Source organism: Triplophysa rosa, linkage group LG24 (genome assembly GCF_024868665.1).
Source record: "Triplophysa rosa linkage group LG24, Trosa_1v2, whole genome shotgun sequence".
In the NCBI taxonomy this organism is placed as follows: domain Eukaryota; kingdom Metazoa; phylum Chordata; class Actinopteri; order Cypriniformes; family Nemacheilidae; genus Triplophysa; species Triplophysa rosa.
The window spans coordinates 5289677-5361765 of record NC_079913.1 but is presented as its reverse complement, the minus strand read 5'-3'; the positions used below and the strand labels follow the sequence as shown (position 1 = coordinate 5361765).

Here is a 72089-nt window from a genome sequence, read left to right as displayed (position 1 = left end):
CCCTTTTACCTATTGTATGTCAATTTGATCAGTTTTATCTATCTGTTCATAATCTTTCCCTGTGGCTTCAATTCTGTCCTTAATGTATTTCAATGCTTAATGTTGGCTTCATAGACAAAATGTTAAATGCTTTCTCATTTGTCACTCTGAATTCAGGTGTCTGCTAAATTTATAAATGTAAATATTTTCAAAGTGATAGTTCACCCAAAAAATCCTGTCATCATCTTCTTTCGTGTTCCGCAAAAGAAAGAAAGTCATCCAGATTTGGAATTACATGAATATGTGTAAATAATTTAAAAGAAAATCATCTTTCGGGTGAAATATTCCTCTTAGGGTAAAATCCCAACAAGTAAGACATGTTTAATAAAAAATTTAATAAAACACGAAAGTGATGCGTTCTTACTGTAAATGGATTTCTTCATAAGGTCAATGTGAGTTGTCTGTATGATGCCATCAGTACACACTTCTGAAATAAACTTCAAAAGGACTATGCTTTTTGACACTGAAAGGGCAGAGAGGAAGAAAAGAGGACACACTCAGTGTTTCTGCTTTGACTTTGTCCTTTAGTGGCTCTTTGAAGCTTTGTGTTTTCATTCTTCATTATTAGATTGAAACCTACTTAAGATTCAACAAGTCGTCCAAAGTCACCTTCCCATTCGATTGTTAGTATAGGGTTTCAAAGTCAACATGAAATTCCATTTGCAAACCTTTGTTTTAAAATGAAAATGACTTTTAACAAATAAAATGATAAAATAATAGGCTTGGTTGATTTGAATCTTGAAGAGTCGATTTAAGAATGGAGACAGGTTGTTGGTGTTAAGGGGTTATATAATAAGAGTGCACGGTGATGTCAGCAAAAAAAAGTTGTTTCACATACGGAGCAAGTTTTTTAATTTTGCTGACAACATTTTGCACAATTTGACAATTCCTCCACTTTCCAAAAAAAAGCTGGTAATAATAAACAAAGGCAAAATATCTTAATTTCTTACCATCTTGCCTGCGAACACTCCCTTCTCTATCAGCATTATGCAAAACAGCACAGCAAGTAATAAAAGAAAACTTTACATTTTGCCTCAATATCGTTCTCACACGGCTGAGCGGATGGGCTCGCGGGGCCTCTCTGCGGAGTCATATTCGACGGGGGCGTGATCCGTTCCTCATAATTACACCTCTTAATTCTGCGTCTTCTGGAAAGAGAAGAACGGGATTTCCAAGTCATTCTTCATGATTAATGCAGGTGTGCCCGAGAGGCCTTTCGGGAACGACCGGAGAATAATTACTGCAAAGTATAATGACGTGAAAATGCCTGCGCTCTCTCGGCTCTTCTGACACCCTCCAAACTACATCAGTTGCAAAAGAGCAATTAGACCAAAGAAGGCCATGTAGAGGATCCGTCATTCGAATTGACTGTTTCTCTCCGGCAAAAAAGGGATGAGAGTAAAAAGGGGAATTTGTGGATCTATAATTGGAGACTGAATCACAGAGGGTTGATTTGGAAGAAAGTAGCCTTATTAATATCCTCATTTGTGGAGTTTGAGGTGTCTTAACTTGTGTGGGGATGAGGGTCAACATGGCCATCCATCAGCAGGGGTGTTGAAGTTGTGCCGTCCATGATTAAAATGCAAACTTTACATTCTCAGAAGAAACTGTGTGTGGTTCTTGCTAAACTTTCGGCTATGGTTTTTGGGTGGACTTCATTATGTTGAAGGGGTCTGAGCATCTCGAAAATACTCTTTGATTTTCAAGCGTGGATTTGCATTTAGTATATTTTCAATTGTGCTTTTTATCAGATATATTTGAAATATGATATCAAAATAGATGCAAAGCATAATAACAAAGGTGCGTCCTCTTGGTTCGGGTGGAATTGATCACATGACCGAACAAATACACGTTTTCAAATTGATGCCCTTTGGGAAGCATAGACTGGAAAGAATATAAAAACCGTGAGGTTGGTATTCTAGAAAATAGAAAGTCTGCCCTGCCAGACAACCTGACATTTTATACTCCATTAGGTTCCAACTCTTATGTTCAGATCTGATCAAATCATAACAGCTGGTCTAGAGCCATATGTCTGATTTTGTCTCTTTCTTATTATTTTATGACAGAGCTGTAGTATTTGTTCTGATCCTTGTGTCTTAGTATCTGGGTAAAGGTCAGCTGCTATAAATCACAGCAGCAGTATGTATTAAAGGTATGCAGAGGTCCAGTGACCAGCAGCTGCGTTCATCACCAACTCGTGTGTTGTAGAGGTGCTTTACAGGTCACGTCCGGTGTAGACACAGCGTTAGATGTTTCTCTTAAAATGGCTTAGTAAAAGCAAATATGGAGATGATGGAGCTATAAAACAAATATATATTGTATAGATAAAAAATCTGAATGTTTGATTTCATATTCCAATGTTCAATGATATTGACTTTTGAGTAGATTTGGCAAATCTGAGCTTGGTTTGTAACATTGTTGAGATCTCTGGAATGGAGACATTTGTGATACTTCTTTTGTTCCCAGGAAAGAATCTGAGATGCAGTTCACTTTAGCAAAAGGTTTTAGGAGATGTTTAGGAGAAATAATTGAGATCTCATTTGTGAATTTTCTTTCTTGCAGGTACGGACAAACTTTCCCTTAAACTTCGTTCTCTGAATCTTTTTAAGGCACTCACATCTGGCTCAGTAAAATGCATTAGATAGTGTTGTTTAGCGATAACGCATTTCAAGCTCGGGTGCTTGAATTACAAAAGCGACGCCAGATTTACATTACAGTATGTCCTGGTTGCCTCTATTACTGTATTTTTATCTGTTCAGCTTGTTGTCTCATGTAGCTCCAATTCAATCAGGTTTTTTACCCTACTGCAGCAGAAGCTAAAATAGAAACTGGTTCAGGTGGAATGAGCACTGGGAACACTGTAATCACTTGTATTATTCTTGCTGAGACATTTGTTCCCTTTTATACTGACGGGTGTTGAGCAACAATGTCTGGTCAGCTGCATGGACACCATCGTTTCTCACAGCGGTATGATCAAGCGAAGGTTGAGCTCGAGGCAAACTCTGCTGGAAAACACTTGGCAGAGCTCGAGAAAAACATCTTTTCTCAGGGAAGGTGAAGGAATAGGAAAAGGCCAGTCTTCTGATCAAAGTTTGAGATAGATTTTATAATAAAATAAATCAGGGTTGAACTTAATGAGGAAAGGTAGATTTACTCGTTTTTTATCATTCGCAAGGCTGTTATTGTGTAGCTGTGTGCGAGACGTATGTGTGTCAAAGCCAGAGAAATGAAATATTTGTGTTCGTGTTAGAGAGTGTTTTTTCACAGCTGCTGCCATGTTGCTTCATCCAATAACATGAAAAGGAGCAACACACACACACCTTTGAGATGCACTCTTGTTCACAGGGTCAGTAATTGCGCTGTATGTGTGTGTACTGTGAGTGTGAGGTTTCTTAAAGAACCAATTACATTTTTCTTTTCTTTTGCCAAGACGTCTGGTTGAAAATAATGATATCTAAGAAACTACTTTAAACCACAAAGTTATTCACTTGTCTATCACACTCAAATACAAGGGCTGCGTATTTGTACAGCCCGCTCATTTGACACACTACATACTGTGTAACGTGAAGTACACACTTTGAGACACGGAGATGGTCAACAGGTGCATCCTCAGGAGTTTGATGAAGTGCCAACAGGTGAAGACACTTCATGCTTCAAGTGTGTGGAAATGAGATTAAAAGCACCTGGTACTGGGAAGAACTGCATATTTTCAAGTTTTCATGTTCTAGGTGAAATTGCTCTAAATTAGCCTCAAGGGTTATTGGGAGAATATTTGTGAAATATTTGACAAGGTCCCCTCCACCTTACAAGCAGTTTCTCTTGTTACCCCTGCGCCCGATTGTCATGAGAAGACAGTCATTCCTGTTTGTTATGAATGTCTACCTGTCAAACATGCCATGTGTCTCTACATCAATTTTAGTCCATGTCTAAGAGTTTCCTTTCTTTTCCTGTCATAGGCATTTTCTTTAACGTCAAGCCATGGCCGTGACGGCATTGTTGTAGACGCACATTCACATTTGCTAAAGCACATCTCTCTTACCCTCTATAGGTGAACTGGTGTCACGGGCCATGCATCACCTTCAGCCTCTTCACATCAAGAACCCCAGCAATGGAACACCAGTACACCAGAACCGCACTGGGACGGTACACTGGGAACCAGAAGCCCTCTACACGCTCTGCTACTTCATGCACTGTCCTCAGATGGAGTGGGAGAACCCCAATGTAGAACCATCGAAAATCACCCTTCACACTGAAAGGTGAGACTGTTACTGTATATACTGTACATCAGAACAATACAAGTGACAATAGTGCACTTATAAATATAGCAGAGCAAAGCTGTAGTCAAGGAATATGGGTTTTATTTGATTATACAAAAAATAAAAGCATGCAAGAAGTTTTATTATGTTTGTAATGTTTTGCCAAGCCCCCCCTAAATATTTTACAAAGCTGAGCTTCCGTTTACACACCAAGCACAACTATGCAACATGAATACAAAGTTTAAAATACATCTTTAACGAAATATTTAAAAAAGGTGTCCGATTTGATGTTCAAATTTTCCATATTTGGACTTCAGTCTTTTACATATCGCTGCTGTCCTTCCTTGTATCTCCATATTTGAAATATGATATTTCATAAATTAATTTTTTGCTATGAATCATTATTATTACTCACCAGGGGCGGACTGGCCATCTGGTGTACCGGGCGTTTTCCCGGTGGGCCGCTAACGTATGGGGCCAGAACGGAGGCGGTGGCCGCTAACGTATGGGGCCGTAACGGAGGCGTTGGCCGCTTAGACGGACGTATTATAAATGCGAATGCATGCAATGCGAATGCAAAAGACACGTATGCATGCCTCCCCCCCTGTCAACTGATTTGGTGGAGGGCCGATGCGGGCCTAAAAATGCCTGGGCCGAATTTTCTTCCCAGTCCAGCCCTGTTACTCACCCTTTATGTTTTCAATGGATTTTGCAAATATCTAACCATTACGAATGAGAAGTATTTAAAGGTGCTTGACAACACAGTATTTAATCATTTAAAAGTAAAAAAAAATTTCATTTCCTGAAAAGCAGCATATAATTTATATACTTGGTGATGTTGGCACCTTTACATGCACTACTTTTATTTAAAAAAGGTCTGACTCCAGCTTTGACGCTCAATAGTCTAATTCACGACCTTAACATTAGGAGAGCAGGTAATTTCCTTTCAATCTTAAATTCCCGTAAAGAGCGTCTCAGTAGAATGGAGATACAGTAAAACCCCTTGACTCTTGTTGAAGAGCGACATGGAAGAGCGTTAATGGAGTGAAGATATGTTCAGAATCCTGCACACTGATAAATCCATCGGGACATCTTTTCCTACACTGCCTCACATCACTCACATGAGATAAAAAGTCCCCTTCCGAGGACCCTGTAGGAGGGCTGTGCCATGCCCGACAGAATAGGTGAATCTACAGGCTGTCTGGCTCCCCGGAGAGAATCTGCTGTATTTTATTCATTTCTTACCAGTGAAGAGTAAGATGGGAGCAGAGAAAAAATATGTAAGAGAAAGACAGACAAAAATAAAATGGATGGTAGGTGAAGACAGGAATAAAAATGAGTGGAGCTGGACCGAAAAGTGGTGGAGGAAGAAAAACAATTCAGAGCGAATCTCGGGTGCAGAGAGGTTCAGGTTTGGATGTATGACTATACAGCTGAGTGAACTTTTGTTGATGTGCTCAGTGTCATTTCATCAACACTTTAAACATACTGTAGAACCAAAAAAAGGCGAAAAAAGGCAAGGTTGCCTAAATGCTCATAGTAACAGTGCAGTATAATTACCATCATCAATAACACAATATTTGGGAAACTTCAAGGAATGGTTATAGTTAGATATATAAATGTACCTGCTGATTTTATGTAGCAAGACATTATTTAATTTATTATAATTGTAACCATTAAATTGTATGTAATTTGTGATCATTTTTTTCAATGAATAATAACAAAGTCCCTTTAAGTTAAGTCAATTCACCTGCAATACTGAGAGTTCATCCTATTCGTTTTTCTACAAGTGGCTTATTTATCCAATATTGGCTTTGATAATACTCAACAGGAAAGAGGTGAATACAGATTGCGAATAACTATTGACAAATGTATATTCCTCACATTAATGTTTTGGCTTTTGGATCTGCTGAGAAGTGTTAGATTTGTGAGAATTTATTTCATTCATATTTCATACAATTTATTATGTTTGTCCTTAGATCTTTCTACCGTGAGAGGCAGGTTATTTATACAATGACCAAAAGTCATAATGGAAAATTATGATCTCAACGAAATATTTAAGACTTTAGCATTTTCAGGAGAACTTTTGTAATTAGAGACCGACAGGGAAACTCCCTTCCTCTGCTCAATGCTTGAGTTGACAAAATTCATGTAACATAAAAACATTCTCCGGCCAGATGTGGCTTCAACTCCGGAGTGAAATGAGAACAGCATCTTGCTCATCTAACATTTTTTCGAAGGGAGGGGAGACGCACATTAGTCAGGCGAAAGAGAAACAGAGACGGGATTGCGGTTTGTTCAGGCGGAGCTGGAATTCTTGGCAGGCCTGTTTGCGGTAGGTAGGTGTCCAGAGAGGAAGAGTGTGAATTGTTCAAAGCAGGCTGTAAAACACGGGTGAGATGAACAGAGGTATTACTGCCAGTCAAACGTTTGGACACATAAGAGAAATGTTTCTCATGATTTCATTTAAAGGCTTATGCAAAAATGCCTGTAGCTTCGTAGACGAATATAAATTACATACACATTTCTTTTTCATAATGCACATTTTTTTGCACACAGCCCACAATACTATACTGCACATGAAAACTTCAGTATGGTTTTAACAAGCATCCCAGGTGAATTCTTCATGTTTTCATCTTTGATTTCTTATGTTGGTTGAGAGAAAGCGTGAGCAGAGCTGTGGACAAAAGTTCACAAAAAGTTATTACTTTTGGCTGCTGCTAAATTCTACCTCCACTTGTGTTTTTTTTTTGTAGTTGTAATGACAACTATTCTAAAGTATGGATCTTAATAATGTGGAGGAAACCCAGGCGTGCAAAATAAAGCTGAAAGAATGTGATTTATCACGCATCCTCGATTAGGATGTAGGATGTATTATTTATGTTATAAAGAAACACTAATGTGTTACTACGTACAATTTTAATTGAGCTGGATTTTGTCCTCTCCAGAAATGAGTATATAATGTTCTCACCCACACACTGCACGCTTCTTAGCAAGTATCCATTGATCAAGTATGACACAAAAACTAGCATTTGCAGTGTTGGTGTAGGCGAACAAATATTGTGTCATTGTTTACTACACTTTAAACCCATAAAGCCAAACCCATTTCACAAATTGGTTGTACACTAAGCTGGTTATCTCATCAGATATGATTCAGGCTAATATTTTCAACAAACAAGTTATTCATAATGATCATTGAAACTCATTGCAGTTGTGTGTTATACAAACGTTGAAACTCATAGTTGGAGTTGAGTCCTTGAGAAGTCAATGAGAAGGCAGGTCAAATGCAGTTCAGCCTGTACTGTACATAAATGCCTCTATTTAAAGGGATACTTCGCCCAAAAATGAAAATTCTGTCATCACTTACTCACCCTCAAGTTGTTCCAAATCTGTATACATTTCTTTGTTCTGATGAACACAAAAAGAGATATTTGGGAAAATGTTAGCAACTGACATTTCCGGGACATCATTCACTACCAATTTCATTTTTCCTTCTATGGTAGTCAACGATGTCCCAGAAATGTCAGTTGCTAACATTTTTCCGAATGTCTTTCTTTGTATTCAGCGGAACAAAGTTATTGAAATATACAGGTTTGGAACAACTTGGGTGGAGTAATTCATGAAAGAATTTTGGGTGGAGTATCCCTTTAAAGATAGTGGTATTTATTTGCATTCAGACTCATCTGTTGGAATAAGAGTGTTTTCTTTGAAACAAGTTCAAGATTTTCAATGTGAAATCTTCTGCATTATGTGCCATGAAATGTCTCAGCACCATATCTTCACCAAGTGTTGTAAGTGGCCTGTCAGTCACACCCACTGAAATGTGTCTCTCTGCTGCCCCCGCAGGCCGTTCCTGGTGTTGCCTCCACTGATGGAGTGGATCAGGGTGGCCGTGGCACACACAGAGCACCGCCGAAGCTACTCGGTAGACAGCGATGATCTGCGACAGGCGGCCAGACTCCTGTTACCCGGGGTGGACTGTGAGCCTCGGCAGCTGAAGTACGCTGGGAATGTGATGTCATATCCAGATTATATATAAAATAAAAACAGTGTCCTTATAAAATGTCCCAATTAACAGTTTGTCATTTATTGAAAAGACATTTGTTGGACCTAATACAAATTGCAAAATTCTTTATGAAGTGCTTTTAGTTCCCTAGTGACAAGCACTGGTGTTGCTATGTAAAAGCTTTTGCAGGGTTGGTTTCGGATGGATGCTGTTACCCTGACAGATATGCTTTATCTTGCCAAATAAACAACAGTTCAATTCAGGGCTTCTTTTTTTCCCATGGCAACAATCTTTTGAAGTGTAAGCAGCTAGATCAGTAATAGTCAGTTATTTATCTGAGCTTGGAAATTGCTTCTGGTATAGCAATGATAATGTACCTTGCATTTTTGTTTATTAACGTTGAAGGATCCTTTCATTACTACACAGGCATTGTTGATGTAAAAGCGTGTTTTTGGTGTCCACATTGCCCTCTTCTCCTGACAGAACGGACGACTGTTTCTGTGCCACACGGAACCTGGACGCGGCCTCCACAGAAGCAAAATTCCTGCAGGATCTGGGCTTCCGGATGCTCAACTGCGGACGGACTGACCTGGTCAAACAAGCAGTCAACCTGCTCGGACCAGATGGTATTAACAGTATGAGTGAACAGGTCAGAAGCATTGAGATACACACACACAGTATGACATTTACTGTATATACAGTACCACTCAGTCCTGTATACACTTAGATTCTTCAATGTAGATTTTTTTATTTTTATTTTATTGAGCAGTGGAACATATAATGGGCCTATGAATCAATACAGTATCTATGAATGCTAAAAAAATATTAACTGCACAGAAGAATTATGCAGTTTAATAAAAGTGAACCCAGTCAGCTTTGTTTTCTTCTGTCGACTTTGATCAGGGCATCTTTTATAAAAAATGTCAAGATTCTTTAATAGAGCTCATGCAGTGAACTTGATTCTACAGTATAGTTTTCTAATTAATTTTCTCCTAGTTATGAAGAGATAAACCAAAGCATTACAATCTGTGATATGAAGCAAAAACGTATTTGAACGTCAGAGAAAAGATACAAGTCTGCATGCTTAGCATCTTTAATGAGTAAATGAAATGAATAAATGCTGTGGTCATATTCAATTTAATATAATTAAATGGTATAGCAACAACAATAACAACATGACAACATTACAAGAACCTTCACAAAAATGATTATGAAACAATTTAACATTCATTAAGTGAGTCACCGCTTGTACTATAATTACTAGTTATATAAATGACAGAGTAACTCGCGATTCTAATTTTTTTCACACATCTGGATTTTACAGACTCCTTCCATTGATTCAGTCCTGACTGCATTGCGTCTCATGCATTAAATATTTGAGGTGATCCAAATTACATTTCTGCTGCTTGCGTCGCTTCAACAATAGATGAAAGTTCCTTATATTATTATATCTCTGCGTGCGAAGCAAAAAGATGACCCGAAATAACGTTTAGAGGCTGAGAAAATGTTAAAATCAGTGGCGTGACCTTTAAATGAGAAAAAGTGCTTTGAATCTGAGCTGATCTTTGTAGTAAGAATCCACCCAGACAGAAGTCATGACACATGTATTACAAATGAAAGACTGTCATCCGTATACAGCACAGGGGGATCTTATTACCACAGCCGCTCACGTGAAGAATGACAGCGACACGACAGTAATGACAAAGCGGATTAGACTCGCACCTAAAATCGAAGCGAAACGGCAGGAACGTGGGGAATGTGATGAATGAGGACATTTTTGGAAGACCAGCTGGGAATCATTTGAGTGCAGTTTCATTTTGTTATGGGAGAGATGTTCCGAACTTGGCAACATCACGCTGGCGATTATGATACTTTACTTATGATTTCAAGAAGAGCCTTGATGGAAAATATACAGGATTGCTTTGTGAAATGAATCACCTTTTATATGGAAGATTTGCAGAGTAGCAGAGCTCTCGAGTTAGTAATACAGGAACAATAATGAGCTCTGAATCTTGCTGCTGAAATGTATTTATTGCTGTATCTTTATGGAGACCCAAAATAAATGTAGATTCTCAATCCCTTTTATATGAATGGCTCAATCTAGAAAAAAAAACTATAACTTTTTTGGGGGTAAAAATAAAAATCAGTTAAGCAACAGATTAGTATAGTTTAGTTTTTATTTTCATATTTTTTATATTATTTTTAGTTTTATTTTTAGGAATTATTTTATGCTTTTCTCACTTTAGTATTGTTGTTTATTTTTTATATTGCTTAGTTTAATTTAATTTAATTTCTATTTTTTATTTATTTTCAGTTAATAATGTCTCAATTAGTTTTTCAGTTTATTGCTGAGGCATCGTTTTCAATTTTCGTTTAGTTTTATTATTATTATTTATTATTTATTATTCAGGACATTTAACAGGAATGTTTCATTAGTTTTAGTAAACATAAAACCCTTGTTAAACAAGTATATAAAAACATGATTCATGTAGGATTAAGCCAGTTTATCAAATTAAGACAGAAATGTTAGTTTGACATCATTTGACTTCAACCCACGTGAAGATAAATACGTAAAAAATGCAATTTGAGAGATGGTGATATAGAGGCGAAATGCATGCTGTTCCAAGACAAGTCATATTTACTCACCTTCTTGTTTTTCAAAACACGTTTTTCTTCTGTCAAACACAAAACGAAATATTCAGCGATATGTTGGCTGAAAAATTACGATAAGCACCATAAAGTAATCCACATGACAGATTTTTTATTAAACTACTCCTTTCTCTAATTGTATCTTTATGTTCCTTCACGCGCCGATGCATGTGAGTGAATTATCTATGTAGATTTAATGAGTATGTATTACTTTGTCTTTAAAGTGCTTTAAAGAGCTCTTACATTGGCATATGTCGCCAGCGCTCATTCAGTTTGTGTGTTTTCCAGGGCATGACCCCTCTCATGTACGCGTGCGTGCGTGGAGATGAAGCCATGGTACAGATGTTGCTGGATGCTGGAGCCGACATTAACAGCGAGGTGAGTATTTATTCATTGAAAGTTAGTATTTACTCTAATAAGTCTAACTCATCTCTCTGTCCTGATTCCAATGCACTTTGCATGAACTTGTAGTTGTCCATAGTGGTTGTCTCTGTAGGTGTGTCTACTTAAAACATCTGAGGCCTCAATGGCACAATGAATTTGTGAATATTTAATCAATTTATAAGCAAATAAGACATGATATTTACAAGATATATTTGCACATTTTTATTTATTTAAGATTTAAGATTGATTTCAGACTGTTTTCTTTTTAAAATGAAAAATAAGATTAAAAGAAAAAAATATTTATTGCCTAAAGTAGATACACCGAACAGATTGTACTCTGAGGTCAAAAACAGGAAACATTATGAAAATGTGTTAAATCATTTTAAAAAGTTACTAATATAAAAGTTATGAATTGATAAATTTAAATGAAACGTTTCATGGTTTTGAATCGGGGGTGAATTTTTTTAAACCTGTCAGGCACATGTTCAAGATATTTTGCATAAAGCCTATTTTAGGAGCATGAATAGATTTTATTAGCAATATTTTCATGATAAGCAAATAGTCCCACACAATTCCTATAACACAATGCATCTGGACGATAATTCTCATTACTCTTAAAGATCATTCTCATTACTATAATCAGTATGTTTTTTACTGTATTACTAAAATATTTCTGCATTGCTGTAATGAGAATATTTGGAGGAAATGTGATGCCTTAAAATTAATGCCACAATGCAAAATACAGTATACTAATGTTCCCAAAAAGGCATTATTTTCTTACTACAAATACTATTTTCTTTCATTTTTTTATTTAATTTCATTTTATAACCTGAACGTGCTATTGACAGTCGAGTGTGTTTATAAGTTAAATGTATGATGTTGTGCTGTTTTACCTCTTGTGTTCTTCATTTGACTCTTTTTGTGCATCTTTACATGGAGTCGTTGACTTGGACACAAAGCACCAAACACACACGCAACATTATTGTTTAACAAATAGCCAATGCTTAGAGAAAGTGGGTAGATGCTTATTCGCCTGCTGATGTTACCTAGTTCGCACAAATAATTGTTTAACCCCGTTCCCACCCGAACGGTTTTCTCCGAAAGGTCACGTTTGGCTAGACATTCACAGCTGTCTGCATAATTTAACACAGACTACAAAAGAGTTCAATTCTGCATGTACAGCTGTGAGCGTTAAATCCAGTCTAGTTTTTAGCCTGCGTTTGGTGCTTTGTTCATGAGTCACCGCGCTTACTCTTCTAACGTTTGAACCCTCTGCCTATTATTCTTCCTGCCGTCTGTGTATCATCGCTACGAAAACAATGAAGCTAGGTCCTAACGCTTGTAAAACTGTAACCGCGGTCAGGAGTTTGACTTTAGCAACGGCGTAGGTGTCGTCCAAAGGAGAGCGAACGAACATCAACTCTCGATATTGATTAACGTGGGTTGCTTGGAAGAAGGGGTTTGGAGAGTGAAACAAACACAGACTCTTGCTTCTTCTCTTAACTCGAATTAACTTGGAGAACTTTCCAACTTTCCGCTCAGCCTCTCATTCATCCATTCATTCATTCTCTTCCCTTGTTCTTTCTCGTAACTCCTAATATTCCGCAGTTCAATCTAGTGTTCTGGTATATACAGTAATGGCTGAATTTTTCTCTCCCTGAACCTCACCTGTGTGATCTCCAGGTGCCCAGCTCACTACACAAGCACCCGTCAGTTTATCCTGACACCAGGCAGGGGACGCCACTAACGTTCGCCGTGTTGCACGGACACGTGCCTATCGTGCAGGTAGTGAAGCTGTGAATGATTCGATGCCTTTCACCTGTGCACTTTCCTGAATTATTATTATGATGCCCTCATCATAATAATGGCAAAAGAAACGATTGATGTTGTCCCCTTTGTAGACTGGTGCAGGCGGCATGGTGATCATCCTGATTTAGTGAAACATGCAGATTAGAAGGATTAGTTATGAGATATTTGCTTTTGAAATTAATAATTGTGTCTTGTTTTCGATGGCAGTGAGGAAAGAAAGTCTTTTTGTCTTTCACTGCTTTACTTTTCAAGTAAATTGATCTAATATACATTTTTTTAAAGACATTAATAAAAAAAAAAAGTGACATCAGGACAGGCCATAAATGTCAAAGACAATATAGAGAAAATATAGAGGCCAGTTTATTGACTCTGCGCTGTTTTTCTTCAAAAAAAAGTGGAAAAACATCTTGTTTTCACTATAAATAATCTTCCACAACTTTAACGGTTGAATCCGGTGACCTACTAAGGCCCACTTATATAGCTCTCCCAGGAAAACGGAAAGGCAAGGTGATATTTCATGGGGTGCTCAATCTTCCAGAAGCACCCATTCCCAGCAGGAGATGATGTACTGTTATTGAAATCCACCTCTTTGTTTTTGTTCGTGTATAATTTCGCAAACACTGAGTTTTTTTTATTATAAAGCAAACAATTTCTTTTTTTGGTATGCTTTTTTTTATAACTCCCCCCCACACACAATTCATCACTTATTTGCTTCACACTTAAAACATCAAGAGCCAAGAAAATTTTGTCGAAATAACAAACAAGATGTTTCTTAGCTGAAGGTTACGTAGATGAGGAACACAGCAGGCTAATTTAATGGAATTGCAGCATTTTGTATTTGCCAATGTCTTTGTAATATAAAAATGAAATCCTTAATTTCCATTCTGTGTTTGCGCTGTTTTATAATGATGTCTTTTTTTCCTGTTCATCATATTGAACAGCTTTTACTGGACGCCCGAGCTAATGTAGAGGGAGGGATTCAGGACAGTGCTGAGAACTACACAGAGACTCCTCTACAGCTGGCATCTGCGGCAGGTACCACCTAACCCTAAAGTGACTCCGTACAGGGACCCCTAAAATATTTTTGACAATAAAATCAAACAGAATATAAATTGATTAGATTACAAAATATGAAACTACGTGACATCAAATGAACTTTTCTTGGTGTTCCTTTTCCTGATAGCACACATACATCTGGAAGACGTCTATTTGACGTCAGTTTTTACATCTGCGTATATTTTTGATCTGCAATATGTCTCAGAGGGTGTCCAAATAATTGATTATGTTCATTTTGAATAGTATCTATACCTAACAAGTCTGTTGTTATGAAATGTTGTGGTAAGTGTGCTGCATTTCTACAATAAATGCCGCTTAGGTTTATATTATGGTTTGTTATGTGATGTAGCAGCTAGGGCTGTCACGATATCGGATGTTCACTACACGGTTACCATGGCCTAGATGATTTATGATATCGATATTATTGCGATATTTGTTTAAATGTTTAAATGATCAGTGAAACGGTGAAATTCATCTTTAAAAAAAAATATTTTATGTTTTGTCTGTGATTTGATCAATAAATCGCACACAAATACAAGTGTATGAAGGCAGAGAGAGAGTTTGTAACCATTGTAACTCTTGAGGCAAAATTTTGGGTGGTGCTAAGTAGTTTTTCACAATATGTACGGAATTAACATGGTGTCGATAATCACAGTTTCCCATCACAGTTATTGTCAGTATTGACATCAAGTGTTGCTATGTGTCCAAATATGTTTGGAGTCCACTGTATACAGTATAACCTTTGTAAAATGCAAAAAGCAAGTGGCTTTCTGGGCAAAGAGAAATGTCTTTATGCATTTACAGTACAGCTCATAAAGAGTGGAATCTTCATCTCTGATATTAAAATTGAGGCAAAATAGTTCATGTGAGCTGAAAAACTAAAAACGTTGTACTTCCATGGCCCTGACTGCTCTAGGGCTGCAGTAGTTCAATTCAGACGCAGTGCGACCGCAACATTTTCAAGAGCCTTTTGCAAACCTGCTAATGAGCCCTAGCAACAGCTGAGTTTTTTTTTCTCCTAAAAAATTCACGCAGTGTGAATGTGACAATTCCACATGTTAGAATGATGCATGGAAAGCGCCGGCAAATGAGATCGCATAATCAGTGTTGTGGCAGCCCTATGAATATGAATTGACCTGAGTGATATTCATTTACATTTGCCAAGTGTTTTCCAGCATAATGCTGAAAATTACCTGTCTGCCACACTTAGCGTGCCAACCGTTGAAGAGTTGGATAATTCAGGTTTCAGTCAGGCGGTAACAGAGACTTTCTTGGCGTGATAAGAAGGGATTGGCTGTAGAAAAAATCTGAATTTCATTGAGCAGAAACGGCCAGAAGTGGGTTTAACTGCACGCCAGTGCGATCTAACAGAAATGGCTGTGGATGGGATCGTCATCGGATCCAGAGATTATCGGGCCTCATTGATTACGCCCCATTTGCTAAATGTTGGGTCAATTACCCTCGGCGTTAACATGCGGCGGGTTTCTGTCTAATATGGAAATGCTTTCCCTTCATTACTTCATGTGGATGTGCGCAAGACAGCCTGCCAATTTACATTAGTAAATCAATCTGGGATGGCCTGGACGGTTTCTTTAAATTTAAAACACTTTACATTAAGGTTGTATTTGCTAACATTAGTTATTGCATTGGCTATCGTGAACTAACGTTGGAGAATATTCCTAGAGCATTTATTAAACTTTGTTAATGTTAATTTTAGCATTTATTAATACATTTGTCAAACAAAGGTTAACAGTGAACTAAAATGAACAATTGCATTGACATTAACAAATATGAATAAATGCCGAAATGCTATATTGCTCATAGGTGGTAATAGGTTTGAGGCCCAAGACACAAATGCACAAATACATTTAATGTTTTTTTTTCCACATTTATTTATCCAAAAAAAAGGGAAAAAATGTATCAATACGGTTGTTCCCAAAACTGTATAATAAATGATGGTCCAATGTGGTACACTGTATAAATATGAGCTTATAAGATAAAATCTGCCAAATCAATTAATTTTTCATTGCATTTTCACAGGCAATTTTGAGCTGGTCAGTCTGCTTTTGGAAAGAGGTGCGGATCCTTTGATTGGCACCACTTATCGTAATGGGATTTCCTCCGGCCCGATGGGCGAAATGAACTCGTACAGTCTGGCCGCATCACACGGACACAGGTAATCCGCACCCGGTGACTCCACAGCACCACTGATAACAGAAACATTAGCCTTCGTCACACATCTGTGAGCACATATATTCCTGTTTACATATATATCACCCTTACGGCGGATACGTAATCTATCAGATATGAGCCCCCGGTGTGCCATTAATTCCAGCCGTAAAAGCTTAGCCGGTGTATTCCGCCCACTTCTGCGGTATTAAGGCGATCCGTTATGATGGAGGGCGATTCGGCGAATGGGTGACATATGGAGGTGTGAGCCAGAACTGTGTCTTTGTAGAACTTCAAGTCCCTGGGATGTGTACAGAGGTGCACAACGCTGTGATTTGTTGCTTGTGATTTTGTAGACTGAGCATGGAAAGCGTTGGTACTTTAATGAAGTAAAATGACTGCAGAAGCACAGAACGAACGGCTAAAAAGAAAGGAAAACATGGAGTGCATTGATAAATGGAAGTCGCTCAAGGTATTTCACAGATGTTCAGGTTTAAATCATTTTTCTCATATGGTACAAAATGCTGAAGAAATAACTGGCTACGTGAAAATCTTTTGAAAAGTTTTCTTTTTACAAAAAAGTTTTGAAGCAGATTTAAAGGGATAGTTCACCCAAAAAATTTACTGTATGTCATCATTTGTTCACCGTGTCATTCAATGATTGGATCTCCTGTGAACACGAAAAAAGATGTTTTGAGAAATGTTTCAGTGATTTTGTGTCCATACAATGAAAGTCAATGGGGTCCAATGTTGTTTGGATGAATATAGTATATATAGTATTTAATGAGTAAATGACGAAATTGTAAAGCGACCTTGTCACTTATATAAATACTGAACGATCTGCACACACGTATTCCTACAGGAACGTGTTCCGGAAGCTTCTGTCCCAAGTGGAAAAGGACAAAGGGGACGTGTTGTCTCTGGAGGAGATCCTAGCCGAGGGCTCGGAGGCCGTAGAGAGGAGAGCACAGCATTCTGAAGGCACCCTCCGGACAGGCAAGGCCAAACTTAAGGCCCTCCGCGAGGCCATGTACCACAGTGCCGAGCATGGCCATGTGGACATTACCATAGACATCCGCAGCCTGGGTTAGTAAAACCACTGCACGCTTACCACAGTCACATTTCCACAGCATGAGTCACTTCTGTCGCGCAGCCATTTATCTCAGCCGCAGACGGCACGCCCACGGTGCCTTCGCTGATAGCTACATATACGCTACAAAAAAGTGTATAAAGAACCGGAATCTGCAGTCTCAATCTGATTGGCTGATCTAATTCGCTATAATTACATTTGTCTTCTGTTGGTAAAATATTGATAATAATATTTTTTACTTTTGGATCTACAAAAAACTTCTATGCTGTTTGAGAAAACAGCCACATAATTAGTTCACTACATTTTTCAGACGTCCATCTATTATTGTGATGAAATCTCTTTCTGATAAAACTGCACTTAAACATCTTGTAAAAACAAAATGAACCACGACTTGTCACTTTACATGTCAATCAAACAGAAGTGGGCGGTTCTTGGCTGAAATAAGCTGTGATGAGCACCAAATCTCATGCCATTACTCGAAGGTCTTGTTATGCAACGCTATGCGGCAGTCACCACGTACCACATACATCCAAAATACATCACATCAGTTCATTGTGCAGAACCCTGACAGGTCAACAGATGGGGGTGGGCCTAATATTTTGGCTGGGTTGACGGACAGGTCGATTCTGAAGTGTCACGTTGATTTATTTATCAATTGATCTGTCTGCAGGCGTGCCCTGGACCCTTCACACGTGGCTGGAGACCTTGCGAACCTGTTTCGTGCAGCAGCGCCGGCCTCTGATCCAGGGTCTGCTGAAAGACTTCAGCTGCATTAAGGAAGACGAGTACACAGAGGAGCTCATCACGCACGGGCTGCCGCTCACGTTCCAGATCCTGCGAGCCAGCAAGGTGCCTCTGTCAGAAGATGTAATGTAGATGCATATTTAAAAATTTTCTTGCTTTTGTTTGATGATGATAAAAAAATGACACACATCACCTCTAAAATGTGTGATGTTGATTTTCCTGCAACGGAAAACAAAAAAAACACAAAAAACAAATCGGACTTTGTTTGAGATTGTTGCTCTAAAGGGGTAGTTTACCCAAAGATGAAAGCCATGTCATAATTTATTTACCCTCTTGTCATTTTAAACCTTTATGACTTTCTTTCTTCTGCAGAACACAAAAGAAAATATTTTGAAGAATGTTGCTAAACGAAAACTGTTGGCCTCCATTGACCTGCATTGGTTTTGTGTCCATACAATCGAAGTCAATAGGGACCAACATTCTTCAAAATACCTTCTTTTGAGTTTCGCAGAAGAAAAAGGTCATACAGGATTAAAATGTCAAGAGGGTGAGTAAATGACAAAATTTTAAGATTTACTTTTATTTTAAAGATTTTTCTAAGACTATTGCTGTATTTGCAGTGCTGTTTTGTTTTCACTGTCAGTTTACCTTTTGAATTATTTTGCAACACTTCAAAATTGAATGATCCTCGTACGTTTTCCATTACCGTTATCTCCCCGCGTCAGTCGCTAACTCTTAGCAAACAGGCAGTCAACATCAAACACACCAGTTTCAGCATTCTGTTATTAACATGATAAATCATTTAATTACACAGCTCATCATAAATGCCTTTACCGTAGGCTTGAATCTACTAAAACTGATTTTACTGTGTGTGTCGGTGTGTCTGTGTGTTTCACATCCGCAGAACGAAGTGATAGGCCAGCAACTGGCTGTAATCTTTACTCAATGCTACGGGCCTTTCCCAATCCCCAAACTCACAGAGATCAAAAAGAAGCAGACGTCTCGTCTGGGTGAGTATGTCATCTGTGGCCCATGTTAATAACCTCAGCTTTGCCTCTTTACGTGCAATATAACAGATGCAAGAGTCTTGTGCTCATGGCTGTATCGTATCCGCAGCGGCCAATTGCAAGTGCAATATTGCTTTTATATAGCGGTTCTAAAAAAGAAGTTATTATCCTGTAACTTGCATTTTAGATACAATGGCTAATCAAACGAGTCCCAAAAAGTTAATTAAAATGTAATGCTTCATATTAGTACTCCTGCAGTTCAGCCAATCAAATTAGAGGATGTCAGATCGATATAAAACAACAGATCAACTCGCAGGGTTTACAGTATTTCTGAGGACAGCTGGTTAGATATAATTCATAACTGCATTTGCTAAGCGCACTGCACCGATCAATAAACTACAGTGAGTTTTAGGGCACACGAGGACACTTAAAGTGTCTCATATAGTTTCACTCCAAGCAGAAAGAAGATACAAAGTACAATAAAGACATTTTCAATTCTGTTCAAATTGAATTACAGCTCAGAAAGTTTTGGAGGGGTGCTAGTGCCCTCTAGACTTCAAATGAGGTATTGCAAAACATAGACTTAGACACGTTCTCTCGTTAATATTTATGATGACAAATGTTGAAATACAATGGCACACCGTTAAAACGATGCGGTAGTTTAATTGATAACTCCTGTTTTTAGTCACCTCATGCTTTGAGTTTAACACCGTGTGTTATATCCTACAGATCCACATTTTCTCAATAATAAAGAGATGTCCGACGTGACGTTTCTAGTGGAAGGAAAACCCTTTTATGCCCATAAAGTGCTGCTCTTCACCTCTTCACAGAGGTACGTCCAGAGGCACAATGTTTTACAGTCTTTGCTGTCGAGAATATCTGTTTTACAGAAATTTGTATGAAATGTTTTTTCTTTACTGAGCTGTGTATTAAAAGGGATAGTTCACCAAAAACTGAAAATTCTTCAAGATATTTTGGAATGTTGGTAACCGAACAATGACTCATTAACTTGCATTGGTTTGTGTCTGTACAATAGAAGTGAATGGGTACCGCCGTTGTTCAATTACCAACATTCTTCGAACTATCTTCTTTTGTGTTCTGCAGAAAATGACAAGAGGGTGAGTAACTGATGACAGAATTTTCATTATTTGCGTGAACTATACCTTTAAAAATAGGTTAAGCAGTGGAGACCATGGGTGTTGTTCAACAATATAACATTGATATTGCAACATTTACTTGCTATATACATACCAACAATCTGCAGATTCTACATATATAAAATAATAAACTCTTTAGACAGCAGGAGACTGCACATCCAAAAATTTGCTTTAAAAGTTACACATTCACACTTCTATTTTTCAGGTAGAGAAAAACCGAGCATGTGCAGAATCGTTTTAAAAGACATGTAAGATGTCGCTGTTGCCCCCTAACAAGCGCCCCCGGGCTCCTCTAATACAGCTTTTAGAGGAAGTTCACACTGTTTCTCTTGATCTCCTCTTGCTCTTCAGGTTTAAGTCTCTGCTCTCTAACAGACCAGCCGCTGAGAACACCTGCATCGAGATCAGTCACGTCAAATACAACATCTTTCAGGTCTGAATCTTCCGATTTACATATAACGTCTTCACAGTCGAGCTGAGCCGCTCTAATTCCATCTCAGCTCAAGCGATTCGGCTTAACCACAGAATATGTCTGTTTTGTTGCGGCTTTTAGGCTCATCTGTCTTAAATGTTTCATAGAAGTTTTGATGTAACTTTTCGGGAATGTTGTGCTGTGTGTGTTTCAGCTGGTAATGCAGTACCTTTACTGCGGGGGTACAGAGTCACTTCACATCAGAAACACTGAAATAATGGAGGTAATACATATTCTTCATAGTCTTTTTACTGTTAGTTCCTTCCGCCCGAAACCCTTTTGATATCACAGCGGCACTTGACTCGTGGGGTGTGTTTTATGGTCGTGGACACACTACAGGTTTTGGAAAAGACAACCATGCACTAGGCTTAAGGAATAAATCCTGCATTTCTGATGCTTTTTAAAAAGTTCAACTAGTTGTTTCATTTGTTTTTTTACGCTCAGATTTGACGTCAATTGAACTGTCGTTCCTTAAAATTTCTGCAATAAATTAGGGTGTAGAATGTGGTCGTCACATTAGATCAAATAGAACTGTGTGTGCACGTACAATATTTAGAAAAGGAGTGACAAATGTATTTGCCTGCAGTGTGTACCTGTGACCTATTGTCGATGACTTGAGAAAGCTGTTTAATGTGATGAATGAGCGAGCATTGATCTCAGGGGAAATTTCTTGTGGCATAGTCCCCAGAATTCACAAAATGATAAAAAAATGACTCTGATCTTTGCGAGACGTGTGCATCTTTGCACGTATCACTGCAGGAAAACTCTGAATGATCAACGTTTATGTGTTTTTAATTAAGTGATTGCACTTGAGTGTCATAAACGTGATGCTTTGATGCCTTTGGCTCATTGATGGTCTCTCTGTTTCAAAGCTTCTGTCTGCTGCCAAGTTCTTCCAGCTCGACGCTCTCCAAAGACACTGTGAAATCATCTGCTCCAAGAACATCACCACCGACACCTGCGTGGACATTTACAAACATGCCAAGGTAAGTTTAGATGAAAGTTGGAGAAGTCTTTTAATGCTTAGGAACTCATCACTTCAGTGAAGTTTTATGTATTTAGTGTATAGTGTGACAATTGATTATTCTTGTGGCGTTTTCACATTTGAAATAGTTAACTAGGATCATTTTTAACCCTGGGTTATGTGATTCCACTTAATAAAAATATAAATTGGTATGTTTTCGCCTACATCAATTCAATTTGTGTCACTGTTTAACATTCAAATAATTTTCTTCAGATGCTGAAACAAAATTCAGCTCATTAAAGTTTTTGGGACTGTAGGCTAGGATGCTTATGAATATTTAACGATGCAAACATTAAGGCTGTTTGTGATTGGTTGTCTGTTGCTGTTATAATTCGGAGCACAAGCTCTCTTTGAAATATGCATGTTTGACACATCGCCTCAACCAGGATTATAAGTAACAAAATACAGTTAAAAAGGTCTCAGAGTTAAGCGTACCGTAGTGTGAAAAGCTCTTACAGTTCAAAATGTCAAGTGTCACATTTTCCTAACATATTTTCCAGTTCCTGGGGGCGTTGGAGTTAGCAGCCTTCATCGAGGGCTATTTCCTGAAGAACATGGTGCTCTTGATTGAGCTGGAGAACTTTAAGCAGCTTCTTTATGAGGTTCCCGCAGAGAGCCCCAGTCCCGGTCCTGGCCCCGGTCCCGGTCCCGGCCCGGCTTATGATGTCCTGCACGACCTCGAGAGAACCCTGGCCTTGAGGATCCGCTCCATCCATCTCTCCACCTCCAAGGGATCCATCGTCTGACACATTCACCAAAAAAACACTTCATCAATTGTGGTTTCACCGAAAGCTTCATTATTGCGTGCCGCTATCTCACAACTGGTCAAAAACATCAAACCGACACGAATGGGACCTAACGTGTAGGATGTGTGTAGGACCACGAGATCGATTTGTATTCCACAGGCTAACATCTTCACCACGTTGCTGAAACGTCAGCCTGCTGAACTCATACCATTTCAAGGGCTACATTACGTGACATTCATAGAACATACTAGCAACGTCGCCAAATGCACCCGACCAACGTTATCGTCCAGGGAACTACGTCTCTGATGTCATCACGCCTCGGCCATGCATGCGGCCGGATCAGATGGACACCTTAAAACTCTGTACGGCAACGGTCGCCATGCTCCCCACCGTGGATGGTTTCACTAGGCATATTTTTAGCAACACAGTAATATTAGTCTCCAATTTACGTGATATTGTTAGCCTGCCCTGAATCTCTCCAAGTATCTCTAAATGATGCATGTGGTTGTAAACAACCATTACGTTTCCTAATGGTTTCCATTTGTGTTGGATTAGGCATCGTCTTTAGGCGTAGAGTTTTGAAAAGGGGAAGCGTTTTATACACTTAATATTCACTTCCAGCTATTACAATTTTTAGTGTCGTTGACCAATAATATGCCAGCTGTTCAAGTCCTAGCACTTGTTTTTGATGTCAATGCTTTGCGATTTTAAGGGATAGTGATTTGTTACCCTCAAACAAATGTAACAAGTGATACATTTCATCTTTTGTACGATGATCCAACGCAAACTATTCAACCAACGAAAGGCTTCATTTTTACACCCCCTCACCAAAATGTCATTGTTTTCTTCTCGATAACCAATCCACCGGTTCTGAGCTACAGTAAGCGTCTCCATTCGTTTCAGACCACAAGTTTTATTGACCCTTAAAACTACCACGGTGCTTAGTACACTCAAAACTGAGCAGTTCATTCTTGCCTTGAGGTGGCGTAACCAGTGATCTATGTCGATAGTTTGCATGGGTCCTGTCTACAACTTCTGTAAAATACAACGTTCAACGGGAGCTAATTTTCCTTTAGTGGATGCAAATCTATTTAGACTAATGACATTTACGCAGGACTCAATGTTCTTTAAAGTCTTCGTTGCTTGCGAGTCTGTTTAACAGTGTGTTCAGACGCTATTGCACTGGTCGCCACCTTCATGGACCAATGTACATATTCCTGGTCTCCACTTGCTGCTTTTGCTAAATGTGAAAATGTGACGCCAGCTCAAAACAAGCCATTTTAGCTTTTCTTCCATAATGCATGTTCTGGTTTTCCCGTGTTTGTCCGTATCCTCTGGAATGTTGGGAAGATGGAAACTGTACTGGGATGTATAGTGTTACCAGCAACAGATGAATATGTTTCAGAATATATAACACTTTCCAAAATAGAAACCAGAAAGAACCTCAACCAAATATTCCAATTTTGGAATTTTAATTCAAATACATAAAGTACATATATCAAATATAGAATTGAAATATATGATATATATGACTATTTATAATACTGCACCTTACCAAAAAGGTTTTGCTGGTAGTGCTGTCCAAGAGTACAGTTTGGATATGTATTGTATGATTGTTATTTTATGTTCAGAGTAATGGAATAACTTTATTGGTTATGAACATCCTCGTGTGATAAGGTTGGTTATGTCATACAAAATTAGCAAGGAACAATTGAAATGCATAGTTTATTGATATGTAGCTAACAATGGAGTTATATGATGCAAATAATTTAAAACTGTGAAGATTTATTTTAAAGAACTTAGTATACTTTATTTTCTTACAAAGTACATTTATTGTCAAATCCCAGTCTGCTATTTTGTGTAACAGAGTTAATAGGAAGTAATAATGTTGTATCCACGTCTTTGTGTTCGCTTTAGTGTCAAACCAACAGAGACGAGGATAATGTGTTTATTTAATTTGGAAAATCTAACCCCTATATGTACTTTGCAAAACAATTTGTTACGATTTGTGTTCACAAGGACAAAGTTTTTTTTAAAAACACATTTTAAAAGCAATATTTGGCACAATTTTTTGTGCTAATAAGTACCACACTAAGGTTAACATTCTCCCATCTGACCTTTGTTAGTCAAACACAGCAGGGACCTTTGAAAGTTCTTCACTAAGGCCAAATGTAAAGTGAAGGCCAACGTTCTGACATGTCAATGGATCGGTAAAAACCGCTCGGTGTTTTCTGGCTTTAGCTTTTCTGCTACAGGGTGTTAAACATGCTTTAAAACTCTTCTGTCTCCACTAATGCACACCTTATGACATCTCTATTAGACAAAACATGCATGCTTTGGCTGGATCAGAGTCTGAAAGAATTTGTTTGCTTATTATTTCACTTTATTAAAACATTGTACATTGTACAAAAGATATACAGAGAAACATCTATAGGACTTGGTGTAAATATAAGGGATGTGGCTTAGTTTAACCATTTAAAAAAGAAAAAAAAAGGAATGTTACACTTGTGCTAAAGTACAGTTGTGCGATGACATGCATTTGTGTACAGCCAATAGAAATGACCATGATTGACCACTGTGTTGGGTCGCCATTAAAATTTCTGTGATATGCTGTGAAGTGTCCAGTGATTCTTTGATTGATGTATGTCTCAATTGTCCAAAATAAAGCTTGCTTTGATGGGGGAAGTATTAAACTTTACCAATCTTGCTCAAGGGCACCACCTGCTGGAGAATTTTATAAACAAAAATCATTTCTAATGTATCCATCCTCTAAACTTACTTATCCTCCACAGGGCCAGGGTTGCAGGACGGCTGCAGCCTATCCCAACATCTTAGGAATCACCCTGGACAGGACTAAGCACAATTTGTTATACCACTGTACATTTAACAAATTTGTGATTATATCCTAAGTTTGTGTACAACATTTTAGGCATTATATTTTATTATATTATAGCCTATATTATTATATATTATATTATAGCCTATTATCTTGTAATAATATTTATTATTTGCACTAAAATTCTCAAATTATTGTATATAATTATGAAATATCACTAATTATTGAGTGCAGCATTTATTTAGTGCTTTATTTTATGCGAAGTAGCGCTCTCTTGTGGCCAAATACCGCAATTGCATTTCTAAATGAGTGGAAAATTATTATATATTATATATCTAAATGAACTGTACCATTGTACTAAGGGGAAAATTGAGTGCAGAATTTATTTAGTGTTTTATTTCATGTGAAGTGGCGCTCTGTTGTGGCCAAATTCCGCTATAAATTGAAAACAAATTTTATTATAGTCTAAGTTTGTGTACAAACATATTTTTGGCATTATATCCCATTATATTACCTTTATTTTTTGCACTAAAATGATCTTATCATATTTATCACCAATTATTGAGTGCAGCATTTATTTGTTATTTTATTTTATATAAAGTGGCGCTCTCTTATTCCAAATTCCGCAATTGCATTTCTAAATGAACTGTACCATTGTACTAGGGGGAAAACTGAAAAATATTACTACGTCAACGGGTTGTGCTTTGTGAGAACTTGTTTAGTCATATTTAGTCTTTGAAAATTAAAACATCAAATGTGGAACGAAACAAAGCGGCCTGTCGTGCGTCTCGGTCCGACGATGACGATGACACATCGCTGCGCGAGCTCTGCTCAAACCGCTCCTATTCGTTCTACATGTGGTGTGTTGGGCTTCCCATTGTAGGGCGTGGCTAATGGTTATATGACCAATAAGAGTGGAGAAACTAGTAGTGCTTTTATCTAATTGGTTATTATTATACAAAGGGCGGGGCATAGTTGAACTCTAAAGAAAGCGTTGAGGGGGGCGTATGCTCGGGAGAGGGCGGGGCTAACTGCATTTCAGGAAGAGAGCGTCAGTCAGTTCGTTAGGGCGCTGTACTTCCCAATAAAGTTATATTTGTGCTGACAGCGTCAGTGTTTCATATAGTCTCTGTAAACACTGCAAGAGAAAATGTCCTTCCTTCTTAAGGTGAGTATCTAAACGAGATAAAGTTTTTTTGTTTGTTTTAACTGTCACATGCACAGTTTTCGCCAGATTTGCGACCTTTGTGCAGACACCTGCATATGCTGGCATAAAATATTTAATTTACTCGATTTAGTAAAAATATTTAAGTCAATATTTAACGCAGATGTTTTAGCTGATGTTACGTCTTCTTTCACTAGTACATGCATCTGTATCGGAATTTGTAGGCCTACTGCACACTAACTATCTTTCTTTACACTTCAGTCACTTTATACATAGACACGACTGTAAATTAGGAGAAGAAAGTTTTTTCTTGCTCTTTAAAGTTTTAAAATGCTGATTTGTCCCAATCATAAATGTTTTTCAGCCTCTAGGCAGCGCACGCCATTAGGCTATTCTCCATGTAAACTAGTTTGTCAGCATACTGATGTGCTTAGTCTTCTGGATTGGATGTGCTGATGTGCTAAATCTTCTGGATGGGAAATAATTTTCTCTCCATCACTGCAGCTTATTCAAGGATTCTTTGATTTCATCCTGAAACTCTTCGGCTGGAAGAGAAGACCTGCTTTAACCCTCGAGGATCCCAATGTGAAGTATCCGCTGCGCCTAGTGGACAAAGAGGTAATGGGAGTACTCAAAATGTGATGAAATTTATTCCCAAAACTGTTTTAAGTTTTTGGTTCTGTCTCTGTTTCTATAATAGGTTATTAGCCACGATACAAGGAGGTTTCGGTTTGCTTTAAAATCACCAGATCATGTTCTTGGGCTTCCTATTGGTAAGTTCACATGCTATATAAAATACTACACTTGGGATTACTGTAATGAATCAAACAATTTAAAGTATCGTTGTAATACATTTATGTATATTTGTAGGTCAACACATCTACCTATCTGCCAAGATAGATGGGAACCTTGTGGTCAGACCCTACACCCCTGTGTCTAGTGATGATGACAAAGGCTTTGTTGATCTGGTCGTGAAGGTATAAAAGCAAAAACAAGAACGGCTGATTTCTAAACAATGGAGTGCATGGAGGCTTCACTTAATGTTTCCTAAGGTTTCTAATTTCATGTTCTGTGTCTGGTTTTTAGATATACTACAAAAACGTCCACCCAAAGTTTCCTGAGGGTGGGAAGATGTCCCAGTACTTGGAGAGTCTTCGTCTTGGTGACACAATAGATTTCAGAGGGCCAAGTGGACTGCTGGTTTACAAAGGCAAAGGTCTGTAGACAGTCAAAAATGTTGACACAGTGCTAAAATTCACCCCAAGGGAGGGAAAAGCTATGACTTTAATGCTACTTAAACTCTTTACACTGCAAAAAATGACATTCTTCCTAAGCATTTTTGTCTTGTTTTTAGTGAAGATTTCTAAAACTTCTTAAATCATTGTACAATTGCTTGACAAGAAAAGTGACCTAAGATATTTGGTCTTGTTTTATGAAAAAGACTGTAAGCATTAAGTAAGTTTATAGTAAAAACTATAAGAAATATGAAGAAAAATAAACTTGAATTTATTTTGACCTTTTTCTCAAGTACCTAATTCAAGTTTATTTTTCTCACCCCATGGAAAATTTATTTGCTTGTTTTTACCATAAACTTACTTAATTCTTATATTATTTGTCATAAAACAAGACCAAATATCTTAGGTCACTTTTTTTTGTTAAGTAATTGTCTTGATTTGTATTACAAATATCTAAACATTATTAAATCAAAATACAAAGACACTTAGTAAGACTGTCATTTTTTTTGCAATGTATTGGTTTTTTTTTTAGAGATGTTGACATTATACCTTACAGTATCAATATTTCTGCAGGATCGTTTGCTATCAGGCCTGATAAAAAGTCACCCCCCGTAATGACAACTGCAAAGCATGTTGGCATGATCGCAGGGGGAACGGGTGAGCACATGAACACTTTACATATTTTATTTGATATTTTGAGAGAACAACAATGGTCATCTTTCCCATTTTGTTTTTTAGGCATTACACCCATGCTTCAGATAATCAATGCAGTCATGAAGGATCCAAAGGATGAGATTGTTTGTTACTTGCTATTTGCAAACCAGGTTAGTTATTAAGTGTTTCAACTTACTGTAATTTTTTTTATTTTATGTTAAAAATGAATGTAATGTGTCTCAAGCGTATAATGATGTTTGTTTGGTTTCATGTCCTTTGATATTTTAATGGTGTTTGAAACTAACAGTCATTCCAACTCATGACCTTCTGTGTCTTCTTAAACAGACAGAGAAAGACATTCTTCTACGGCCTGAGTTAGATGAAGTCTTGGCTAACAACCCAACACGTTTTAAGCTGTGGTACACACTCGACAGGGCTCCAGAGGGTGAGAACTGCAAATGTTGTTTAGCATCATGAACAATCCTTAGAAAACAACACCAGTTTTTTAGATGACTAAAACCAAAAGCACTTACACACACACACCGTGCATTTGACAGTCAAATTAATTATACACGTGTTTGTGTGGAAATCTAAGTAATCGTTACATTAACTTTATAAACGTATGTATCAAAAAGTTAGCATGTATAATACTTGTCTTCTTTTGGTAGGATGGGAGTATAGCCAAGGCTTCATCAGTGAGGACATGGTAAGGAACCATCTTCCTCCTCCTGGAAATGACACACTCATCCTCATGTGTGGACCTCCTCCTATGATCCAGTTTGCCTGTAACCCCAACCTGGACAAGGTGGGCCATTCCAACGACAGACGCTTCACCTTCTAGAAGAACCCTGCAAGCGTCATTGAAAACCACTTGAAGTTTATTGCATCTTCAAAATTATAATCGTGCTTTCCTTTCCACACCAATCCTTATTTACAGACCTAGTATCCAAATCCTACAGAGTATGGCTGCTATGTGCTGAATGCAAATTCACTGTAAAGGGGTAAGGTATCTTTAATGATGCAAAGAACTTTAACTTATGCTTAACTTATGCAAAGATGCATTGCTGACACCTGTTAGTTTGGATATTAGTTGGAGAATTTGTGCATATCTGGAATGGTTGCAAACCAAAAGCATTTCATAATTTCTCTGCACATATTTCTGTATACCATGTATTCTGTATTCTGAGTACCATGATTTTTTAAATAAAATCATGCTTTTCTACATCAATATTAACATGGTCTATGCAATTACAGTATAACAAACAGAGGTCAGAGCTGGTAGTGAATACAGTAAAATACAACTTTTAAGATGTTTTAATTTGTAATTAAAGACTAACATATCCATTAAGCCAAGTTCATGTATTTCTCACAGGCCAAATCAGTGTGCATGAATGTGTGCACCCTCTAGTGGACAAACAATTAGCCAATCCACATATTGATAAAAGTGGCTTAACTTTGACTTGCCTGAATAGTCTTGACCTCATGTTGTTCAAATATTACTGCCTTTGGCGAGTATGTACTCTTGAAAGATTATGTGCAGAAAATGATTCAAACTCCAATACAACAGAAATTATACGGAAGATATATTGTACAATAAATACTTTAAATGCAAATTAAAATTTGTGTTAATGTGGTCTGTGTCAGAGGTAATAAAATGGGCACAGTGGTTTGAGTCTACTTGAAGCTTGTTGGTTCAAATACAAGTTTTCAGTGTTGGTTATCACATAAACGAACAACTTTCTCTTAATTTAGAGATTGTTGTTTGCTGGCTATTTAAAAGACATTGGGGATCCTGTGCCTGTAGAATGAAATTGTTAAGAGTTGGCTTTAATCCCTAAGTGAAACTGCTTAAAGGAATACTTCACCCAAAAATGAAAATTCTGTCATCATTTACTCACCTTCGAGTTGTTCCAAATCTGTATACATTTCTTTGTTCTGATAAACACAGAGAAATATATTTGGAAGAACGCTTATAACCAGGCAGATTTGTCCCCCCCGGTATCGCTTCTGCCAGGTGCTGCTCTGAGCAGTGGGTAGCTCAGTGTACAAGGTGGTGTAAAAGCCACAAAAGTCTGGGTTCAAATCCAAGCCCTACGTGCAAGACACATGCTTTTTATACACACAGATTGCATAAAAAGTCAGACAACTCCAACAAACAAGGACTAAACATGGCTGAACATTTGCACATTGTATGTGAAAGTACCGTTTCGGGTCAGACTTTTTTGGTGTTTATCATCTTGTAAAACAAAGAACCTGCACCAAAAACCGCAGACATTGTGGAACAGGGGTTGATCACTTGCACGCAATACGTGAAAGTCTCGGTTCCAATCCGACTTTATTAGGTGTTTAGCTCACTGTAAAACAAAGAAGCTGCACCAAAAACCACTGCACGACACACCTCTGAATCTGTGGAACAATGGTTGAAAGTTTGCGAATTGTACATGAAAGTCCTGGAAAAAATCTCCCTTTTTAGGTGTTAATCGCCTTGAAAAACTAAAAACCTGTACCAAAAACCAATGCCCCACAAACAGCGGACTCTGTGGGAAGGCGGTTGAACATTCACGCATTGTGTGTGAAAGTCCAGGTTCGAATCCCCCTTTATTTGGTGTTTATCTCCCTGTAAAACAAAGAAGCTGCACCAAAAACCACTGCACGACACACCACAGACTCTGTGGAATGGTGGCTGAACATTTTCACATTGTACGTGAAAGTTCAGGTTCGGGTCAGACTGTTTGGCGTTTATCATCTTGTTAAACAAAGAACCTGCACCAAAAACCACTGCACAGCACACTGCAGACTCTGTGGGAAGGTGGTTGAACATTCGCGCACTGTACGTGAAAGTTCTGGTTCAAGTCCTACTTTATTTGGTGTTTATTGCCTGGAAAAACAAAAAGCTGCACCAAAAACCACTGCACAACACACCGCTGACTCTGTGGAATGGTGGCTGAACATTTGCACATTGTACTTGAAAGTCCAGGTTGGAGTCTGACTTTTTTGTGTTTATCATCTTGTAAAACAAAGAACCTGCAGCAAAAACCACAGCGCAAAGAACTGCAGGCTCTGTGGAACGGTGGTTGAACATTCACGCATTGTGCGTGAAAGTCCTGAATCGAATCTGACCTTATTTGGTGTTTATCATCTTGTAAACAAAGAACCTAACCCAAAAACAACTGCACGACGCGACTCTGTGGAACGACGGTTGAAAGTTTGCGAGTTGTACATGAGTCCTGGAAAAAATCTTCCTTTTTTAGTTTTTAATCGCCTTGAAAAACAAAGAACCTGTCCCAAAAACTACAGTGCTAAGAACAGCAGACTCTGTGGAACGGTGGTTGAACATTCCTGGATCGAATCTGACCTTATTTAGTGTTTATCAACTTTATTTGGTGTTTATCGCCTTGAAAAACAAAAAGCTGCACCAAAAACCACTGCAAAACACACCGCTGACTCTGTGGAATGGTGGTAGAACATTCATGCATTGTGTGTGGAAGTCCAGGTTCGTGAATATTCAGGTTCGAATCTGCATTTATTTGGTGTTTATCGCCCTGTAAAACAAAGAACCTGCACCAAAAACCACAGTGCTAAGCACAACAGACTCTGTGGAACGGTGGTAGAACGTTCACTCATTGTGCGTGAAAGTCCATGTTCAAATCTGACCTTATTTGATGATTATCATCTTGTAAACAAAGAACCTAACCCAAAAACAACTGCACGATACACCGCCAACTCTGTGGAACGGTGGTTAAACATTCGCACGTTGCGCGTGAAAGTTCCGTTTCGATGCTGAATGTTTTGGTGTTTATCGTCTTGTAAAACAAAGAACTTGCAGCAAAAACTAACACTTGGAACAAGGCAGACTCTCTGGAGCAGTGGTTGAACATTCACGCATTGTGGTTGAACATTCGCGCATTGTGCGCGAATGTCCATGTTCGAATCTGACTTTTTTTGGTGTTTATCTCCCTGATAAATAAAGAAGAAAACAAAGAAGCTGCACCAAAAACCACTGCGCTATGAACTGCAGACTCTGTGGAATGGTGGTTGAACGTTCACGCATTGTATGTGAAAGTCCTAGATCGAATCTGCCCTTATTTGGTGTTTAACATCTTGTAAACAAAGAACCTAACCCAAAAACAACTGCATGATACACCGCCAACTCTGTGGAACGGTGGTTAAACATTCGCACGTTGCGCGTAAAAGTTCCGGTTCGAAGCAAAGTGTTTTGGTATTTATCGTCTTGTGGAACAAAGAACTTGCAACAAAAACTAGCCCTGAGAGCAAAGCAGACTCTGTGGCGCAGTGGTTGAACATTCATGCATTGTGCGTTAAAGTCCAGGTTTGAATCTGACTTTATTTGGTGTTCATCATCTTGTAAACAAAGAACCTAACCCAAAAACAACTGCACGACACACCTCTGACTCTGTGGAACGATGGTTGAAAGTTTGCGACTTGTACATGAAAGTCCTGGAAAAAATCTACCTTTTTAGGTGTTAAGCGCCTTGAAAAAAAAGGAACCTGTCCCCAAAACCACTGCCCCACAAACAGCAGACTCTGTGGGAAGGCGGTTGAACATTCACGCATTGTGGGTGAAAGTCCAGGTTCGAATCCCCCTTTATTTGGTGTTTATCTCCCTGTAAAACAAAGAAGCTGCACCAAAAACCACTGCATGTTACGCCGCCAAATCTGTGGAACGGTAGTTAAACATTCGCACGTTGCGCATAAAGGTCCCTGTTCGAAGCTGACACTTATGTTTTTATCGTCTTGTAAAACAAAGAACTGGCAACAAAAACTAGCGTTTGGAGTATGGCAGACTCTGTGGAACTGTGGTTAAACATTCGCACGTTGCGCGTAAAAGTTCCGGTTCGATGCTGACTGTTTTGGTGTTTATCGTCTTGTAAAACAAAGAACTTGCAGTCCCGGTTCGAAGCCAACTCTTTTGGTATTTATCGTCTTGTGGAACAAAGAACTTGCAACAAAAACTAGCCCTGCAAGCAAAGCAGACTCTGTGGAGCAGTGGTTGAACATTCACGCATTGTGCGTGAAAGTCCAGGTTCGAATCTGTCTTTATAATGTGTTTATCATCTTGTAAACAAAGAACCTAACCCAAAAACAACTGCACGATACACCTCTGACTCTGTGGAACGATGGTTGAAAGTTTGCGAGTTGTACATGAAAGTCCTGGAAAAAATCTGCCTTTTTAGGTGTTCATCGCCTTGAAAAACAAAGAACCTGTCCCAAAAACCACTGTCCTACGAACAGCTGACTCTGTGGGAGGGCGGTTGAACATTCACGCATTGTGCGTGAAAGTCCAGTTTCGAATCTGACTTTATTATGTGTTTATCATCTTGTAAACAAAGAACCTAACCCAAAAACAACTGCACGACACACCTCTGACTCTGTGGAACAATGGTTGAAAGTTTGCGAGTTGTACATGAAAGTCCTGGAAAAAATCATCGCCTTGAAAAACAAAGAACCTGTCCCAAAAACCACTGTCCTACGAACAGCAGACTCTGTGGGAGGGCGGTTGAACATTCACGCATTGTGCGTGAAAGTACAGGTTTGAATCCCCTTTATTTGGTGTTTATCTCCCTGTATAACAAAAAGATGCACCAAAAACCACTGCGCAAAGAACCGCAGACTCTGTGGGAAGGTGGCTGAACATTTGCACATTGTACTTGAAAGTCCAGGTTGGAGTTTGACTTTTTGTGTTTATCATCTTGTAAAACAAAGAACCTGCACCAAAAACCACTGCGCAAAGAACTGCAGACTCTGTGGAACGGTGGTTGAACATTCACGCATTGTACGTGAAAGTCCTGGATTGAATCTGACCTTATTTGGTGTTTATCATCTTGTAAACAAAGAACCTAACCCAAAAACAACTGCACGACACGACTCTGTGGAAGGACGGTTGAAAGTTTGCGAGTTGTACATGAGTCCTGGAAAAAATCTTCCTTTTTAGGATTTAATCGCCTTGAAAAACAAAGAACCTATCCCAAAAACCACTGCTCCACAAGCAGCAAACTCTGTGGGAAGGTGGTTGAACAATGTGTGTGAAATTCCAGGTTCGTGAAAATTCAGGTTCGAATCTGCCTTTATTTGGTGTTTATCGCCCTGTAAAACAAAGAACCTGCACCAAAAACCACAGTGCTAAGAACAGCAGACTCTGTGGAACGGAGGTTGAACATTCACGCATTGTACGAGAAAGTCCTGGATCGAATCTGACATTATTTGGTGTTTATCATCTTGTAAACAAAGAACCTAACCCCAAAACAACTGCATACATCGCCAACTCTGTGGAACAGTGATTAAACATTTGCACATTGCGCTTAAAAGTCCCGGTTCGAAGCCAACTCTTTTGGTATTTATCATCTTGTGAAACAAAGAACTTGCAACAAATACTAGCTTTAAGAACAAGGCAGACTCTGTGGAGCAGTGGTTGAACGTTCACGCATTGTGCGTGAAAGTCCAGGTTTGAATCTTACTTTATATGGTGTTTTTCATCTTAAGCACTAAATACCCCAGTCCCAGTGGCCCAGGGGTATGTGCAGTGACACTAGCTCAGAAATTCCCAGGTTCAAATCTTATTGGGCATGATTTGAATGTTGAGCTAAATCTCTAACCCAGCTATGATGAAAACAAAAGATAAAATTACCAAGAGAAATATCACTAACGTGCAGGACATGGTGGCTCAGGGGTATGAGCATTGATGTTGGTTCAGGAGGTACTCTGTTCGAAGCCAGCATATCGTAATTTGAAGTTTGTGTAATGTTTATTATGCAGCTATGATGAAAACAAAAGATAAAATTACCAAGAGTAGTGCTTCTAACGTGCAGGACCTGGTGGCTCAGGGGTATGAACACTGATGTTGGTTCAGGAGGTACTGTGTTCAAAGCCAGGAAATATGGTAGCTTTGCAATGTTTATTATGCAGCTATGATGAAACAAAAGATAAAATTACCAAGAGTAGTGTTTGTAACGTGCAGGACCTGGTGGCTCAGGGGTATGAACACTGATGTTGGTGCAGGAGGTACTGTGTTCAAAGCCAGGAAATATGGTAGCTTTGCAATGTTTCTTATGCAGCTATGATGAAAACAAAAGATAAAATTACCAGGAGAACCGTCACAAATGTGCAGGACACTGTGGCTCAGCGGTATGAGCACTAACACTAGACCAGAAGGTCGTGTGTTCAAAGCCTGGTGGCTGACCTGCACATGAAGACTGGAGGGTGTGGCACGAGGAGGAGCCTGATGTGGAGGACCAGAGATGAGTATGAGGCCAAGGAGTTGGAGCAGGTGAGGAAGGAGGAGTCAGAGGGAGAGTCAGGCGGAGACAGAGGAGGAGATAGGGGCAGGGAGAGACAGGGGGAGGAAGGAGGAGCAGACAGGGGGAGGGGGAGGAGGAGAGGCAAGAGACAGGAGCAGGTTACAGGGAGAGGAGGAGACAGGAGCAGCAGAGAGGGGGAGACAGGAGCAGTAGAAAGGGAGAGGGCAGAGGCAGGAGGAGGAGGATGAGACAGGAGGAGGAAACAGAGAGAGGAAGGAGGAGAGGGCAGAGGCAGGAGGAGGAGGATGAGACAGGAGGAGGAAACAGAGAGAGGAAGGAGGAGAGGGGAGAGGCAGGAGGAGTAAACAGAGAGTGGGGAGCAGACAGGAGCAGGTTACAGGTAGAGGAGGAGAAAGGGAGAGGGGAGGGGAGACAGGAGGAGGAAACAGAGAGAGGGAGATGGGAGGCAGGAGGAGGATGAGACAGGAGGACGAAACAGAGAGAGGGAGATGGGAGGCAGGAGGAGGAGGAGGAGACAGGAGCAGGGGAGAGGCAGGAGGAGGATGAGACAGGAGGAGGAAACAGAGAGAGGGAGATGGGAGAGAGGAGAGGCAGGAGGAGGAGACATGGGAGAGACAGGGGGAGGGAGAGGAGGAAGCAGGGGTTATGTTGTCTCACACACCAAACCCAGAGGAAATTTTACAGAAAAATAACTTCCTTTTATTTTTTGGTTTCCTTTATTTTTATGGTAGTTATTTTTCTGTAAAATTTCCTCTGGGTTTGGTGTGTGAGACAACATAACCCCTGCTTCCTCCTCTCCCTCCCCCTGTCTCTCCCATGTCTCCTCCTCCCATCTCCCTCTCTCTGTTTCCTCCTCCTTCCTCTCCCTGTTTCCTCCTACTGCCTCTCCCCTCTCTCTGTTTCCACCTAGTGCCTCTCCCCTCTGCCTCTCCCTGTCTCCTCCTCCTGCCTCTCTCTGTTTCCTCCTCCCCTCTCTCTGTTTCCTCCTCCTGCCTCTCCCCTCCTCCTGCCTCTCCGCTCTCCTCCTCCTGCCTCTCCCTCCCATATCCTCCAACACACCTACCATCTCCCACCTCACCCTTTCTCCCCCTGCATCCTCTTAACCCACCTCCTCCTGCCTCCATCCTCCTGTCTCTTACTTTCCCCAATTCCCCCTGTCTGCTTGCACCCTCCTGTCTCCATCCCCCTGTCACTGTCTCACCTCACTGCTCCACTTCCTCCTGCTGGTTCCACCTTCTTGGCTGCACCTCCAGTGCCCAGTTTCCTCTCCTCCTGCTGCTAGTGCTCCATCTGCTTGGCACCATGCTCCTCCTCTTAGTGATAATCCACTAGTGTTTCTCCTCCTTGGTTCGAGGCTCCGCCTCCGTATGATACTCCTCAGCTAGGAGTGGAACCCAGCCTTTTCCAACCATTCACATGCAGGTCAACACCTGGGCTTGAACCCCAGATCTCACGATCTAGGGCTAGTGTTACTAACCACTGAGCCACTGGACACTGCACACTTGAGACACTTCTCCTGGTAATTTTATCTTTTTATTCATACTGGGGTCACATAAGAAATGCAAGGCCTCTAAGCTGGCTTTGAATCCTGAACCACCGAGTGCCAACTCTCCTCAGCCAGGTGTGGAAGCCAACCTTTTCCTACCATTCACATGCAGGTCAACACCTGGGCTTGAACCCCAGACCTCACGATCTAGGGCTAGTGTTATTAACCACTGAGCCACTGGACACTGCACACTTATGACACTTCTCCTGGTAATTTTATCTTTTTATTCATACTGGGTCATAAGAAATGCAAGGCCTCTAAGCTGGCCTTGAACCTTGAACCACCAAGTGCCAAATCCAGTATTCATTACCCCTGCGCCACCAGGCACTTCATGTAAGAGACATACAGAATTTTGTCTTTTTCATACATACCTGGTTCTCATAAGGAATGACCAACAAGTTGGTCTTGAACCCTTGGCAACATGATTCCAAAGTCCATGATCATACTACTGAGCCACTGGACCCAAGATGGTGGAAAAGGCTCTCTATATTTTGAGCATTTAAAAATATTGTATCTTGATTTTACTTACTGGATTTATTTTTATAGCTATACCTCATACAAATGAATTAACACCAAAACCAAGACATTTTCCACATTTTATTGAAATTAAGTGCAAGATTGCCAACGTTCAATCGGGGATGCACACAGGATTTTAGAAATACAGGGATCCAAAAACTGACAAAAAAGACTTTGAGCTAGATAGGTGCATTTTAGAATAATTGGAGCACAAATTAAATACCCATATCTGTCTTTTTATGTTTATCAGTGATATGTAAACATATGTTCAATTGATATTTTTATAGAAATATTACCAGATTTTTTTTTTATTAAAATGGGTGAAATTAAAATAATATAGAAAGAAAATTAAAGAACAGGAATAATATTGTTGTTTAAATAGGCTATAAATATGCTAACCTATAAACCATATCTATAAACGCAGTCAAAGTCATGAGGTTTAGCATGAACTAGTGAAGGTCTTATTATCTAGGTCTAGTTGAGGTATACCAGATCTAAGATGAGTTATCTAGGTGTTTTGTACAATATTGGCAGCACTAAATACAGTTTGTCCTATTAGGCAATTTTACCACGACTTTTAATATACACCATGAAAAAACTACCAACGTCCGGACCTCTGGGACATAAATGGTGGGCACGACCAGGCATTCACAATGTGTTTAGTCGAACAGTTGGGGGCGTCCGCCTGTCATGGTTACTGCTGTCTAACTGCGTAATGTCCAATCACAGCACACGTTCCTCCAGCAGATTTGGTCTAGCGCCAATCTTTGAGCAACGTTCAAACATGCTCCACACTTCATAGAAATACATTATTAGAAATTTTTAATTTTATATTATAGAAAACCGAACAGAATTGGAAAGTGACTTAATCTCCCATTGCAAAACCCCCCAGCAAATTTCTGGTAGTCACTTCATACAGTCTTTTATTCAGAATGCTACGATTTTGTGAAATAAGGTTGCTACTTAGCACAAAGTTAAGTGTTTTATTATATAATATCATACTCCCCTCCCACAAAGTACAAAAGGCATTTACAATCAAAACACCGGTTTACATTCAGCCAACCATTACCTTCACATAAACACTGTTTTTATTAAGGTAGCCTATTGGTCTTTGGCTTATGTAACCTGTTAAAATACAACACAACAGCATTCACTGTAAAATCATAGTGTTGGGCTTCTTGAACACTTACTGTAAAGGCAATTAATACACTTTACAGCTTCCAGATTATATAGTAGTTAACATTTCAGTTGTCATCTGTGGCATTTGTCTCTGGCGAACGGGAGGAATCATCCCTCAAAAATTCATCCTCTTTCAGCATGCTCTGGAGAAAGTAAAAGGATCTAAAATTACAAATCACAGTGAACATTATATCATAAGAAGACATAAGAAGACACGCTCACTGTTAGGCTATTGATTCCTTCAGAGAATGCACCTATCTGTCGCACAGTCCCCTCAGAGTCCTCCATCTGCACACAGCAAAATATTTTAGCTGCAAGTACAATTATAAGTAGACCATTCCACAATGGTCCACAATGTTGTCTGTACCTGCTGCAGTTGATCCAAGCCGTCTTCAGATTTGTGAACGTCTTTGTGAAAGCTGCTGCTCATGGGCATCTCCACATTCATGGGACAAATGTACTCTTCTGCATCCTCCTGACGTTTTCGCCTCAATGTCCCAAAACCTCCAAATGACAAACGTCTTGGCTAAAAAGCGAAGAGGTAACAAGAAAAAAGGATCAAAGTGATTAGGTTTAATACATAATGGTGAATCGGCAATATGTAGAGTTTTAATAAGAAACAAACTTTCATGTGTTGTTCCAAGACATTCTATACCTTCACTTTGGCTGTGGCCGTGAGGAGCATGTAATCTGGATTCTCTAGATATTGCTGCTTTTGTCTCTGAGAATCTGAACCGATCAGAAGATGGAAGTGGGTCGCGAGGTGACGTCTCAACAGTGTTTTATTTGGCGGAATGTTGAGAAGCAAAGCCATCGTTTCAACATTGAAGCGAGACTCTAAAACCTACGATGAAAAGAAAATAAGAGAAATATGTAGGGATGTACCGAAATGAAAATTCTTCGACAAAGCCAAATAAAAATGAAATCCTTGGCCGAAGGCCGAACATGGCTTTTCGTATTTCTACTCTTTATTTAGCCATTTTTTAAACTATTGCATAAATGGTCAAAATGTTTATTTGCATTTCAATATAATACAATATGGCTTAAAATAAAATTGAGCATAACAAGTAGGATTAATTTAAAACCAAATAAAAAGACCTCTCCCTTCTTGAATAGCCAATATTAGGCCTATAACTGACTGCTGAAAGAATGTTCTGAGCTCTATATCCCTACAACAAAACACTTAATTAAAAAGTGTCATTCAACATTATAAGATAAAAATATGAATAAACGAAAACTGTTGGATTATTATTGGCTACACTGCAAAATGATTTAAAGAAAAAAAAACATTCACGCAAGCAATTCTGACCGACAACCATTTCAGTTCACATCTCTCCTCAAAACTGGGATGCACAGAACATAGCTACTTTGACAAGTTGTTTAGTAGGCTACAGGGAACTGTGTGCACGCAACCACTGTATGATGTCAAAGGATATTGCGAGCGGCAGGGCTCGTGTCAGACTGCCTGCTCCAGTCTGAAGTACACAAGTTACCGACCGGTAAAGAAAAAAAACGCTTTCATTAAGAAATTTACTCTTGCACAAATAAAAACATTATATGCAGTTATTAGTAAGTTATTTTACCATTAGTCCTCCGTGGACTCCACTTCCTCTCAGGTTGGGTGCGTATTCGGCCAGATCGACCGAGCGAAGCCACTCCATCACCCTGTGATTGGTCCACTGACAGATTTCAGCCGGTGTGGGGTTAATCTAAACAGAGAACATGACACACAGACAAAAATCTGTCATATACACATGAAAAAGTAACAATGTGGATAAAAAGGATCACCACATAAGTACACTCTTAAAAAAATGTGCTTCAAAAGGTTCTTTGATGCCATAGAAGAACCTTTTGGTTCCATAAAGAACCTTTAACATCTGAAGAACATCCACATGTCAGAGAAGCGAAGACTCTGCAGTAGTCTGCAGTAGTGCGTAAGTCTGCTATTTACCCTGTTACCTTGTTTTAACTGTTGAACTGGACAGTTGCCTGTTGTTAGTTAAGATTATTTGAGCTTGTTTATTTAATTACTCGTTGACTGAGTGCTAAGGTGTTAGTGTTTTTCTACCCTTGGGTACTGTGTTACTGAAGTCACATTAAGTTTCCATTAGCCGCTCGTTATGGCTAGACATTAGCTCCGTGCTTTTAAGTGCAAAACTATAGTTGATTGCTCTTTGATTCGTGGCCCATTTAAGTCATTCAGGCTTTGTTTTGCTAATCGAGAAGGCGTGTTCAGCTGTATTCTGTTCGCGCTAATCTAAACCCATACTTAAGTGGTGCCTCTTACCCTCGTGTTCAGCCCTCCTCGTGTGAAGACCGATGAGAGTAAAGACCTGCGACTCTACCTGCGCAACTCCACGGAGCAAAGACACCGGCAAGGCACATCGGTATATTTAACATACCTTTGCTTTCATTTAATTCTATACTAACATCATGTGTTTCCAGTTTATTCCTGTACTCCCCCGCAGACTGTGTTCTCACCCAAGACGCAAGGCACGACACGCTCACTCTCACGCACGTCCCATTCACACCTGCACTCACACACATCATCAACACCTCCCTGCTCACCGGCACTTTTCCATCCACATTCAAACAGGCCCAGGTCACGCCCCACTTAAGAAACCTACATTGGACCCCTCTACTACCAACAGTTACAGACCTGTCTCTCTCCTTCCATTTATTGCAAAAACACTTGAAAGGGCAGTTTTCAACCATGTGTCTTTCTACCTATCCCAGAACAAACTACTGTTTGACAAGCAGTCTGGCTTAAAAACAAACCACTCCACTGAGACTGCATTGCTATTGGTCACAGAAGCACTGCGGCTAGCCAAAGCGGAATCTAAATCTGCGGTCCTGATTCTGCTAGACCTACAGTATCTGCAGCGTTTGACACTGTCAATCACCAAATACTGCTAGCAACCCTGTCATCTCTAGGAATATCAGGCTCTCCTCTCCACTGGTTCAAATCCTACCTCTCCAGCAGATCCTTCTGGGTGTCATGGAGGGCCTCGCTGTCCACTGCTCACCACATGATCACGGGGTCCCTCAGGGATTGGTGCTTGGACCGCTGCTTTTTTCCATCCACACGATATCCTTGGGACCCATCATACGGGCACACGGCTTCTCGTATCACTGTTATGCTGACGACAACCAGATCTACATCTTGTTTCACCCAGACGATACCACTGTAGCAGCTCGCATTACAGCCTGCCTAGAAGACATCTCAGCTTGGATGAAAGAGCATCACCTCCATCTGAACCCTGCCAAGACAGGGTTGTACTGTGTACTTGTGTTTCCGGCACACCTCACGGTGCAACACAATCTCACCATCCAACTTGGCAATACCACAATCACTCCTTCCAAAACAGCCAGGAACCTCGGAGTCATATTTGATGAACAGCTGTCCTTCAATTATCAAATTGCAAAGACAACGCGGTCATGCCAATATGCCTTATTCAACATTAGAAAGGTTAGACCCTATCTCACTGAGCATGCGGCACAACTCCTTGTCCAGGCCCTGGTAATCTCAAGGTTGGACTACTGCAACGCTCTCCTTGCTGGTCTTCCTGCAAAGGCTATCAAACCACTCCAGCTGGTTCAGAACGCAGCAGCACGCCTCGTCTTCCAACAGCCCAAAATGGCTCACGTGAAGCCCCTTTTCATCTCTCTCCACTGGCTACCGGTTGAAGCCCGTATCAGCTTCAAGTCACTAATGCTTGCCTACAGGACTATCACTGGATCTGCACCGGCATACTTTCACACCCTCCTACACCCCATCAAGAGCCCTGCGTTCAGCAAACGAGTGGCGTCTTGTATTGCCTTCTCACAAGGGCTGTAAATCGCTTTCCCGCTCATTCTCCTTCACAACTCCTTCCTGGTGGAACATTCTTCCTAACTCGGTCCGGTCAACCACATCTCTCACAACATTCAAAAAACTACTTAAAACCCACCTCTTCTATGAATACTTGACAGACAAATGAATAAAAAATAAAATAAAACACTTAAAAAATTTTAAGAGTGTATGCACTACCTCGGTCGGTCTACGGCGGAGACAGTCGGGGTCGTAGCGGTTGATGCGTAGAACCTGGATGGCCCTCTTAATACTGAGGTGGTGGAGCACGCTGCCTACTTTTAGACCAAGCAGATCATCCTGACCAAAGGTATTATGGGTAAGGGTTAAACTCACTTTTACACAGCAACAATGGAAAAAGCTGACTTGAGCATCACTTACCACAGTCATATAGTGAAGCATGCGTCCATCCACCCGGCCCTCATCGAAGTGAGACTTATACTGAGGCAGACCAATGTCATCCAGCCACCCTTTGAGATGACTAAAATTATTCTGTGATTTTATTATAGACTTAAAACAAATGTTAAAGTTAAATACAATTACAATTGTATGATCACAAATAGAATGCCACGTCATTACTTATATAAAATAATGGCATGTATCCTAGCTGTGAAAATACAATTGTAACCGTGTCACTTACGAGTAACCCAGTTGTAATCCAGTTTTCCCAATGCATCTTCATCCTCTGACTCCAGTGCCTGAAGGGCCAGCAGCAGTTTCTTTCTGTGTAAAGGGTGCCTGATGCCCAATTCCTGAGGTACAGTAAGTAACGTCTTACACATAAGACATACATATTTAACAATCAACACAAAATATGTGTTTGGCTTCTTCAGTTTACCTTTTCAAAGTCATGCTGAGATGCTTTCAACAAAGTTTCTCCCGAGCGGATCCATTGCTGTGCTTGGTTTATGTACAACCCGAGCCCCTGTTCCTGTAACCACTCGCACACTTGCTCTTTATTCCAGCGTGAAAATTGGCTGTCCGGCTCACTGAGAGAGACAATGAGAATATTAAATGTTAAACTGCATAAAAACAAATGACTCCAATAATAAGTCTCAAACTGTAATTATATGTACTTATTATTGCGTCGCTGCAGGTCATGTGACCAGCCCAGTCTGGGACCTGCTGTAGCTCGGACTCCACCTCTCTTAAACTCTGCATTTGGAGATTCATCTAGATCGTCCGAACTTGACTGACTTCGTTTCCTCCTGATAAAGGAATTATACACATACATTAGGAAAAAAACATTTGACTTTCTCCATTTAACAGCAACAACAATACATTTTATAAAATCTTTTCCAGTAAGTTGCCCTTTATATTTATTAAGATTTTATTTAGAGTTAGGAAAACTTAAAAACATATGCGGTTTTGACTTTGGCACTACTTATTATTGTATACAATAAAATTAAGATTGTTGCAAACAGAAAAAGACCTTCCAAAAAACTTCATGATCCCTTTTGATTTCTTCTTCCCTTCAGGCGAGTGCGTATCCAATGCTTGTGTCTTCTGAGGTGACACTCCAGCCAAGTCCAAGTGCTCTGCTCCTTTCCGCTGTCCTTCATCTACCAACAAAATGCTTCAATATTAGGTTTCATCTACAGCAATGCTTTGGGTGGTATTTTTAACATGCAACATGCTTAACATAGGGTGACTGCAAACAGCATATATGATGTGTATATGATAAACCTATACACATAAGATATTATGTGGCTTAACTCACCCAAGTTTGGTGCGCTGCTTGTCATCTTGTGGCCTCTCATCTTGAAGAAACCACGTCCGAAAGAGGAACGAGTTCTTTTGGAGCCAAAACTGTCATTGCCCCCCGAGCTGGACTGAGTGGGGGAGACGCATGGCGAGGCTCCATTTTTACCGGCTCCATCCTAACATATGAAAATATAAATGTTACTAAAGATGTGCTACTACAATAAATTCTGTAAATAACCACCTCCAGTGATTTTCCAGTTCAAACAAATCAGATGCAAAGAAATTTGAACAAAACCAGTTTATTAGGTAAAAAACAATTTTGTTAGCTTGTTTTTGACCTACGGTTAATAGCTCTTGATGATGTCACTCAGTATGGCCTAATGCTGCTAGGGTCTGTGCTGTAGAGGGAGTCGGTGGTCTACCACCAGGATTAGGGATGTAACGATTCACTCAGCTCACGATGCGATGCGAGTCACGATTCTGATCTCACGATGCGATTTATTCACGATTTATTTTTACAAAATGAGTTGAAACAAATTAGAAATGAACAACGTCCCTTGCATTATTTCTTAAATGCTTCACGTTTCTTTGTATACTAAAATAATGTTTTATTTCAAATAACAAAACTAAACTGCAATTTTATAACAAATTAATAATAGAAAAAGTCTCTTTAATATAAACAAACTAATATTGTCTGAGCTTTTCTTGGATTTTTTTGCATTTAAGAAATATCAGCATGTCCACGTTTAGGTTTGCAGTGAAAATAGCGGCCCCTGCTGTTCAAAAAATGTATTGCGATTCAGTTCACACCTCAACCGATTTGAATCGTCACTCATTATAACCGATTTTCAACCGGCTCACGGTGAATCGTTACATCCCTAACCAGGATAGACTTGAGGAATGCATGATGCCAAATATATATAAAATATTTAAACAAAATATTTAAGCACCTCATTGCTGCTCGCCGCACAAGGCTTCTCTGTCTGCTGAATTTGAGAGACACTGAAAAGCAAATTTAAAAGAAACGAACAAATTAATTCCCAAGGAAGGTTGCATGTTTTGTCAAGTTACATCCATTGGTAGAAAGAGACTGAACTACAGTAAACATGCTTTAGAAAAAACTGTGTACATGAGTCTGTTATTCAAGGCAAGTACAGTAAACAAACCTTTCTGTAGCTCTTCGTGCGTGGGGTCCTAGCGTGCTCTCCGTTGCAGGTTTGGGTGCGGTCACCGTGGAGACGTCAGCTTCAGGAAGGAGTTCTGTGCATGGAATGAGCTGAGGCTAAAGAGAGTCCGACAGGAGACAAGGAATGAGCAGAAACATTTAACATGTCAGACTTTTGATGACTATGAGTAAGTTTGAAATGACATCACAGGATACTTCCTCCAAACAACACCCACAATTCTCATAAAGGCCAAACTGTTATTTTCAATCACAATGAAAAGCACTGCGAGGAGGGGGCGTAAAGGAAGTCTGTGGAACATCCTGTGTACATAACCCTATGCGAGGGAGACGGAGTCCACATACTTCATCTGTATCCTCTGCAACCTCAGTCTCGGCTTCTTTAGTTATCCCTTCATGCAGCTCCCCTTGTGTGTCCTCTTCTCTGGTTTTGTCTGAGAAAACATGAGACGACGAGTAAAGCTTTGTGGGAAATATCGTTTCACGTCTATGCACCACAAACAAATTCAGTAAAGCTAAATTTGAAGTTTGTTGCATATGTCCTCAAAAATAAATGAATCTGTGGATGGTCAACACGGGCAGTGTACGTTTGGCTACACACTGTTAAAGTTGAACAAACCCTAACCAAATTGTCTGAGCAATATCAAAGCATACACAATAAAAACAAAGCATAAAAGCAAGCAATTGACAGCTCACCCTTTGATACCTGCACTGACGTCCCCATATCCTGAACTCTCTTGTAACGCATCAGGTGCGTCTGCAGCTCTTTTATTTTAAGATCCTGAAAGCATAAAGTCAAGAAGTGTGAATTAAAACAATTATGGGTGGTTCTTGTGTCATAATAAGACTTCATATCATTTCATACCTTCTCTTCCTTAGATGCGTTTAAAGACTCGACAGCATTCCTCATTCGCTGGATTTCTGTGTCTGTACACAGAAAACAACTCTGGGTTGTTAGGTGTTATTTCTGGCTTCATCACGTTGAATATTTTCAAACAACAGTGAAGACTTTGCCAACATTTGTTATGTCGAAAGGTAGAAATTAATAGCAGTCCACGAAAAAATGCTGAGATACACTGCAGGAATATTTAAAAAAACACATCTGTGTGAGTGGTGGGGTGGTCTACAGCAAAAATCTGGTCATCATCAAAAAGCTTGCCTACACATGCATAGCCTTACTCCATACATTCCTACACAATGTTTTCCTAGAACTTGTTGGCAGAAATTCTCTCCCCAAAATGTTTTAGAGTACAGTCTCTGCTATTTATTACCTTTCTCTGCACGTTGTGACTGTTGTGTGGTGGTGGTCTCAAGGTGGGTTTCTCCCTGCAGTTTGCTAAGAGCCTGATCCCTCTCCTCCAGCTGCTTCTGTAATGCCTTTAGCTCCTCCTGACAAATCCAAAACATTTGCACCAAATATTTTTTTATCACTTTTGCATCTGCTAAAGGCTTACGTGTGACTACAAATAAGCCATTGCGTCCCTGCATGCATTTGAAAAAAAAAAATACAAAGCATATGCTGTTCTAGGCCTAAATTATTACCATTTTACATAAAACCCTTCCAGTTTTGTGCAAGAGGTTCATATGCTTGACGTAGTCCAATAGACAGAAATAAAGGATAAACTGGGATTTCTCTTTTGTAAATGTGAGCTTGCCGTTACACTTCAGCGCTGATAATCTTGAGTTGTGTAATGATCACATGTCATGAGGTTCTTACTTTGGTACAGTGAAGATTTCTCTCATACTCTTGTCTCTCACATTCCATGTTAGTCAACGCAAGGCGCATGTCGGTGACCTCCTGATAAAGACCCTGCGGAGACAAATAACGCGTTTCCTGTGAGTTAAAGGATTAAGATGCTGAGAATAGTATCAAAATGCTAATAATGGACGAACAACACATTTTGTGTACAGTTTAATACAAATGTAAATTGAATGGTTAAAAATTTGCTAGTTTGTTGGAATGGCTAAATTATATTCGATAAAATTTTCTAATTTAATGTGTACAAATTATGCAACTATTAAGATACAATATGGGGTATGTAAAAACAAACATTGCATGCTCAGCAATAAACCTTAAAGATACCCAACCCAAATGAGTGAAAAATCTGTATAGTACACTTAAAAATTAAACCCATATTAAAGTCTAGCGTGGAGGAAACCCAGCCCATTCTTTAAGTCCGCAGAGGATTTCTGGTTATTGAAACCGTAACTCCCCACCGGCTAACGCAAGTAAGAGAAAGCTGAATGAGTCCACTGTAGTCTGGACTTTTAACGGGCGCAAACATTTTTATAACAGGAAATAGTTCTGGTACTCTCACCTTCAGCTGGATACAGTTGACTTAAGCAGCAATGAAAATCATGAGGGAACCACAGGATGGTCAAACCATAATAAGCACGTCTAATTTCAATAAATATTCGGCCTGTCAGTTCAGTTTAATCTGTTCTGCATTTGGAGCACTTTTCAGGTTCCGTTTAATTTTTGGACACCCATTTTTCAGAGCTATGGCACTGCGCCCCATGCACCCCAGGAACGTTTGTAGTGGCGATGGTGTGATAAAATGATAGTTACCGTGCTTTCTCTACGATCCCCTTCTGCGGCGGCCAGTTTTAGTTTCAGACTAGATATCTCGGTCAGCAATTCCAGTTTTTCAGTCTCTAAAGCACTCCTGCTAAGCAGCTCCTTCACAAAACACAAAAGTTTTTGTTAAGTTGTTAAATTATTCTATCTCCGAGTTGTTAAGTAGAACAGTTCAAAGAAGGAAAATAAAGAACACTGACATGAAATGTCCCTTATGGTGCTTTTTTCATCATTTTGGGAGCCTGAGATGCTCATTGACCTCAAATGTCAAACTTGGCATGCCATACTACAATGAACGGTATTAAAGAAATGGGGATGAAAGCAAAGATTTTCAGTTAAAACCAACATACATTTGGTCTTTTTTCCAATTTCTGGAGCTTAACAGTGTGAATCATGCATCCAGGACTTTCATCCAATTTCCTTATGTGGATTCCATGGATAAAAGAAAACCATACAGGCTTAAACCACATGAGGGTGAAGAAACATGAATCACTTTAATTTAACTTCATTTTTCACTTTCACTGAAATGATTCTTGCAACAGAGCATGCATCTTGGTTATTGTACAGTCCGTTATCACACCTGCTGTAGTAATTCTTCAGTGGCATTCAGCTTCATGCGGTGCTCCTCAAGGTTCGTGTCCAGGTCTCTTATTTTTTCTCCCTGAACCTCCACTTGATCAGTCAGAACACTCACCTGAGGAATTAAAATGTGAAATATGTGTGTGTTGTTAATTACAATGAAAGTAATCAGATAGCAAATAGGAAAGCAGCAGGGCATAACTTTCAGAAAGTCCAACAGGAAAAACCTGCAAAACCTATAAAGTCTGAAACTCTAAATGTTTTTAACAACACACCTGCAGCACTAGACATTCTTTGTCGCTTTCTAAGCGGGAGAGACGCTCCTGATAGACCGAATCCCCAGCTGCAGTCCCATGGCCATTAGTCTGGAAATATAAACAACAGCTTAGTGTCCTAGTGTTTAATATAAATTTAATGTAAGACGGGATCTACTGTAGGATTTGTGGGGTTTTAAATCCAATTTAAACCTGGAAATAATCTAGAATAAATTACCGGAAGTAAATTAAAATGAGAAAATAATTTTGAAATTCATTGCAATATGGAAGAGTAAATATGATTTTTTTGCACTAATCAAACTAAAATAAAATATGTAAAATACGTTCTGTACAAAAAGTCACACACATATAACAAGTGGAAAAAGTGTGTTTGACCCATTGTATTTTTGATTGGTCAAATTATAGGCAGTCAAAAGAAGAAAGCACGTGCAGCCCGCTTTGAGTCATGTGAGGTTTCTACACAAAAATTGAAGAATACAAGATCCATGTGAGAGCAGGTTTTCACATTAGATGTTTTTGATGCACAGAAGGGAAAATTTCATGAAGCATTGCTTCAATGCTTCAGATTGAATATGGAAAATAAGGACCAAGTGCCGAAATGCACTTAATCCAGATGAATCACATGCTGATTTATAGATGGAAACTGGAGGGAGACAGATACAGTATATGTCAAACACATACATGTGTAAACTATTAAAAATAGTATTTTTCTCAGAACTTTTTCCAGAAATAACAAATTTCACCATTAAATTTGGCAAACTCCAGCATCAAATCAATGTCACCTTTATACTGAAAAAAAAACAGCATTTTTTAGCACCAGACAGGTCATGTCTGGGTCAGTTTGCATACTGTAAATGTGTCGAACCGATGTAAAGTGATGAATGCCTAATGCCTAACACAGCCTAATGCTCACATTTACCCAAATGACACCTAAATAAACTATGCCACTAAAACCTACTTGGCCAGACCCCAACATATTCCTATTTGGATTCTGAAGAGAACAATAGGGCTGGTGTGAGATTCAGACAGAAGTGTTAACCTCCAAGCTTACTGGGAAAGCTGTAAATTTTTTTATTTTAAGTACCTTACCAGGGCGGTGACCAGGGCGGTCAGTGAGCTCTAGTAATAAAATCATGAAACTTTAGGAAGTGTCAGAGAAACTCTCCTACACAAAATTTCAGCATCCTAACCTACTGCAAGAATTATCAAAGCTAACAAGGCAAAGCATCTGTATGCAAAACTCTTTTTTGGAATTTTGCAACAGATCCACCTCAAAATCAAGTAAAATATGCATGAACATCATGATTTTTATGACTTCTTAAAACCCTTTAAAAGGTCTCTGAGGTACATAGAGCCCATTTTAAATTATTAACAGAACTCCCTAAACTTAAAAAAAGTTTATTTAAACATATGGAAAAAGCCACCACGAGGATACAGGGAAACACATGACTACATTATTTAACTGAATTATTTGTGCAATAACACCAGTTTGTAATTAATCTGTGGAACACTCACAAGTCGGCCTCGCAGCCACTCCATCAGACCCTCAGCTGTGGTTTCAGACACCTGACTGCGCAGGCTCTCTTTTTCCTCTGGATCCATCAGGTCCAGCGCAGCTCGCATGTCCTCCAAAAGGTGCACCACCCGAAGGCTGCCCAGGAAGGGTGAAGTGGGCGACTGACAATCAAACAGGCCGTTGGTGTAGCCCATGGCCTTAGAACCTGTGACAAGTGCAGAAACGTGGATTCAGGGTTAGATCGGCTTGGTATGGTTTGGTGAATTTTGATTTCGGTTTAATAGAAATAATGAGTGCGTACTGACATCGTTTTTCCTCTTCGCTAACTTGAACAGCCCTTTAAATGAACTTTTGCTAAAGCTTATTTTAAAACAAAACCCGATCAAAGCTCAGGTCAGAGGACTATGGCAGGACACCTGATGGTTTATTGTCAGATGAGTGAATGGAAAAGCAGAACCTTCCGAAAAAAATCCCTCTCACTCCAAGCACTGACTTTCACTGCTCACTGATGTGTCCCTGATGTTCTCAGAGATGGACAGCATTGTGGTAGCGTACTGAATAAGCATTAGATTTCATCAGTGCTGAAATAGTGGAAAAACCTTGTAATGGCCCTCATTATGCGCTAAGCTTTGGCTGGAAGCAGTTTTGCAGCTCAACCAAATCTGCAAAAACTGATAGGCTAACCAGTTTTTCCCATTTCTATGTCCCGAAAATATTCTATAAATGATCCGTTATTATTTCCAAGAATCACAAACAGAGATCCTTCAAACATTCATTTTGAACTTTTCCTTTGTCCCTACATGCATTAGTTTGATTTCTTCATACAAAGTCTAAATACCCCCTCGGTGCCGGCAGTGATATCTCGAATTTCTAGTTTTTCTGTACCTGCAATTATGCCATCCATCTGCTCCAGCGCAGCTGCCAACATTTCACTGGCATCAGACATCATGATCACCTCCCTTCAAATCCAGCAACTGTGACATACAAAGAAAAGCCATTATAAATGTGTGTGCCTGATCATACAAATTCTGCAACAACAACAAAAAAACATCATGCCCAGCACTGTAGTGAGGAGTTTTCCTTCGACCACACAGAACGGGAGGAATCAAGCATGAGATAATGACACAAACCTCCCAGGATTTTTCTGTGTGTTGGAATGATCAGAATTCCAGACCTTCAAAACCAGTCCCAGAGGCGTCGTATCCAGATAATGGCTTACAACATCTCTACAGAAGCCTCCGGCACGCTCTCAAAAAGACAGATCCCTGAACATCCTGGGATTACCATTCAAAACTGATTCTACATTACCAGGACATTCATTTTCATTATAACAATGAATCTAAAAATAAACATCATGAGAACACATTAACTTTAGATGTATAGGATGAGATAAAGCATGCTGATGGTCACGAATAGCCAAAATGTGATGCAAAATGCTCTAAATTACCCCATTTAATCTGGTTACAGAGTGGGCAGGAGGCACCGCTGGAGACCTCAACAACTAACACAGGGGTCTTTGTTTGTACGTTTACCCTCGACCCCCACAGAGACCACTGGAACATGCTTTACAGGACAAATCTTGTGGCACATTATGAACGTCTCTCCACGAAACTGCATAACACAATACTCGAAGGAGGGCAAGACCAGACCACGTCATTTTACAGTTTTACGCAGCATGAGGAGTGAGTCAGGGCTTTGTTTATGAATATTAGATTTTGTCTAGTCAATGAGTCCTTTGTGTACAATTGCCTGCTTGCTGTTCAAAATCCACCCTAAGGGGAATCTTTAAACTTTATGTAGTTTCTTACTAAACAATAAATGATTGTTTAACACATTAAATCAAACCTCTGGCCACAAGAAATTATCAAATCATTACCCAAAGTTCATTTGGACTGAGTAGGGCTAGAAAGAAAAGAGCTGAAAGTTATGATCTCTTAGATTTGAACTGACATTCAGATCCATTACCACATGTTGAAACCCTAGCCAAAATGGAGCTTGAATTCCCAGCTTGAATCCACAGCTTTCCAGGGGCTCTGATTTACTTTTGGCTTACAGAAAACATTCTCCACATCCCTAGAGGAAAAGGAGCTGTATTTAGTCAGCTGCCTGCATCACTTCCTATGGGGAAGCCCTTGGACTTCTGGCAGTTCCTTAAAAGAACTAAAATTTTGATTGTAACTTTAAAACTTCTAAAAATGATGGAGCAGAGACCAAATTTGTACAAAAGCTGACCAATGACAAGAAAAGAGAAAGTGATGGAGGCCCTTATTGAAGACAATTACCAAACTTGAGCTTTGATATGTGTCCTGTTGTTTACTCTTGACCTTTAATGCAGTCCCATTACAACACAATCAAAAGCTCAAGAACGACTATCACACACGGTTACGTCTGAAATTTGTTTCCATCTGCTCCGATGAGAACCAGCTCTGTCACTTTCAGATATTTTGATTTTCCATTCCAAGCCCGGACGGAAAAGCGTTTGAATTAGAGGAGCCCGTGGTGATTGTGTGGAGTGATTTTTGGCTACAGACACAAACTTCTAAACAATACTAAAAGCAGCAGATTTAAATCAGCCACAAAATAGTCTGATCAATCAGAGGCCCGTAAGGAACATGTTAAAAAAACAGAGTCAGTCTGGCTTAATTTACTTCAGAACTAAATGTTTTGTCCCGGCTTCTTGACAGATCAGATCGACCTCTCTCGACGGCGTACCATACACAAGTCTCTCCACGACCCTCATGACCAACTCCGTTTAGATAGACACCGAACCTCCCCCTTCATCCAAATTCCTAAAAACTCCTCCAGATGTGTGCACTCACTCACGTACTTTAAAAATTTCCCTGCACTTCCTCTAAACATAGATATCAAACAGCCCTCCCCAAGGCCAGAGCACTGTCAGCTCCTCACACAAATTAATTCCCATGTTTAGAAAGTAAATATGCTATAAATTAAAAGACCACATTTTCCCTTTAAGGGTTGTGAACCAAAGATACAGAAAGGGTCGTCGTGATTGGCCGGATGCCCAGGCAGGCTTACCAGTACAAAGGTGGATGTCACTCCGATTTATTTACGTAGCGTGATGTTGGCCAGATGTGGAGATAGGGGAGGAGGTGGGGGTGCATAGAAAGAAAAACAATCCGGGGTTCATGCCATTATTCAGCCTGAGCGTTGTCCCAAATATATAGATGCAAGCTACTGAACTACACACTGTACGATCATACAGATGTGACACACATGTTGCTTCTATTGCGGAGTAATCATTTGGATTGCACAGGACGCAGGAGATCAATTGTCTACTGTCCACGTAGGAAATCTTTCAACTACATATCAGTAAGAAAAATAAAACATGGTTTGTTTAAAAATAAAGCAGTGTGTTTATAAATAAACAAGTGCAATACGCACGTTTTTGTATGATCAAAGTTTTACTACAAATAAACATGGGTAGATTTGTGGTTACTTTGGTTTTACACAATACATAGCATAGTGAAACTATACATGGTAAAAAATAGGGTGGATAAAAGTTTAAAATAAACTCTTCTTTGAATGAAAGAACTATCACCAGGTTTGATAAAGGGCTTTAAATCTATGGCATGTTAACAGCATCCATCTAAAAAGAGGCGAGCTGTAGACTGATGAAGACCAGAGACAACTAGATACCAGATCACAGGCTGAGAATGATACAGAAGTTAACTGCAGAATGAGCTAAAATGAGATTAAAAAAGTAAAAACATAAGACAATGAGTAGAATGTTTGACCTTTAGATTATAAATGTTTAAATATGAACGTGCACATAATACTGCGATAAAAAAAATATAACTAAAAACATGATTTTTTTCTATATTATTAAAATAATGTTTGCAAGTGTATACCTAAATAACGAACCAAATTAAATGACATGAAAACCAAAAAGGATGAAAACACTAGCTCATCAGACGCGTCCAGGTGTGACAAGGGAAAGCTGTTAACGCTTTAAATAACATGATGTAAACTTTTTTGTCATCTTAAATGACTCACCTTCGAATCAAAAACAGTCCTAAAGTTTTCCGGAACGACAAACTTCCTCTTGGTTTCTTAAAAGTATGTGTCGAAAGTCAAAACACACTCCCTAGACTCTCTCATGTTGTTTAAAATGAGGTGAACTGGTCTTCAGCGTAATCAGTTATAGTGAGAATTCAGGACTTCAAGTTCAGTTTTGTGCGCTGCGGATGCGGATGTCCAACCAATCAGGACGAAAGGACGTGCTTAAAGTCTGGTAGGCGGAGCTTAGTAGCCCGGAAGTTACGATTAATTAGCCAGGCATGTTGCATGTTAGCTAATGATTCTCGTAATTAAACTGCTCAGTGTGTATTTTCAAATGAATGGTTATTTTTTTACGGTATCCGGTGTTAGTATTCGTTTTGTCACCTCGTCTTGCGATGTTCTTCAGTGGTGGTCGGTATTCTAGTCATTTTATTACTGAATAAGTCTTTGTTTTTTATTTATCAACAAAGGCTATGAAGGTACATTCAGGAGTAAATAGAGGTACTTAATAAAAATATATGTATTTTTAATTATTGAAATGCTGACAAATTAAAGCTCGACTATTTTTAATGGTATTCAAGAAAATTATGACATTCTCTATTTAACGGGAAATCCAGGAATTATTTAAACAGTAGAATCTCGCCCTCCCGTGGAAATAAAGGGAATTGACAATTTTTGTTGAAGAGGTATGAGCAGAACTAGCTTTGAATACCAATATAATTATATTTCTTAACACCATAACTCAAATTATTATACAATTAATAATACGTACTTTTTAATATAATGTTGTTTTTTGGGAGAATTCAACAATGAGAGGTTTCAAAGATGTTGAAAAAGAGTGTGTGATATTAACACATTGCTAAATATAAACTAACATTTTGGTTTGTTCTCTAATCAGCCTCTTTTTAATGTTGATGTATTTCCCCATTGTCTTTATTTTGTAATCGTTGTTGTTTTCAAACCCACACCACTAGATGGCGGGCATGTGCAAGCATTTTAATGGTGTAGTGGAAACTTTTTTTCTGATTAAAAGGAATGCATTTTGAACAAATGCAACTCATATTGTGCACTAATAAGTTATACTAAATTATATTGCTCACTAGAAAAAATATAATAATATGATCTTAATTGCATTTTTATTGTAGCCAAATGGCACCCGTCAGAAATTCAATGGTGCTTGTTTAAAACATGGCCTGACGTCCACTTACAATACCAGTGATCATGTTATTGTTTCCAGTAACTCATGATATTACGATTAAGAAACGCCAAAAAATGTCTCTGCTGTGTGTCTTTAGCAAACTACTTCATATAAATTACATCCACTAACCTGTTCTTATCAATGGAGAGACACTGTTGTGTCCATGGCAACCTGGCTCACAGGGAATCATTTTTGTTCCTCAATGGCAAATAAAAATAAACATCCCATTTATTAGACCATAAGACTCTGCACCTTACCAGGGTCAAGCTGTAACTCTTGAACGTGGACAAAATGTACTATGATAGAAAAAAGCCAAATGAGTCTGCAAAATAGCACAGAACCCAGTATTCAAGTCTTACCAAGGATTTTCTTTCATAATTCCCTGTTAATGATCCAGATTGTTTTGGCTCTGAAATTACTGAATAGCCAAAAAAGCCAAAGGCAAGAAATACCTATCAAACAAAGGCATTTTAAGTCCATTTCTCAGTGAAAACTATGACTCACTTTGTCCAGAGAACAAATGTAGAATGTAGTTTTTTTATTTAATCAGTCTCTCTCCTGGTGTCACGGTCACAGATAACCTCTGTTTATTGCATCCATTGTGTATAAGGACACTGCATATTAATGAACAGGAATGATACTGCTGATCTCTTTCTCTCACCTGGGTAAGTTCATGCACCACTCCCCTCTCTGCATGCAAGAATGTCACGTTGCCTAAAAATAGAAATAGAGGGATGTGCATGAAGCCAGTTAAAGGAAAGCGAGAGGTCTACAAATAGCCTCCGTAGTATGGAAGGCCCTGCAATGTCAATGTTCTGTAATTATCTCTGGTTGCTGGGAGCCAGTCACTTGGAGCTCAGGCCTCAGCAGGGTAGATGTGTCAGGAGAGGCATTTAGTGACACCTGCTATAGAAATGGCCATAAAGAAGCTCTTAGCTCTGAGCCAGATGGATGAGCTGGATCTTGGGTTTTATAAGAGAAACACTGTGATTGTTCATTTGGAGTCATGCTTTTTAATGCCCCCGAGGTTTGCTGTTCCATCTCATTATTTATTATCGCTTCTTCCCACTTTTGTTTTTCTTCTCGAAATACTCTCACTGAAGGTCTTTAGAGGTTTGTTAAAGTCTTAGAAAAAGAATCCTATCTTTAGACGCATTTGGAAGTCACACCGATTCTAAAGTGACATTATTTTCTCATTCCTTTTACTTGTTTGTCGTGTGCTTGTTTTGTGGGGGTGGAAGTGCAGATCGTAATGAATGTGTAGTTCTGATGGTCATTCAGAATAGTTCTCAGGTGTGTTCTGGGTCTGAATGACTCAAGCGGTGACTCACGCATAGATAAGTCTGAATGGACTTCACCATGGCAAATGTAAAAGTTCATCTAAAAATTCTTTCATCATTTACTCACACTCATGCCATTTTAGACCTGTATGACTTTCTTCTGAAGAAAACAAAATAAGATGTTTTGAAGATAGCTAGTAACCAAACAATATTGACTCTCATTGTATGAACGCAAAACTGCTGAGATTTCTCAAAATTTCTTCTCTTGTGTTCCACAGATGAAAGAGTCACATAAGAGTGAATTTAGTATCGTCAGTTACTCATGTACACTGTTTCTCTTGAAGCTTTTTAATAAAGCTGTGACATTATAAAGATTGATTCACTCCTTGATTCAATTATATTTTATTTCAGAGAGATAGCCTAGCTAAAAGCATAATGAGATATGCAATGTGCATCTCTGTTCCAGCAGGTCAACGGTGACCAAAGCACCAGCTGAAAGTTAATAGCCAAGTATGTGTAGATAATGAAATTGAAAAGCTAATCTCGTAATGCTACACACACTCTTTAATCTTACAGACGATAAACAATGACAAGATGTGTGTGCACAGTACCTTATTGTTTGTGTCTGTGTGTGAGCACAATAACGTTATAATTATTTATTGTTTGAGAAGAAAGTTTGGTGTGCAAAGTTTGATGCTTGTCACGACGGCGTATAAATGATAGACAATTTCATAACATTTATTCTGTTGTCTGTTATCATTAAAAAGCTGCAATTTCACCCCACAACTGGGTACTGGGTGAGTAATATTTCTGTTCTGTTCAGAATCGTTGCTATGAGATGGAAGATTTTTTTAAACGAAAGACTCTGAGATCACATACAATAAAACATTGAGAATTTATAAAACAAACACTAAATGTCTAAGTAAACATTTTTTAGAGGTAAAGCCTTTTTGAGTATTCTTTGTTCATAGGTCTGCTTGACTTGTTTTGCTTAAATTTCATAACACTTTGTGATGATGTCTGCTTTGAAAATTTTAATTCGGACATTAAACCTGACAGTCCAGTGTCTCCTTCTGTAAATACATCATTTCTGAAGATGTGCGATAAAGACTAAAACCGTCTTCAGCCACAACTTATCCCAGATTGACTCTTTATTGTTCAGTTTTATAACTTTTAATATCTGTCTTGAAGTTCAACAGAAATTATGCAACTCTAGTCTGAGGAGTTTTTATTATTTATAAAATAATTTACTCCATTTATTATTTAAAATATAATCCACCCCGAGAGCTTTTAAACACAATATACTGCCAACAAGACATCTCACCTATCCGCCTGAATACCACACAGAAGACAACCAAAAAAAAGATTCACACAATTGTGAAACATCAATACCGCGAGTTTATCAGATTCCGTAATTAATGCAAATAATAGGAATCGGATATCTCTTTGTAGGGTGGGTTTGGCTGGCTGGGAGTGCTTGGGGGATATTCACACCGTCTGCACCGGCCAAACCAAATTTTCATTCAGTCTGAGTTTATGCAAAGTGACATTTCTGTATGATGAATGTAATTATGCTTACAGAAGGACTCGCATCGGACCACCTGTTCCAATATCATATCCCTCATTTGTTACCTTCAATAAATGACGTATTGATAGAAGCTGTAAATCATTCTGTCTACTGGGCCGGATCCAAATCGCTGGGTGAACTTATTGACGTTTGTTACGCAGGTGGGTGTTTGCTCAAGTAAACCAGTTTCTTCAGACAACTTGACTTTGGTTGTGTCCTAAAGCTTTAAAATGCTGCTTTTAAATTGCAGGCAACATTTGTCATTGACGATTTACAGGAATCCAAACCAAATTACTTCTAAAATTTTAATCGGATAAGCTATTACGCTGGTGTTCCTCAATCAGATTTGTCACTTCAGATGGAATGAGTCATTACTGTATCCCTAAAAGTGGAGAGGTTTAGTTCCAGAATTAGCCTGTGAGCAGGTGATACAGAGACACTATTTGATATAAAACAGAGCTGACAGGGATTTTCTACAGTGTGTGTTTTTAACACTTAATCCTATTTAGTCATCCCGTGTTTTTCTCCAGAACACAATGTGAGCTTAAGGGACGATGCCAACAACTACATCCAACACGAGGCACTTGCATAAACCATTTTTTTTTTGGTAAATGATTTCAACCAATTATGTAATGGCACCACCTTTGAAGGGAGATCAGGTACCGGTGGGGGGTCTGGAAAGGAGCTGATCATTATTGTTTGTCAGTATTACACAATTCCTTAAACCAAGATCATTATATTGTGCTCAATTACTCGTTTGAATTCGCATCAACATATCTGCCACCTTGAATAGTTACATAACCGGTTCTGAGCACCTGTAAAGGTCGTAGGCAAATCCAGCCCCCTGCCCGCGCATTCCTGAGAGATGGTTTCATAAGCAGTAGCATGCATATGAGCAATTAAAGCATTTACTTTTAGACGCATCTCAAATGTAAGAATAAATTACCAGTGGTAGGTTTTAAACCGTCTATTTATAGTTTCTTGTTTCTTGTGTCTCACTTGGCATGATATTACATAAATATATATTATGAATAATTTCATAAATATTTACAATGTTATGCAGAGACGGTAGCTTTAATTATTGACTGCTAATAAGCAATGCTTGATAGCTTATGTTCCTGAAGCATGTCATCCTGAAAAAAATTTCATCTGTAAGATTTCATGCATCGCCGCTGATGTGGGCAAAAGAAACGTTGATTACCCAGATATAAAAGCAATTCTGAAAGAAATCTGTTTGCTTTTCTGCACAATTGAGCAATAATGCTTTATAGAAAAACATACAATTTGCAGCAGACAATTTTGTGGCAAAGCAAAGATTTTCAGATCTGTGTGACCACAAGCACTACAGCATTTTATGGTTTTCTGTGTCCTATATGCAAGCAGTAGATTTTGAATGCTTTGATTCAGTGCTGATCCTAGACGTCTGGGGGCCCTAAGCAAACTTGTGAGGGGCCCTTGTACAAACAATTAAAATTAGATATGGGTCTAAACATAACTGTAAACCATAAGAAATAAAAAATAACTTAATTAACACACTTAAACGAATGAAGACTGAAAGAAAAAAAACTATTCAACATTAAACTAGGGGTTAATTTTATACTTAATCAATTAAGTATAAAATTAAATACAATTTTGATTGACCTAATGCGTGGCTCTGGTAACAATAACACCCAAACGCTGTGTTTTTACTACCAAATGAGTGATTTACTAACAAAATAAAGCATGATAAATACAGTTTTCTCAAAAAAGCTAAGCATACAAAACACAGCAATATTCTCTAAATGTGGTGGCACAAACTAAAGAATTTCATATAATCATGGGCAAACGAAATATAGTGGACAAATACTGAATTTGTAAATCTGTACTGGAGACTGTACTGTACTGTACTTGTTTTGTATAATTGTTTAATAGCATCTTGATTACATTATAGTGTTTTTGATTCGGTCTCAAGGGGGCCCCCTGGTGGTGCAGAGGCCCTAACCTGCATAGTCTGCGTATTGGAAGGATCGGCTCTGCTTTGATTGCTTGCTTAAAATTGCCAGTAATATTTATTTCTAAAAATGGTTTGTATGTCGATCGCTGAATGTACTCAAACCATGAGATGCACTTGGTAGAGTGAGTACTTGTTATCCCAAAGTCAACTGTACCACAATACGGTTGTCTTACATGAAAAGGTCATTTGTGCTCGCGCTCTTCGGCAGCCATGCTAATATTGTGCCAAATGCTTTGAGGTCTTACCCAACCAGAACTTCATAAAGGTCAGGCTGTGTCTAGACAACCTCAGCATTTCCTAACCAAATGCCAGCAAAACAAACAATCATTCTTGATAAAAGCATGTTGGATTTTGACAACATCAGAAAATACAAACAAACATGAATAGAAAACGATACAAAATGTAATAACCCTTGCATTATGTAACATTTTGTATCTTCACCGAGCAATATACAAAATGCTAGCACGCTGTTATTATTATTGCCAAATCATAATTAATAGCTACATAATATAATAATAATAGATTCAAACTGAAACAATATTGTGATTAACAACAACATATAAACATTGCTTGGCTTGTAGTTTTAAGGGATGACAGTCAACTGCCTTTACAGCTTACATTTGTAAAGTATGGAGCGATGCTTACTCAGCCCATATACTAACAGCAGCACAAGCTTTCCTACATAATTTATCAAGTGGAAAAGTCACTCATTTCCCATGCAGCAAACATTCAAGCTTTAGCATGTTCACACGCTTGAGTCAAGGGACACTTAGAAGGCATAAAATAATTTTGCACCTTGTGGCGCCTATAATGACCATGACTTAAACCTGCAATAATTCTGCCTTTCATGTCTAAAACTGATCTGTAAATCTAATAGTCACTGTTTAAACAATGTGCTAGTGCCCTCTAGATAAAGATCTTAAAAAGTTAAAGTAGTCTTTATTTATTTACTTTTTGTATTCATCCATTCTCTGAAAAAAAATCAAAACATCTGTTTGTGCATTTTAACCTGGCCTACATATCGACCAGTGTTGAGCGTTTGGTGCTGGGCTTCCTGTTTGCCCAACTACGGGGAGACAGGTTTGATTAAATCATCCACGTAAAGTATTTCTTTCCCATGTTTTTGTTGCCCTTTCTTTCTTTAGGTTGCATAACTCTACTGTATATAAAATGATTAAACGTCCTGATTTGTCGCCCAAGCTCTATTGACTAAATAACGAATATTGGCATATGGTTGTGGTGGAACCTCTCTTGACAAACTTTTGTTTTATAGAAAAGAACAAACATAAGCTTTTAAGAGTAAATAAGCAGTTTCAAGGCCATTAGAAGGAGTTTATCAGCCCTACAGCTTGCAAGCTCTCTGTTTTCAATGAGAGACAGCACTTAGTGGCCGCCACTTTAAAACCTTTTCAATATCCTTTCTGGCCTCTTTATTTCTTTTAGAAAAGACACGACAGACAGATAGATAAGGGGTGAACATGCATATGCTTTTTGTTTTTCTTGTCCTTCTAGTAATGATCTCTCTTTCTTTTTTTCACTGTGTAGTGTTTTTCCTGCTCCAACAGTACACGCATGCTATTATCTTTTATTCGCCATTCTCTGTTTTCTCAAGTGTAAAAGTTGAAAAGTCTGAGTTTTGGCAACCATAAAGCTTTCATTCCACGCTCTCTCAGCATCACACTTTTCTTCCATCATTCTCTTTTGTACGAGAGCACATATCTAACAGGGAAGGTACCATGCTAAGAGCACATTCACGAAAACATTTATAACCTACTGTGCATCCAGCCGAAACAACAGATTAAGTCAGGCAGAGTCTTATGAAATATTCTGAGGGTAGCTGGATGCCCATGGATGAAATTGTAAAGGTTTCGGGACGTGCCGGTCTAGACATAAAAATATTTGCAATATTTCAATATTGGTTATCAAATAATGCAACAGCTGAAAGAAGGAAGGCTTTCAATTTAAGAGAGTTGAAACAAAAGATGAAATGGCCAGACTGCCAGTGTGTTTGCGGGTGTGTATGGCATTTAAATCATGGTGCTCTGTTTAGGAACTGCCAAGCTCTATTTTAGATGTATTCTTTAAAAATCCTACCTAGAAAACTGTTTAGACATCAACAAAGCAAGCACACAAGTTATCTGGAGATTGTAGTTGTCACATCATAGCAGGTAAAACTGTATTTTGCTGTCATAAGTTGTATCATCATACTGAGGCTCATCTGCCCCCTGCTTCACTTGTGTTGACACAGTAATGGAGATTTCAGCCGCTATAATGAGATTCACAGGCAGCTACACATACATGAAATAGTTTGCAATTAACATTTGACCCCTATCAACTCTAATAGCTTTAAAGGTGGTTCGCCGATATGCAAAACCAACAGAGCGTCTACAGTAAATGAGCCAATTGAAGTAAAACTAGACTTCGCACTCCTGGAGACAGGAATCGAACAGCGTTCTTTTTTGGATGCGTCCTTGATCTTAAATCCCCAGTGAGGACAAAAATGACAGCTTTGTGGGGTTGAAGGAAATGGGTCCCACTCGAATGCTTTGCAAAAAGTCTTCCTCTTCCACTAACCCCAAAAACGGAGGGATGCTTGTCTAGCGATCAGGAAGTGCTGAGGGAGCCAATCACAGAAGGGCTCAGAGAAAAAGCAGAGGTTATCCGCAAGACGGTCTGGGCGGTCTGAATTGATTTAAGGGTGGACTGAAGGTTAATTAAAAAGGAGGACAGACAGAGAGAATAGAAAGGTGTGTGTTCTTTTATGACTGTGTGTGTATTTGTGTGACTGACATTGTGCCGGCACATCTATCAGACCAGTTGGTGGTAAATGGTGTAAGTTGTCCAACAAAATGTTTGTTTGTGTGCCCAGCAGCCGTTTACAGCATCCTCCGCCAATTCCATTTATGAAAGAAGTCTGAATTTTGATAGACATTTACAAAGGTCTTTTGTCTGACACAAACAGAAATGCTAGACACATAAATATGCAATTTAAGCTAAATTTAAAACTATGGTTAAAAATGACCCAAGCATGATGTGATCATTGAATACTGTTTTTTTGTATTTTTGTTACGGTTTTGATGATTGTATTTTACATATAAAATTCTCATATTGGATGTATTAGTTTAATAAGATTTCTGGGGGTACATTTTTTGTTGGTTATCTGGTTTATTTGGTGTTATGCAAAGGAGTTTTTATTATTGAAGGATGTAAGTCTTAGTTTTATAATTTTTATGAGTATTACTGGGGACTATAGCTCTGTAGCTAATTCTGGGGCAGTCACTGACTGTCCATGTTAAATAAATAAATATATTCCCCTAATGCCAAGAGTGTTTTGTTAATGACTTAAAACAGAGACAAATCATTAGCGTGTTCTTATTTCTTAAGTTTAAACAATTGAACCGAGAAATATGTTATCGTAATCTTAATGTATTCCGGTTCATATACTGCTCTTGAAATGCTTTGTGTCATCATCATTTTAGGAAACTGGTTGCTAAATATCACCAGATGACAAGAATGTGCAGCCAAGAAAAAAGGCTAATCCTCCCCTGTGAATTTGATAAAATACCACATAAAAATGACAAACAGCACCAAAATTTATGGCCGTATACAGTTGCCATACTGTGTATTTGCAAGAAACATTACTGTGATGGTACATCAGCTAGTAGACAGGAATAAACTGCACATTTACACAAATGTTTCTTACACTGTGGGTTTGAATGTCTGTATTCCTTCTTTGTAATGAGTTTAGATATTTTGTAAACACAGCCATTGATTTCAATTGATTCAAAGCATTGCCACTCTTGTCTTCATTGCAGGAGACTCCGAGTGACAGCTGTGTTTCTGTGCCTTTCTACGCTAGGAGCTGTCATCGCCTTTTCCTGGATGTCTGTCAAGCTCAACATCAATATCTCAATGCAGCATTCTTGTGGTTATTGACTCAGGTCTCCTGAGCGGACCGGAGCGTAACCTCAGACTTTGATACTTATTACCTGTCAGCCAGCGGCTGGTTTCCTGTTCTGTGCTTGATGGTGTTTCATTCTGCCCCTGTGGGCAGATACTGGACTTGTGAATCCATTTGTCTTTGTTTCTCCTGACACTAAAGTCTCTGTAGCGTCACTGCAATTGTAAACCACCTCCAAAGTACTGTATCAAAGTGCAAGCGTGCTGCCAAGACAGCCAGTGTTTTTGGGCGCCATACCATTGCTGAAAGACAATAAATCTCATTTCACATCTCTACAGGCTAAATTTAGAACTGTGCTTTTTGCGAATTTTTGTAAGCTATTTTTTAAAATATTTTTAGTATAAATTTAGTCCATTGTAAATTATGAATGTTTGCTAAAAGACAATTGCAAAATCACTCACATAATGAACTATGGACAAGTCCCCAGTTTTGGGCAAAAATGTGGCAAAAATGGAAAACTCCATAAAAAATTCTAGAAAAATGTCTCATTCAGGCTGCAATACGTATCTTTTTTTTGTTGTTGTTAAAAATTAACAAAAATCAGTTATTGAGCTTGTAGAAAATGTGTATAGACTGACATTTTTTCCGATGTCTAGACTATAAACAGAAATATATTTATAATTACATTCTCTAAGAGTTTTAAGTTTTGGCTGCTAATCTATTATGCTGGAATTGATTTTTTTCTAGACACCTACATTTTTTAAGTATACATACTTTTAAAAACTATTTTTGTGTAATATATTTTTATATAAAATAATCTGCAGCTTATATTTTCAGAAGTTATCATTAACCTGTTGAAAAAACATTCTGGGCGCTATACCCTGCTTCATGAAAAGTGGCATTTAAATCTTTATTGCCAGGATGACTTTGTTGCCAAATGTTCTGCATTGATTCCCATCGACAGGCGCAAGGTGGAATCCAAAACTATTTACTGCAGCCCATTTCCACGTAGCATTTCCCATCGGCTTCATGTAACCCGTGCCGTGACCCTGTCACTGTCAATCTTGCCGGCAGTGGAGCTCTGGCACGTTTCTTCCCACTGTGCTTGATCGTTGTGGCGTACCGCTTATGTAACCCATGATACACGACCATTCTGCTACCACTGTTCACAGTCAGAAAATCAATTTGCCTGTTGTTTCTCCTAACTACTTCATCACCTCTTTTGCTCTCTCCCTTTGCCACTGCCTGTCATTCCTTTCAGATTTATTCTGCCTTCCCTTTGAGACACATCTGTTTTGATCTCTGCCTTCCTGATATTGGTGCAAGCAACGCTAAGGTCAGGGGTTCGATTCAAGAGAGAAAGGACAAATTGATCAAGTGTATAAGACCTATCTGATTTTCTAAACCCAAACGTTTTGATTCTCTTGAAGTGTGCTTTCACTTTTTCGGCTGTGAAAGAGTCACAGCAGGTATAACAGTCACCAATCAATCTGGCTGGACTGTAATAGATTTGACCACCTCACTCACTCAAAGCAGGTGAGAGAAGTGTGTTGCTGAAAAAGTGAGAAGCACGAAGTGACACACAACTTCTCTGAGTTTAGGAGCCTCATTCAAGACATTTATTTAACTTCAAGCTTAATATTACTGGATGCTGTGACCTTTACATCGCGGCTGGAAGGATCAGATTGTCATCTTTCATTATGTGACTGCTCCCTGGTGAGATGTACACCTCGTTTTAAAACAGAACAAGCAGTCTCTGCCCTTTTATTGTACTGTGTTTTTGCATGGGATTTATATCTTGTAAATTCCTTGGATAATCAGAAAAGTTTTTTTCTGATTTTGTGTAATTCCACCCCATCGCCTCAGACAGCATGACAAATATGCTTTATTTTATCAGATTACATGTTAATGCAAACTCGTGAAACAATTATATTAAACATTATGTATGCATGACATCCTTTCAGGCATATCAGAGGCCTAAAAAAGAAAGATCATAAGCCATAATTCTGTTTTACGTGATCTAGACACGATACACACCTAATGTTACTCAACGTGCCTGCTCTGTTCACAGTCCTCGTTTCATTATTCATGCCTCTGTTCCGGAGTATTCCATGCACGAGGGGAGCAATCAATTAACCTTTAGGGCGATAGGAGAGACACCACCCAGCAGGAGAAATAGTTATGAATGCAAAGGTTAGCGAGGTGAATCTCTGGCACATTCACTTTCACATGATTTTTCATATTTGCATGCATTCGCAATACATCGGTGTGCCAAAATGTCAAATGAGTATCACAAATCATGGCACTCGCTAATTTTTATAATTGCTCTACCAGTGCTTCATCATTATTGAAACGCATAACATGCAATATGTTTTCCTGTAAGACCAGAAGCTTTGTGCATATTTGTTTTGCGTTAGACATAAGGCAGATTGTGAAGTAAATATCTAGCAGCACAAAAGGATTCAATGTCTACTGGCATACCTTGAAATGAGGTCGTTTTCTGTTTGCGTGTAATGAAAAACATCTGGCTTTAGGTCTCTGTTTTAAATGTTAGAGAGCAGCCAAAAGCAGAGAGAAAGTCTGCGTTTGTAGACTTGATAATGGATGTACTGTAAAATCAGACGTGATCCAATAATTGAATCAACTCTTAAAAGGGTTAGGAATGAAAACATGTTTTGAGACTTAACAAAGTTCAACATTTGAACAAAGACCAAAAAAGGGGACCTGAAAGAGTGCAAGGACATTTATACTTTAAACGCTTAGATACTTATTGGGTTCTCGTATGTTTCAGCTTTTTTTTAAATGTTTAAACTCCTTGGAAAAAGTATCACTACTAAATCAAAATTCAAATCAGTTAAACTCTTCAACTTTTATTCAGCAAGTCCCACAGAGCTTCATCCTGTCTTGCTACGGGCTCAAGTATGCACTTAGTAGCTCTTGACATTATGACACTAATTGAGAGTGTAGGCACGCTGCCGATAAATCCCTTTTTGACACTGTTAAAATAAAGATTTGACGCCATGAAGAAAGGTGTCTACGGGCAAAAACACTAGACCGCTCCCTCTTGATTTATTTTTAGCTCAATTTCCCCTCTGCTTTGCACTTCAGCTAAATGAGATGGCAGTGGAGAAGGAGGTTCTGGATGGCTACTTACCACATCATTTTACAATTTGATTCGCAGTTTAATGAGGAGGTGTAATGGCTGGGTCTTCACATTACTGATGGCACACTGACAGAATTAATAAGAAATGTAATTGATGTCCCAGGAAGACCCAAAGCGTGCGATGATGCGTGTATTGTGGCCATTCCAGCCCAGTGTTTGTTGAATTTCAAAAAAATCAAACCTCAGGAGTGACAAAGTCATCCAACAGCAATGTGAAGACAGCATGCCAAGAAACATATAAAAATGATAAAAATTGAGGTTTTCATTTTCTGCAAATAAAAGCAAATAGAGACAATACTTTTATTTGAAATTTGGGAGAAATATTGTTAGTAGTTCACAAATGATTATTTTACCAAACACATACGTACATATAAATAGTAAATTCAGAAAAACTGTAAATTGTCTTTGAAGTTCTCTCAATTTTTTCGGTGGGTGTATGTGATTTCTGAATTAAAACAGTTTTTTTGATCTAAGAGAGTATGAAAGAAATACTTTAACTTTCTTATGGATTAATTGGGTGCGAATGAAAGCTATAGCTGCACAAGTAAAATGTGCAAAGATGCATTTTTGGCACAGATGTGTAGTTCTGATATCTACCAACAGGGGCTAACTGGACTGTGATAAAAACAAGCTTCGAATATACCTTACAGAAGTATCTGCTCATGCACATACGTACACCCTAACCCACCCCAACCCCAACCCTAACCCTAACCCTAACCCTAACCCTAACCCTATTTACCTAAAGTCATGGTAGATATCTGACGAATAAAAAGCCATTCATTATAGCTGAAGCACCGGCATAATCTGACCATCAACTGCACAAACATGTTTACAGGGTTTTTGGGTCAACCTTAGCATTTTAACCCCGTTATGGACGCAAAACACAAATGTTCACATTCAAGCAGTGAAACCAGGCCAGCTGTCATAAACAAGGTCTTATTATCATGCATGAACACAACACAGAACGTTCCCGCGTGACTCACCAGCTTTTCCAGCATGTTCCATGACCCAAATATGATCACTGTCTCATGCATTGACGTGATACATAAACATGAGATTCCTGAGCTTATGAAATTCAAACGAAATCGTAACAATGATTCCTGGTACTGATCTGAATGTTGGATCTTGATCTTGAACAAAATTGATAAATTGTCAACGAATAAATATTGTTGTTATGTTTCGAGTAATTAAATAATGTAGTAGCAAGGTTTGTTGTGGGTTTTAACACATTATGCTGAAGAGTCATGCTCTAATCCTCTAAAGGGCCCAATTAAACCACTGAGAAGGAAACATTTAGAGAACACTCGGTGCAAGTCTTTTTGGAGTGGCTTTAAGGCACTGTTATTGTCAAGTTCACGCTGGCTGTCTCTCATGTTTGTAATCCTCAGCTGACACACGCTGTTGTTGTTACCCAGAATGCTCTCCTTAACGCAGAACGTCCCCCATGCTGGAGATGCAGTTAGGGCTCTCATAGTATCGCTTTCTAATCGGTTCTCGCAGTAGGCATCTTTTCACTAGTTCCAATTCGTATCGCTCTCATGCAGCGATGTTGTGTCGCACGTGTTTGTAAGAGGCGATGGTGCAGCTGCTTGTGTGCATCTCACGATTCCTATCGCAAAGAATCCCATTTTATATTGATTTTCACTCAATTAGAATATTCAAACTGTTTATCTCTAGACTATTTGTTTCCACAAGAAGCCACTTAGATAGCACAGCATTGATTGGTTTAGACTGTAACGTACCCTGCTTTAATTCCAAGGAGATGGGGAAAAGTAGATTTGCATTCCTGAAGAAAGAAAAGATTAGGCGAAGGCATAGTGTTTAAGTTTTAGGGAAGTTTTAGACTTTGTTAAATTGAATTTGATTGTAGTTTAAAGACATTTGGATTAAATAAAAGCATGAAAAAGAGTCAGTTACACAATTCGAAAGGAACATTTTTAATAACATAATTGGAATGGCTAATATCGGAAAAACTTTAAGTCATTTTAGCTAAATTAATTGCAAAAAATGCATAGAAAAAAGAGTGCTTCTGGAAAATCCATATAAATATAAGTTATATAAAATATAAAGAACTGTAAAAAAACAAAGTAAACCTTGAATGCTATTTGTCTGTGTACCTCTATTATGTAGACTTTTATTTTGTACTTTTGAATCTGCCTTTGGTCTTCCTGGTGGTTTGCACCTGTGTCTTGTTACCACGATTAGTCCTTGTGTATATAAGCCTTTGGGTTCTTATTGTCTTATTGTGTTCTTGAGTATTAGAATCGGATGGTTATTGATGACCTAGAGCGAGAACACGAGGACACAAGACCGCTGAAGAACGCATATTAAGAAACGGCCCTCGTGTATATAATGCTGCCTTCACGTGCTCTCGGAAATTCGATAATTGCCACTTCAACCCGGAAGTAACGTCTGGGTTGAGTGACATTAAAAGTATTTAGTAACATTAAACCATTACAAGTATCCATTAACATTAAAACAGCACCGTTTCATAAATTATTTCTGGGTTGAAGTGGCAATTATCGAATTTCTGAGATCATGTGAAGGCAGCATAAGCCTTTGGGTTGTAATTTTCAGGTCATTTGACTTTGGTGTTGTGCAGGTGAGTCTGTTATGTTTTGTCTCTGTTAGTTTGGTTTTGTATGTAGACTCCGCATTGATTCTCCTTTGATTATAATCGTATGATTATAATTTTGTGTGGGTTATGATATTTTTCTCTTAAGAACATACAAAAATTCATTGAATGCTCATGGTTCTTGTGTTTCCATATAGCTTCATGTCTTTCCTGCCTATCCTTCTGTGCCTTTATTTACACAGTACACTGACCGCGAGAGGAGGAACACAAGGATGAGAACATCCTGTCCTAGGTGTTTTACCTCGGGTATTGTCTTTAAATTGGAAACCTGGTCCATTATCTCCTGTCACCACAAACCTGTAGATGTGAGTTTACAGAATAGAGTACAGGTTTGTTTGCAGCCACAAGGAACACATGCCGCAAGATCAATATCAGATCCAGACTTTTAGCTGTGGTGTGTAAGTAATGAAAATACACATTTATTTGGGCTGATGGTGCATTCTGCAAGAAGTGTCTGAAATGTTCCAATCATTTTATTGTATTGATTTTGTGCTCTGCTTTTCTGTCTAACATGCCAGAGATGTTTTAGTGACCTGCCATATCCTTCCAACTATTGGTCAACATGGCAACTTATGTGACATCTGTACTTTGATTACTTCATGTAGTGCCATGTTTAAATGTTTATTCGAGTCAAAGTTCAGACACAATTGAAGTTGTTTGCTTACCAGTAATGTTTTCTTAAATTGGAAAGTTACTTTTAGATTTATGGCTAGTCGAGTAAATGAAGATAAATATAGGGTAAGACAAGTAAGATCTGAGTTAGTTTTATTCTTTTGCAATCTTCGTCGTCATTTACTCAGCATTGAGCTGTTTTAAATCCGTGTGAACTTCTTTGTTCTGATAAACACAGAGAAATATATTTAAACGAATGCTTGTAACCAAACAGGTCTTGGCCTCAATTGACTACCATAGTAGGAAAAATTTCAATGGTAGTCAAAAGTGCCCCAGAACTGTTTACTTTCCTACATTCTTCAAAATATCATCTTTTGAATTCAGAACAAAGGAATTTATAAAGCAATTTTTCCTACTATGGTAGTCGAGGTGGCCAACAACTGTTTGGTTACAAGCATTTTCCAAATATTTATCTTTGTGTTCATCAGAACAGAGATTTGGAACAACTCGAGTGCGAGTAAATGAAGACAGTAGTTTCATTTTGGGGTGAATTGTTCCTTTAAGAATGTTAGGGACTGAAAATGAAATTAATTCAGTATAATGAAAATTATTCAATGCATCTTGAGTGTGTTGAGATTTGCGTCTTTTTTACATGAAGATTTAAAGTATTTTTAAATGCATTTGCTTTGAGACACAAGTATATTCATTAAAAAACTGTTTGTTTAAATAGATCAAGCTTCTCTGTTTTATCGATATCAGTGTTCAGTTTCTGTTGGAAAAAGGTGTCCAGATAAACTCAGTGTGCAGATAACATGAAACGGGTAGCCGCGGAGTCCCTAGACTTTTTCTTTAAAGTGATAAAAGGCTCGGTTTGCCTTTAGTTTCCACAATTTTCAAAGTATCTGTCAGGTGTGACATGGCAGCTGGCCGGACATTGTCCGATAGCATCGACGGGCCCCCTGTAGAAGGCCACTGTGCACAAAGGTCTGTGGTTTAACGTGTACAGCTGCTGTCTGTGG

At 38.9% G+C, this 72089-nt stretch overlaps 3 protein-coding genes across 6 annotated transcripts in view; 2 read left to right on the top strand and 1 right to left on the bottom strand.

Annotated features, from left to right (window-relative positions):
* Positions 1-25220, top strand: part of btbd11a (BTB (POZ) domain containing 11a) — a 102198-nt gene extending 76978 nt beyond the window's left edge. The window contains exons 3-17 of one of the 4 annotated variants that reach the window (XM_057323946.1): positions 4088-4295; positions 8142-8294; positions 8785-8950; positions 11239-11328; positions 13018-13119; positions 14085-14178; positions 16240-16375; positions 17231-17454; positions 18129-18325; positions 19107-19212; positions 19939-20041; positions 20718-20799; positions 20993-21061; positions 21711-21824; positions 22363-25220. In XM_057323946.1, the coding sequence (XP_057179929.1) occupies positions 4088-4295; positions 8142-8294; positions 8785-8950; positions 11239-11328; positions 13018-13119; positions 14085-14178; positions 16240-16375; positions 17231-17454; positions 18129-18325; positions 19107-19212; positions 19939-20041; positions 20718-20799; positions 20993-21061; positions 21711-21824; positions 22363-22608 (2090 nt within the window). In that variant the 3' untranslated portion in view covers positions 22609-25220. Of the gene's footprint in view, positions 1-4087; positions 4296-8141; positions 8295-8784; positions 8951-11238; positions 11329-13017; positions 13120-14084; positions 14179-16239; positions 16376-17230; positions 17455-18128; positions 18326-19106; positions 19213-19938; positions 20042-20717; positions 21062-21710; positions 21825-22362 lie in introns of those variants that run through there. The other 3 variants (XM_057323947.1, XM_057323948.1, XR_008961922.1) reach the window with 3 other exon arrangements.
* A 1250-nt stretch (positions 25221-26470) lies between these two features.
* LOC130547917 (NADH-cytochrome b5 reductase 3) lies at positions 26471-30117 on the top strand. The gene is made up of 9 exons (XM_057324295.1): positions 26471-26612; positions 27114-27227; positions 27310-27382; positions 27480-27586; positions 27696-27825; positions 28418-28501; positions 28583-28668; positions 28844-28943; positions 29167-30117. The coding sequence occupies exons 1-9, from the start codon at positions 26595-26597 to the stop codon at positions 29337-29339; spliced, it is 885 nt and encodes a 294-aa protein (XP_057180278.1). The 5' UTR covers positions 26471-26594; the 3' UTR covers positions 29340-30117.
* Positions 30118-37917: 7800 nt separating this feature from the next.
* On the bottom strand, positions 37918-54895 carry ppfibp1a (PPFIA binding protein 1a). Its single transcript, XM_057324111.1, has 25 exons — positions 54716-54895; positions 51587-51675; positions 50701-50906; positions 49186-49275; positions 48912-49025; positions 48323-48433; positions 47471-47563; positions 47025-47142; positions 46619-46680; positions 46450-46534; positions 46099-46187; positions 45737-45852; positions 45521-45572; positions 44587-44746; positions 44299-44428; positions 43943-44074; positions 43705-43855; positions 43507-43618; positions 43248-43336; positions 43047-43166; positions 40600-40725; positions 39672-39860; positions 39384-39542; positions 39239-39304; positions 37918-39159 (listed from the first exon to the last, which is right to left on the bottom strand). Exons 2-25 carry the CDS (start codon positions 51648-51650, stop codon positions 39082-39084), a joined length of 2712 nt encoding a protein of 903 aa, XP_057180094.1. The 5' UTR covers positions 51651-51675; positions 54716-54895; the 3' UTR covers positions 37918-39081.
* Between the last annotated feature and the right edge of the window lie 17194 nt (positions 54896-72089).

Excerpts from the sequence above, each read along its gene's own strand:
- LOC130547917 (XM_057324295.1), top strand. Across the intron at positions 27,587-27,695 it reads TTGTTGATCTGGTCGTGAAG|ATATACTACAAAAACGTCCA; the intron begins GTATAAAAGCAA and ends TCTGGTTTTTAG. Across the intron at positions 28,669-28,843 it reads ACTTGCTATTTGCAAACCAG|ACAGAGAAAGACATTCTTCT; the intron begins GTTAGTTATTAA and ends CTTCTTAAACAG.
- ppfibp1a (XM_057324111.1), bottom strand. The coding sequence starts at position 51,650 with ATGATGTCTGATGCCAGTGAAATGTTGGCAGCTGCGCTGGAGCAGATG. Across the intron at positions 49,276-50,700 it reads AGTGGCTGCGAGGCCGACTT|ACTAATGGCCATGGGACTGC; the intron begins GTGAGTGTTCCA and ends TTATATTTCCAG. Across the intron at positions 44,747-45,520 it reads GTGCGGCGAGCAGCAATGAG|GATGGAGCCGGTAAAAATGG; the intron begins GTGCTTAAATAT and ends TTCATATGTTAG.